The sequence below is a fragment of the Neovison vison genome, chromosome 3, assembly GCF_020171115.1.
Source record: "Neovison vison isolate M4711 chromosome 3, ASM_NN_V1, whole genome shotgun sequence".
Taxonomy (NCBI): Eukaryota; Metazoa; Chordata; class Mammalia; order Carnivora; family Mustelidae; genus Neogale; species Neogale vison.
Window position 1 is genome coordinate 146,997,660 of NC_058093.1, and position 72,089 is coordinate 147,069,748.

The 72,089-nt window shown below is 37.3% G+C and overlaps 1 protein-coding gene across 3 annotated transcripts; it reads right to left on the minus strand.

Annotated features, from left to right (window-relative positions):
* Positions 1-7,704: 7,704 nt before the first annotated feature.
* SMAD4 (SMAD family member 4) lies at positions 7,705-59,222 on the minus strand. Of its 3 annotated transcripts, none has more exons than XM_044242952.1 (12): positions 59,118-59,218; positions 41,420-41,798; positions 40,413-40,587; positions 39,943-39,972; positions 34,978-35,190; positions 31,563-31,682; positions 31,352-31,468; positions 29,861-29,911; positions 21,706-21,889; positions 20,438-20,606; positions 10,737-10,875; positions 7,705-9,235 (listed from the first exon to the last, which is right to left on the minus strand). In XM_044242952.1, exons 2-12 carry the CDS (start codon positions 41,666-41,668, stop codon positions 9,024-9,026), a joined length of 1,659 nt encoding a protein of 552 aa, XP_044098887.1. In that variant the 5' UTR covers positions 41,669-41,798; positions 59,118-59,218; the 3' UTR covers positions 7,705-9,023. The 3 variants fall into 3 exon arrangements, with proteins under 3 accessions (XP_044098887.1, XP_044098890.1, XP_044098889.1); XM_044242954.1 differs by lacking the exon at positions 7,705-9,235 and adding an exon at positions 10,092-10,204 and having other exon boundaries at positions 59,118-59,217; XM_044242955.1 differs by lacking the exons at positions 31,352-31,468; positions 31,563-31,682 and having other exon boundaries at positions 59,118-59,222.
* Positions 59,223-72,089: the final 12,867 nt, after the last annotated feature.

Below are 72,089 nucleotides of genomic sequence, written 5' to 3' on the forward strand. Positions count from 1 at the left end.
TACTTGCTTATTTGGGTTTTTTTCTAGGTGTCTGAAGTTGAAGCTTGGATTTGAGATTTTTCCTCTTCTCTAGTATTTGCAGTTAGTGTCATAAATTTCCCTTTCACTCTTTAATTGGCTGTATCTCACAATTATCTATGTTTTATTTTCACTTTTCTTTCAGTTCCGTGTTTCGTGGGTTTTGTTTTTTTTTTAAGATTTTATTTATTTATTTGAGAGAGAGAGTGAGGAGAAGGTCAGAGGGAGAAGCAGACTCCCCATGGAGCTGGGAGCCTGATGTGGGACTCGATCCCGCGACTCCGGGATCATGACCTGAGCCGAAGGCAGTCGTCCAACCAACTGAGCCACCCAGGCGTCCTCTTTTTTTTTTTTTTTTTTTAAAGATTTTAATTTTGTGGGGTTTTTTGTTGTTGTTGTTTTTGTTCTTTTAATTTTCCTTGATGCTTTTTGACCCATGGATTTTTTTTTTTTATTTTTTTTATTTTTATTTTTTTAGATGTTGTTTCTTGTTTCTGTGTGTTTGGGGATTTTCTTGTTCTCTGTTATTCATTCCCAGTTTGATTCCATTGTGGTCAGAGAATATCTGTTAGCACTTCAATTTTTAAAATTTGTTGAGCTTTGGGTCTATCCAGGATATAATTTATCTTGGAATATGGTATGTTTACACTTGAAAAGCATCTTGGTGTTGTTGTTGGATGGTTTCTGTATCTTTGATGATTTTACATCTAATTGTTCTATTAATTGTTTAAGATGTTGAAGTTGCCAACTACAACTGAGGATGTTCATTTTTCTAGTTCTATCACTTTTTGCGTCACACATTTTACAGCTCTGTGATTTGGTGTACACACAGTAAGAATCACTCTATCTTCTTAATGGATTGTCCTTTTTATCATTAAATAATGTTCCTATTTTTTGTTATTGTTTTTGCTCTGAAATCTAATATTAACATAGCCACTGCTGCTTTTAATTTTTACCTGATATGTATCTTCCCTACTTTTTCTTCCAGCTTGCCTATATTACTAGATTATTGAGGTGTGTTCCCTGCGGACAGTTATAGTTGGATGTTTCTTAATTCAACTTGCCAGTAAGTGTCTTTTAATTGGTATATTTAGACCATTTGCATTTAATGTAATTGATATGTTAACGCTTACGCCTGCCATTTTACTTTCTGCTTGTTTTCTTTCCTGCCTCATTGTAAGTTACTTGAGCTTTTTTTTTTTTTTTAAGACTTTATTTATTTAACACAGAGAGAGAGATCACAAGTAGGCAGAGAGGGGGGCGGGGAGCAGGCTCCCTGCTGAACAGAGAGCCCAATGCAGGGCTCAATCCCAGGATCCTGAGATCATAACCTGAGCCAAAGGCAGAGGATTAACCCACTGAGCCACCCAGGCGCCCGTTGAGGTTTTTTTTTTTTTTAATAATTATTACATTTTTATCTATAGTATTTGAGTGTCTCTCTTTATATTGCTTTTCAGTAGTTTCAAATATTTCCTCTATATACATTTAGAATTACCCTTGGCAGTGTTATAATTTTGGCTTTAGCAATCAAACATGAATTTAGAAAACTCATGATGAAAAGGAAAGCCTACTATATTTGTATTTATGCTTACCATGTTTTTTCTCTCAATTTTCTCTTCTTTTGTCATTTCCTTTCTGTTTAGAAAACTTCCTTTAGCCATTCTTTTAGGGTACCTCTACTGGAGATAAATTCTCTGGTCTTCTAAACCCATTCTATCCATCTGTCTGAGACCAAAGTGGTGGCTCAACAGAACTACATCAAAATACAGAAGTGGGTGCCATCCCAAAGTATGGCCAGAACCGAAAATAATTACTCTTTTAGAATAGAAAAGGGTGAGGGGAAAGAGCATTGCAATTTATCACAGTGAGATGACGGGGGTAGGAAGGATTTGAAGGGGATTTAGAGCTTTGATGAGGCAGGATATGGAATAAAGCATAAAGAATTAGGGGTCAAAGCAAAGGGCAGAGATGAATACATACAACTGCCCTTTATTCTTAAGTGCTTCATAAAGAAATGTTTTTATTTCCCCAAAGAATGCCAAGCTACCACCCCTTTCAAGTTCTAACCTAAAATAAAATACTATAAAACTTCAGGTCAGGTGAGAACATAATAATAAACTAATAAACATCTCTAGAACTCATGTCAGCAAGATCAGAAAGAAAATATTGATTTCCTCATGCAATTTATAGGCCATTGCCATAGAGTCACCTTACTTGAACTCATCCCCACCTATCTTGACTCCCAATTCACAGAACAGGGAGCTAGTAAGCTAATAGCTTTCCTTAATTCTTAGATGGGCAAGGCAGGGTCTCTAATTTTCGATGTCTGTCTCTCCTTAAGCATCTTGGGCCTCATAATCCCTTAGCATCTACCTCTTCTCCAACTATTTCTCCACACTGTCCTTTTAGAAATGAGTAAAGAAAGGGTACTGTTCTTCCATGGTCATATCTGAAATGCTGTATTTTCCATTTCAGTGGTCACAAAGCAGTGAAGGAAACTGTTGTCCTCAAGTTTGAGAATTCTCTAAGTGATTAGAAACTCTTTCCAGATTTAAGACATCCACAAGCTTAAGAAAAAGAATGAGCCCATAATGATTTAATTGGCTTTCTTTTTTAATCAAAAACATACTTTGTTACAGAGTTCTCAAGAAAGGTTCAACTATTTTTTAGCCACAGACTTCAACCAGACAAAAGTATACAGAAAGCCACAAAGGAACTACCGGAGCTTTAGCTGACCAGTTTTCCCAAAAGCAGAAGCTAAGTGTGGCTCTTCTCTGGGTTTTGGCATAGCTGCATTACTCTGATTTCAGGAGAGGAGACAGAGTTAGGAAATACCACCACCAAATCAGTCCCCAACCCCCAGTCACTTCATCCAAATGGTTCTGCAGCCCACCAGGTTTGCATCATCTACAAGCATTCATGCTGTTCCCTTAAGTCACATGTCCAAGGCATTGGCCAGAAGAACCCCATACTTGGAGAAGTTTCTCAGTTACCTGTTTAGCCTTTTAACCAATCCAAGCCCATGAGTCCTTCTATGAATGACAAGCAGCCATGGCAACAGCAGTTGGTTTCATTCCTTCCTCTCCAGCTAGCACAGAGCTGGCCTCTACCAGGACTCCCCAACCCCCCACCCTTGACCCACTCCCAAGGAAGGCTCTCAAGGTCCTTGAAAAGCCAAGTTCATTAATTATACTTATCAAAGAATAAGGTGAAAAAGTACTCTGAAAGGAAAACTCCACCCAAAAGTCTTCTAAACAAAATGCACCTAAAAAGAGCCAAGAATAAAGTAAATGATCATCCACTGGTATTATTTTCTTCTATCATATGAACCATCTTAACTGATGCTATCCAGAGGAATTTCCCTGTTTTGAACTTAAAAGAGATAAGGAACCAAAGACCAGAGATAAGAAACCAATGACCTCTAATATCATCAGGCATTTATAATAAGTTTTCAATTCATTTTAGTCGGAAAAAGAAGAAGTTACCAGCACTTAGCACTTAAAAGGATGGTGTCACACACAGTCCAACCCAAAAGGTGGAATGCCATGACTCAAAAAAAAGCCTTAAGAAACCTTTAATAGAGATGATGGGAAAATAAAATGAAGGTTTTTCCCCTCCTCTCCGTTTTTTTTGTTGTTGTTGTTGTTGTTGTTAAGTTTTTATTGCAGCCCCCAAGGTGGTGCTAGGCCTTTGGTTAAATCTAAGTCTCAATAACATATTATGTAACTTCTTGTCCATTGGAGAATAATAATAAAATATTAAGCCTAATCTCATTTGAATAATGTGGAAATAAGGAAAAAGCCCCCTCAAACAGCAGAGCAAAAGGAAGGAAGAAATCAAAACCTGCTGCAAGGTAGGCAAGGTCACTTAAATTTCAGAGCTGGAAGAACACATCTAATCCAACTCCCTCATTTTACAGATGAGGCAACTGAGGCCCCGAGAAGGTAAATGACCTGCCCAAGGTCACACATCAGATTAGTGGCAGAGTGCAAGCCAGAGTGTACCTGGTGCCAGCCCAGAGCCACTAGTTTTAGCTTGAACAAGAACATGGGCTCTGAGATCTACTGTGAAAACTATCCACATCAATAGAGAGAAATGATTGTCTTCACCTCAGTTCTTCCTACAAGGGGTTGGGGGGAGGGAAGAAGGAGAGAGGAAGAAAGGAAGGAAAGAAACAAGAAAGGAAGGAGTATGGTTCATTCATTCATTCAAGTCTGATGTTAAAATCCCTGAAAACATCAGCGATTACTTTTAGCTATTCCTTGGGACAGGATATCAGACCCTCAATTTTCATAAAGGCACCTATAGGTCAAAAATATCTGGAGAGGAGGAAAGCCAGAAGATAGGGCTCAAAAGGGGACACCCAAACAAACAGAAACAACCCTCTCATTTCCCAAGTTTATTTTTTGTTGTCTGTTTTTTTGCTGGTATTCTCTAGGCAATGGTACTGCTCTGACTACTGATGCTAATGTAGTGAGTCTTGTGACTCCAGTTTTTGTATGAGCAGGATTGAAGTGGAAGCAACAAAACCTTTCAAAATCTTTCAAAGGGGGGAAATATGAGTATGACCCACTTCTCCCTACCGCAGCTACCTGGAACTCAGCAAAGAATAAGGAAACATTCTAAGCAGTCAAACCAATGAGACACCAAAGCACTGAAGAAGGCCTTTTCAGTACTTTACAGGAAAGTTTCTTAGAATCCATCCCAGTTTTCTTTGTGTTTTAAAGGTGGCTCTAGTAGGTCTAGTTATTTCATTTTCTTGCCCAAGCAGCTGGTAAAATGAATCCGAAAGGAAAGAAGAAACTCTTAAGGGGAGGTACACATGAAGTGGTCGGAAGAGAATGCTGGAGGGTATGTGTATAGAAAAAACAAGTAAACATTCAAAAGCCAGAGCACTCTATGACCATTTAGTTTATCAAGGCAAAACCTCAGCAGCCTTGGACATCTACAAAGACAGCTAGGCACAAAAGAAACATGCCTAGTATGTTCTCTGATATACATATTAAATAACTCCACCCCCCCCTCAAAATGGCTAAAATAAAAAAGGTTTACTGCTTAAATAAGGCAAGTTTGGATAATGCAGAAAATGCCATTCCACAGTAACAGCAGATAAACAAGATAAACAACCCAGTAGCATTGGGACAGACGCTAGGGACAAGACCAAGCTGAGGATGCTTCTATGAATGTGCCCACTAACCTTATACATCCTTCCTGAAAGATCTTAGGAGAAATTACCTATTTGTCAGAAAAAAAAAAAAGAAAAGGAAAGGTTTACACAAAAGATTCTCAGAGCCTATCTTCTATAAACTTTCCAAAGAAGAATTTAGGCTACTATTTACAGATAGCTATCTGCGACAAGATGAGGTCTGCCTTTAGAAAGAAAAAAAAAAAAGGCATTTCCTTCCCTCTAACTCCTTCTCAGAGTTACTGTAAAGATCAGTGAACTAGTATTAGAAAAAACTTTGAAAACTGAAAAAAAAAAATAAATAAAAAAGAAAGCATTTCCTCATGTTGTTATTATCTGCTAGTCTTAGCTCCATCTACTAAAAAGTTGGTAGGTGATTTTACAGGTAATTGCTTTCATGTACTCAGTTACCTCAGTAACTAAAATTCATCAGCCCAATCTGTTATCGTTAAATAAAATGCCAGTAAAATGAGTTAATAATGAAAGGAGCCAACCATAGAAAACGATCAACAAGAAGGATTCTACCCTACTCAGAATAAAACTGCTTCTTCCAAACAACTCTAAAAAAGATCTGAATTAATCTAATTTTGCATAACAGCTAGTAACTATTAACCAGTTACCATCAAACCAGGAATAGAAATATTTCACCTCCACAGATGCATAAGGAGCACCAAGGGAAAATGTAAAATTTCCCTCTCCAGATGGGCAGAGTCAAAAAGATAACTGCAGTAAACTTTTAAAGTAAAATGTCTATCATCTGGAAGAGCATTTTATTTTGCCTTCAAAATTTCCATTACAAATATCCCCCTTAACACCATGCCCTTCCCCACAAAAATGCATTTTTAACTTTGAAATACAACACAGCTAATATGTCTTCAGTTTACCTGGATAATTAGAGTATGGTAATCCTTAAGCTAACCACCCAGCCTGTAAATCTACGATGATTACAGGAGGAATCGTGATAGGAGACCTATTTAGTGAGTAGGTTGACACAAATGAGCCGTGCTTCTAGAAAAACAAGGTTATATGGCAGTGATTTACTATCATTATCTTTGTATACCAGGGGTAGCATACTATAAAAAATGAGACAGCTTATATCCCATAAAACAATCTACTCCCTGGAAAATAAAGGCAACACCATTAAGGATTCCCTTTGATAACGTATTGAAAGGCACTGGACCAAAATGGAATGGCCTCATACTGGATTATAAAGGTACTTGATTCAACTCTCACTCAGCTTTCAATGAAATTCAACATATTGAGATACGAAACAGCTAGAGAAAACCTACCCAGAACCATATCCTTATAATAATCAGATTCTGAGAACTGAGGAAACTATCCTACCCTAAAGTAGCTGTAAAATTTTAAACCTAGTGAATCTTGAGTCTTACTCATCAAAGATGACTACCTCTAAGAAATGGAAATACTGTTTGACAACTAAGCTCTCAGAAATAACTGATCATTAACATACTAGTTGTATTCTCAAAGCAGGTGACTGAATCTAGGTACAAATATAAAGCAATTAATAACTAGAAGTACTCCTACGTACTGGTAGTAACATTATGGCTCTTAGCAGAAAGAAACCAAGACAGGTGGCTTGGCTTCAAAGATAGACTTCTTAGCGAGTATTTTCCACATACTTTCCCCAGATGACTAAACATCTAACTAAACATCTTTTTTCCCTAAAGGAGAAAAGGAGGTAATGGATGATATCATAGCATGCTAATGATCCTAATCAAATAATCTGAATTTTAAAAATCTCTCCCTTCACTCCTATTCTTCATTCACAGTAAAATAGACCTAAAGTCAGCAATTTCTAGAGAATGAAGATATTTTTTTAAAAATCTGCCAATAAAACTTGAATCACCAAACATTTATAGATTAAAATTAGGTCTTTAACAAAAGTTATCTGTAAGTACTGAAGAGCTCAAATGAGCCAGCAGAGAAATTATTTTAAAACAAAAGACACGTAGCTCGGATCGAGATCTATGTTTATATCACAGCAATAAGCAAACTCAGTGGTTTCCAGAATGGTCTTACAAAGACGACCTTCTGAGCAAGGACACAGACGACTTACCCACTCAAGTCGACAGATGGATGACTATTATGCATAGTGCTTACCAAATCTCAAACTTGTCACACACCTTAAGAATCATTACATTTAAGAAGACCCACCAAGCAATAAGTAAAAGGATCTGAAAGATAACCCTTGGTTTTATTTCACACTGTTTATCCTGTAGACAACCTATTTATCTTGTAGACAATCAGGCCTATTTTGCTACAGTAAAATAAAAGCTTTAAAAAAAAAACAAACACCCAACCAACCCTACACTTGATACATAATGTCCATGGGGAAGTCCTGGCAGAGTGTGAGGGAAACCAAAGCTGCCGGATGGTACTGGCTGCTGCCTGTTATTTAGAAGGTGTTCTGCTTCTGAGGTTGAACTCAAAAGTGCAAAAGAAAACAAAACTTTAAAAATCAAACCTAGAATTCAACTTTGTATGTTGAGATTCGGTTTTATTTATGCTACTAGCTAAGTAAAAAGCATACATATTGTGTCTGTGGTACAGTCAATACATTTGCAACTTTTCTACGTAAATTCTCTATACAAAGTCACTGCCAATTGATATGATCATTGATGGCAAAGGGCTTAGAATAACCAAAAGGTATAAAAAGTTTGCAGTCTTGCCCCAAGATACAAAAACTGAATTTTAAACAATGTCATAACATACATGATTTAAACAGTATACGAAAAAAAAGTCACACATCAAATCAAGTACAAAAATATCCAAACTACCTATTATGAACTGTAATGTTTCCATTATTCTGCACAGTATTTAACATAGAATTTAGCAGTTTCCAAAATACTCACTTTTAGTTTAAGCATTGCCACCTTTGCAGAACAGTGAGATATTAGGTGGAGTGACACTGCTTTTAGTGTTTTTAAAAATACAAAACCTTTCCTTATGAATTCATGAAGGAAAGAAATTCCTCTTCTAGGCTACTTAGTGACCAACCTTATGCCTAGAAATAGAGAAGAATACATCTACTGTATAACAGGGCAAGAGTATTTCTTGATAAATAGTTATCCAACAGGGATAACAAATGTTAATTTTAAATGATATTTCTTTGTGGGGTAATTGTAAGGAATTCTCAATATAATACACACAGATTAGTGTTTTGCCTTGGCAAAAATAAAACTGAAGTTGCAAGACCATCTGAATTGAAATCATCTTCACTAGTTTAACTTGCAAAAAAATATTCTGGATAAAAGGTTATAATACATTACTATCTTATTTTTTTTAAACACAGAGTGAAGTTGCTCTTGGTAAAATTAACTCACCCACATGGCACAATATTTGGAGTAAAGTATGTTCAACAATAACAACTCGCACACAAAATAACATAGGTGAATTAACTTTGAGAACTTCTCTCCTTTAAAATCAGCAATATTGAATTTATTCTGTAGAATAACACATGTATCAATGTTCTGCATATAAAAGACTGTAAGACATTTTAAAGGGCTAAATTTTCCAGCACTGGAATGATTCCTTCATACATAACTGGTGAGGATTTAGTAAGAATGTGTTTTTCCTGATCTTCAAGCTCTGAGCCATGCCTGAAAAGTTCTAAATAGGAAAAAAAAAATTGTTTTAATCCAGTTTCTGTCTGCTAGGAGCAAGGCAGCAAACACACTTTTCAACCCTTTATGAAAAGATAAAGCAGAACAAAAGTGAAATATATCTTCGGATTATAAACAGGATTGTATCTTATAGTCCATCATCCTGACAATGTTAAGGGCCCCGACAGTGAAAGACCTCAGTCTAAAGGCTGGGGGTCAGCAATAGGCATGGTGTGAAGCACTTCATCTAAGAGCTGGAGGGCCCGGTGTAAGTGAATCTCAATCCAGCAAGGTGTTTCTTTGATGCTTTGTCTTGGGTAATCCGGTCCCCAGCCTTTCACAAAACTCATCCTGAGTATGCACAAGCGACGAAGGTCATCAACGCCAATGCCGGCAGCCGCTGACAAACCTAACAGAGAAGATTTGGAAGACGTCAGAGGGACAGGCTGGTATCTTCCATCCTCCCTACACCTTATTAATAAAGTGACCAACCAGCTTTACTTCATGCTCCCCAGCATACAACTTCTCTGTCAAAGTGCCAAGAAGTATGTGTAGATCTACACTTTATCAACAGGGACTGAAAGCTTTCGGTTAAGACAATGCACATTCCACACGAGTCTTCTAGCTACCAGCAATTATAAAATAAGTTACCACAATCCACCAACACCCCACCTATTTTTCTCTTTAGAAGGAGAGGTGAAGGGTTAAAAAAAAAAAAAACCAACTTGTTTTTAAGAGGCAGCACATGTCCACAGATTGGTTCTAAGAACCTTACTGTCTGTTTGAACAGCCTCATTCAAAGTAAGACCTGACTAACCGTGAGACAGTTAACAGTCCTGGTTCCACTAAGAATTTCTTGGGTGACCCAGAGGATGTCTGTCTCTTAAGTTCACAGTGTCCCAGAGATCCCATGCCATTACTCAATGGGGACAGTAGTTAAGAATGAGAAATTTAATAATAGCTCTGGACTCTTTAGTAAAAAGCATGTTTATAACATCAAAACTAGCAAATTAATGGTTTAGATGCTCCAATTATTTAAAAAGCCAATTCTCTAACTGGATATTTCTTATCTGCCTCTACACTGTCAACTCCTGAACATAAGTCACAAAGGAGATTCTGCAGCTAATTTTCCAGTCAGAACATACAGTCATATAGTCAATCTCCACTCATCAGTATCACAGTGAATCTAATGGGAGGCGTCTGCATGTGCTGTAGAGAAACCTGCAGGGCCACTGCAGTTTTCTTAGCCAGTGTGATTTGCTTACCACACTGAAGAGGTTAAGAACAGGGGTTGAATGAATCACTAGTTATGCCTTCAGACGTGGAAGATGGGTGCCACGTGTTTCCATCATAAAAGTCTATAGTCAGGAGTTTAACTCTGCAGTAAAAAATTCCCCATCAGTGTGAAACCTGGCACACAGTTCAATTTTACCCTAAAATTAAAAAAAAGTCTACAAGTTACCAAAATACCACCCTCACTTAGTTTTCTCTCCATGCTTAGCATACTTAAAAAAAAACTTGGAGAGGTACCTAATTCTGAAATTGAAATATGCTTTCCTTCTAGAATAAAGCCAAGCACGTCAGTGATTACAACCCACCCTTGCTGGTGAGGTAAGAATTAAAAGCATCAACAACAACAAAAAAATAACAGGAGATTGAGCAATATAATCTAACAATAACCCCCTTCGTCCATTATCCCATATTCCCTTTTTGATACAGAAAGAATGAAAGTAGGGTCCTAGACAAAGGGCAACTATTACAGAACAGTTTTTTAGTTCAAAAATGTTATTATCCCAGTAAAAAAAGTAGTTTAGTTTTCTATTATTGCCTAAAGTAACTAAGCAACTGAATGAATCAAGATAAAATACCAGCTATTACACTTTAAGACAAAAAACTGAAAGCATACTTACTGATAGCTGGAGCTATTCCACCTACTGATCCGGGGCCAGGGATGTTTCCCGCCACAGCTGCTGCCTGGGCGGCGGCTGCAGCCTGCGCGGTGGCCGCCTGCTGCTGCATCTGACGGTGACACTGACGCAAGTCAAAGACCTTGAAACAAAGAGCATTAAGTTCAATGCTAGGAGTCCATCAGAAATGCTGCCACCGCACATCAAAAACCAATGCACGATTTATTTAAAATTCATAGCTCCACGCAGTTCTAAGGAAAAAATTAATTTAAAAATCTAAGTTTTCATGTAGAGTCTAACTAGTGGCTAGAGAAGGGGACTGGAGCTCAGCACGAGGCACAGTTCACTATCAGGAGAGTTCTGGCTGCCGCAGGCCTCTCTGGCCTTTATCTAATTCAATGTGGGTCAGTCATTGTCCCTATGAAAAAATCCCACCCTTTATCCTTTATTCATAACCAAATTGTTGAGAGTGCTCTTTAGGCTGAATTGATGGTCTTGGTCACGTGCCAACTTCTTTATCATTCTAGCTATTTGGAAAAGTGTAATAAATGGCACGGTCACTATTTAAGAAAGCAACTATACTTTTTAGAGATGTACACTTTAGTACGTAGGAGCAAAGTAACAAGATATCTAGGACTTGTTTTGAAATACTTAAGAAATAAGGGCACCTAGGTGGCTCAGTCGGTTAAACATCCAACTCTTGGTTTCTGCTCAGGTTGTATCTCAGGGTTCTAAGATCAAGCCCCGCATTGGGCTCTGTGCTCAGCGTGGAGTCTGCCCCGCCCTCTTCCTTGGCTCCTCCCCACACCCCTACCCCCAGTCTTTCTTCTCTCCCACTCATTAATAAAAAAATTTTTTTTAATACTTAAGAAATAAAGAAAAAAAGGATGGATTAAACAAATGTAAAATTGTAATAACTACTGAATCTCAGTGATGGATATACAGGATGTCACTAAACTAGTTTCTCTACTTTTCTGTATGTTGAAAAGTGCTCATAATTAAAAAAGTTTAGCTTTGAATCATATCACTAATATCTGCTAATTACATGGGCTAAGATTCTTAATCTCTCTGGAGCCTCAATTTTCTTATCTATAAAATGGGAGTGCTAAGTGTGCATGCTTTTTCACAGAGTTGTGGTAAACTTAGCATAATATACAGTAAGCTGTCAATAAATGCTACCTGGTATTTTGGTTTCAGCCTCCCCTAAGTTATTTACCTTTCAGGACAACATAAGGAGTTCATAAGTAAGTTCAGGGTTATTTACCAACCACACCAAGAGCACCAAGGGCTGGTATACTGAGGAAGGGACTGAAACTTTTATCCTTATCCTCATGAAAGTACTGACATGCTCTTTAAGTAAGCAATAAGTTATGAATGACAAATCCTATCATCTTTTTTCTAGGAAAAAAACAACTTCCCAAAATAATGTATTTGCTTATATTTGCTTTTTCAAAAAGCACTGAAAGGGATTTCTGGGTGGCACAGTCGGTTAAGTGTCCAACTCTTGCTTTGGGCTCAGGTTGTTATCTTGGGGTCATGAGCCCTGGGTCAGGCTCTGAGCTCAGTGGGGAGTCTCCTTGAGATTCTCTCTCTCCCTCTCCCTCTGCCTTTCCCACTCATGATCTAGCTCTTAAAAAAAAAAAATCTTCTTTTAAAAAAAGCACTGAAATATTAACAAGCAGAGTGGTCATCTACAGAAGCCACAGGAAACAAGACAGAGTGGAAACAGGCTGCTCAACGCAAACTTTTTATATTATTTTAATTTCTGAACCATGTGACTATATTCCTTATTCAGAGAGTACATTAAATTATTTTAAAAATCCTCTTAGTAAATGAAATCTTGCCATTTGCAACGACATGGATGGAACTAGAGGGTATTATGCTGAGCGAAATAAGTCAATCGGAGAAAGACAACTATCATATGATCTCCCTGATATGAGGAAGTGGAGATGCAATGTGGGGGGCTTGGGGGTGTAAGAAAAGAATAAATGAAATAAGATGAGATCAGGAGGGAGACAAACCCTAAGAGACTCTTAATCTCACAAAACAAACTGAGGGTTGCCGGGGTGGGGGGTAGGGAGAGGGTGATTGGGTTATAGACATTGGGGAGGGTATGTGCTATGGTGAGTGCTGTGAAGTGTGTAAACCTGGTGATTCACAGACCTGTACCCCTAGGGCTAATAATACATTATATGTTTATAAAAAAAATTAAATAAAATTTTTTAAAAAGTGAAGGAAAAAAAAAATAAACAAAAATCCTCTTAGTATGCACAAAACCCAGTATGAGCAAGCACAATTATCTTTAACCAAAAAAAAAAAAAAAAAGAATCATCATCATCTTCACCACCATCAAAGAATGCATAACATGCAGCTTTAACAGATCAACAAGTTTGGAACCCAAACCACTAATTTTCAGATGCCTTAAAAATAAATTCTGATTGTCTTTAATCATGGTATTTGGTATAAGAAGAACACAGAACTATCCTCTCTAAATTGCAATTCATATTCTTATTTTTTTATTTCTCTATTTAACGTTGATCTTCTAGCATCAATGAAGGACAAAACTTATACTATCTCATTCTCTGAAGAGGTATGAATTTGTCAAATATATAGATATTACCCTGCCAAACTGTAGTTCAAAAAGACTGCAGGACAGAAAGCATGAGAGTCGGGTCCGAAAATCAGAAATCTCACAATGCCCGGAACAGGAAGCATTATTTTTTCAAGATTTCCCAAGAGTCCATTAGACTCTGAACTTTTACACTGGGCTATGACCTCTCAGAAGGCATTACACCCAGACAGTACAAAGCAGGAACTCAAATATTTGAAAAGCCAAACAGTTCTACAACTACTTTTTTTATTAAAGAAGAAAATTAATAAACTTTCTATTTTAGAGCAGTTTTAGGTTCATGCTAAAACTGAGCAGAAAGTAAAGAAAGTTCTGTCCCCACTCAAGAACAATGTCCCCTGGCACAGTGATACATTTGTTCATTTGTCCTAATTGATGAACCCACACAAACACATCATCACCCAAGGTCACAGTTTACATTAAGTTTCACTCTTGATTTTACATATATATATGTGTGTGTGTGTGTGTGTGTGTGTATACATATATATATATATATCTCCAATATTGTAGTACCATAAAGAGTAGTGTCAATGCCCTAAAAAATCCTCTGTGCTCTGCCTATTTATCCTTCCCTCCTTTCTTATCCCTAGGAAACTACTGATCTTACTGTCTTCATCATTTTGCCTTTCCAAGATGTCATATAGTTGTGTTTTACATTTAGGTCTTTACAACCACTTTTAAAAAATTGTTTTAACCGGGGCGCCTGCATGGCTCAGTCATCAAGTGTGTCTGCCTTTGGCTCGGGTCATGATCCCAGGGTCCTGGGGTCAGGCCCCACATTTGGCTTCCTGCTCGGCAGGAGGCCTGCTTCTCCCTCTCCCACTCCCCTTGCTTGTGTTACCTCTTTTGCTGGGTCTCTGTCAAATAAATAAATAAAATCTTAAAAAGAAACTGTTTTAATCATCACTAACCAAGTATGGTACCTATATAATCTTACTCTCTGGGAACAGGGAATATAACTCACTTACAAATTCCTAGGGTTCAAATATGCTCTCAACATACCCCCCTCCCCACCATGAATAACCAATAGATCTTCCCACATCGATTCCTTACAATATGTTGTAAACAATCACAATTATGAATGTCTTAGCCTAAATCTAGGCTAACGCCAGCTACAATTATAGTAGCCACAAAAATGAAATTTTAAAATATTATCACTTTTATCTGCAGACGTAGAAATTATTTGTTAAGCACCTCAGCAAATCCTTCCACAGTGGATTAATTACGTAATTAAAGCACTCGAACCAGAAAATTTATAATTACTGGCTATACTGCTAAGAGAAACCTGGGTCGCCTCTCTATATATATCTGATCCATTAAACCATAACAGGTTTTATCTGTTATACCGGTGGCAAAATGAAGGCTATCGCTGAAATGCAATCATCTTCCTTTCAGAATCTGACTTAGTTGTTGGTAAAGACAATTCAAAGCAACCAAAGGTTTAAATATTCTTTTGCACTCAGATTCAAAAGATATTTCTTCCTTTCTTGTTTGGTTTTTGTTGTTGTTGTTGAAGATTTTATTTATTTGAGAGAGAGAGAGAGAGAGAGAGAACATGAGTGGGAGGGAGGAGCAGAGGGAGAGTGACAAGCAGATCCTTCACTGAGCACAAAGTCAAACGTGGAACACATGACCTGAGCTGAAGGCAGACAACTTAACTAAGCCACGCAGGCACTTCCATAAGATATTTCTGATCGCCATTCCTGACCTAATCACTTTAATTTATTTAAGCGTGTTTCCTATGGTTACTCTCATGTAAGTTTATTACAAACCTATTACTTAACCCACGTTTGTGTCTTATAAAGCTCAATATGAACACCTTCAGGACACGGTCTTTCAACCAGTCAAAATTTTGGCATTTTGCATATATAAGGTTTAATTATAATACTCTCAGTTTAAATCAACACCAAAAACTAGAAACCCGGAAAGAGAAATGGGTAACTGGTGTTGTTATATTGGGCACTGGAACATAAGACTTCATTAAGAATTTATGAAGTTACTGGACCTGGAGGTAAGAATCACAATATATGGCAATTGAGAATCAATTTAATCAATCCGAAGGTTATTAGGATTATAATAACCTTCAACCTAGCCTACCCATGGTTTAGAAGCATCCCCTAACATGTATGTGTTCAAAAATAAACCTGACTCAGCATCAGAGAAATGTAAATCAAAATCCAGCACAATGACTCACACCCACTAGGATGACTAACATCAAAAAGACAGATAATAACAAGTGTTGTGAGATTGCAAACTGAAACCTTCCCACACTGATCAGAATGTAAAATGGTTAAACCACTTTGGAAAACAGTTTGGCAGTCCCTCAAAATGCTCAAGTTACCTCATAATCTAGCAATTCCACTCCTAGATATACATCCAAGAGAAATGAAAACATACATTCACATAAAAACTTGTACACACTAAAGTTCATAGTAGTATTATACATAATATAGCCAAAAAGTGGAAACTCTTTATCTATCAACTGATGAATGGGTAACAAGATGTGGTATATGGACTATTATTCAGCCATTTAAAAAATGAAGTACAGATACATGCTATGTGGATGAAGCTTGAAAACATTATGCCTAGTGAAAGAACCACACCGTATGAATTCATTTATAAAAAAGGTTCTGAATAGGCAAATCTGTAGAGAGAAATGTAGATGAGTGGTTGCCTAGTGCTGAGGGAAATGGGGGGGTGGTTGAGGAATGACAGCTAAAGGGTACGCAGTTCCTTTCCAGAGTGATAAAATGTTTGAAAACTGATTGTGATGACGGTTGCATAACTCTGAATATATTTTTAAAAATCACTGAATTGTAAAATTTAAATGGATGAATTACATGGTATGTGAATTGTATCTCAATATCTCAATAAAGCTGTTAAAAAACCTGACTACCCAGTAGTAAACACCATAAAACAAAACAGATCTTACTTTTGAAAGCAAAACAGCAAGGCCACTCAGAATTCAAACATTTGCTTCAGGTAAAGCTTGTAAAATGCCATTTCATTACATCAGATTTTCATGAATGTAAGGGGACTATGACATCATGAAAGATGAAGGGAAAAAAATTAACATCTTAGTAGAATGCACCACCCCCAATTTAGTTCTAGCTTCTTGGTTCATAAAATAAAAGAATGGTTCTTCAAAGCTTTATTTTCTTCATTTTAACTAAAAAGAGAAAAATATGTTTGTATGTGCATGTTTAGGGGGTTAGGGGGAGGTATATTCCCAACGTGTGGGTACTACTCCTTCCAGAAGTTCATGTTATCTGAATATTATTCATCTCAGTATTATTATCTCTGGTGGTAATATGACAATGTAAACAGCACTATACAGATCCTTTAGTTACTACTGCCTAAAAAATTCACAAATGAAGAAAATGCCAATGGTTAAGACTTAGCATATATCTGCATCTCTTTCTTTCTGGCTAGTAAGATTCTTCTGAACAATAATAACATGCTTGGTAAACATATAAGTCTTTTTAAACCTTGAACAGTTATTATAACAAAAATGGTATGCTGTTTTTTACTCCACTAAAGTGTCCCACAAGATATTTATTATTCATGGCAAAAGCCTGAGACTACTATAAAAATCTACCCATGACACGTTTTATCACGTGATTTTATGTCTCATACCTCAGGAGCTTTTCAAGAGCCATCTGTACCAAAATAGAGAGGTTACATTTATTTGAAAATCTTTGAAATCACTTTACTTATACAAAATTCCACATTTTTAAACCAAATGTTTTAAATATGACCCTACATCAAATAAATTTGTAACTACCACCTGACACATAGTATATAATCAACACTCTAGTTCTTTATCCATTCACTGTAAATTACACAATCCAGAGATTTCCAAGTCAAGATGGATGAGTAAGTATGCACGAACAGCTTCTTTCTCTGCTAAGAGCACAAAGGATAGAAAAACTATCGCAAGTATATATTCTTCAAGCCAATAGTAAAATTCACATGGAATTTTCACATGGAAAGAGCAGTCAATAGCCAAAAGAATCCTGAGAAAGGACAAAGTTGGAAAACTCACACTTCCCAATTTCTAAGCTTACCACAAAGCTACAGCAGAGCAGTACTGTTATAAGAAGATACACATACAGATAGATAGATAGATAGATATAGATATAAATATATATATATATATATATATATGATCAATGAAACAGAATTGATAGCACAGAAGTAACCTTTACATTCAAGGTCAACTGAATTTCAACAAAGGTGTCAAGATAACTCACAAGGGAAAGAATAGTTTTCAACAAATGGTTGCCAGAACAACTGGCTATTCTCATTCAAATGAATAAAGCTGGATCCCTTCCTTACATCATACACACAAATTAACTCAAAATGGAGCACAGATCTAAATTAAAGAGCTAAAGCTATAAAATGCTTAGAAGAAAACATAAGAGTAAATCTTCATGACCTTAGATTAGGCAATGGTTTCTTAGAAAAGACACCAAAAGCAAAAGTGACCAAAAAATAGCTAAGTTGGACTATACCAAAATTAAAAATTTTCATGCTGCAAACCATACCATCAAGAAAGTGAAATGAAGGATAAGCCAAAGAATGGCAGAAAATATGCACAAATCATGTATCTGATAAGGGACTAATATCCAAAATATATAAAGAACTCACACAACTCAATAATAAAACGACAACCCAATTTTAAAAAGGGCAAAAGATCTGAACAAATATTTCTCCAGAAAAGATATATAAATGGTCAATAAACACATGAAAAGATGTTCCATATTATTAGCCATTAGGGCACATTAAAACCACAATGAGATGCTGCTTCACATCCACTAAGACAGCTAAAATAAAAAAGATAACAATAAGTGTTGATGAGAGTACAGACAAACTGAAACTATCTTATATACATTGCTGGGGGAAATGTAAGATGGCATATAGCCACTTGGGGAAACAGTCTAGCAGCCCATCAAAATGTTCAACACAGAATCAACCCTATGATCCAGCAAATCCACTCTTATATATATATCCAAGAAAGGAAAACAAACATCTACCTAAAATCCTATATATGAATGTTCAGAGCAGCATTATTCCTAAGAACCAAAAAGTAGAAATAATCCATGTGTCCACCTACTGATGATGGATAAACAAAATCTACAGTGGAGAGCAGGAACTACAGATAGGAGGTACTTGGGGTAACAAGACCAAAAAATGATATAGAGGTTAGTAATTCAACTTCTTATAGTAATCTGGAAAAAGACAAGAACCAGGCTCTTTGAGGGCTACAACTGGGTACCTGCCCATGAATTAAGTGCTAGTAAAACACTTTGACAGCTAATTTGGAAAATGTACCTAGGAATAAAATTCTTGCCCATGGCAGAGCTAAGCATCAGAAACCTATGTAATAGGAATTAGGCCCTGTGTATACCTGGAGACTGGAACTCAATTTCCTCATGGGACAAAATTCCTCTACCTCCTAAATATAAGAACTGGTTCTGAGATGTGGATCCCAGGGTGCCAGACTAAGACAAAACTGCCCTATAGGGAGAAGCAATAACAGGGAGGAAAAAAATTAAAAATAAAATGAATTCTCTCAAGGCAATTTTGCCAACCAACATAAAATAGACTGCAAAGCGTACAAGAAATCTAACACCACTTAAAAATAACAATAAAGCACAAATAACTAAAATTCCTTGTGGAAAAACTGGAAAATGCAAATGAAGATAATTCCACCTCCCAGAGACAATTCCTGGTAAGACATCATGTACATGATTCAAGACTTGCAGGTATATATATAAATGAATACAAATATCCTTGATATTATTTCTTTCATAAAAATAAAATCACATTCTATATATTAATAATCAACATTTCCACATCATAAATATCCTATCAATAAATGTATTTTAATATTTTATTGTTCTAGTCTATTCCACTGTTCTAACAGATCAACACTATAAAGATTCTGTATTGTCAAGACTTTCAATTAATTTTGGAAGTCTTAATTCAAAGTCTTAATTAATTTTGTTAATTTTGTTAAGTGTGATAAACAGCATTGTGATTATGTCTTTTAGAAATATTTACCAATTAGTCACTCACACGAGAATATTTTATGAATCAACTAATAAAATATTTGGAATTGGCTTTAAATTACTGGAAGAAAAAGGTACAGTGATAAACACAAAACAGACTGATACAATGCTGATGACTGCTGAAGCTGGACGGTGAGTACATGAGGGTTTTTTTTTTTTCCATATTTGATATATTTCAAAGTTGTTTTAAAAAGAAGATCCCTGTATTCTTTAATTGAATGGCAGTAACTGAAAATGAGAGTTTGTTGTTGTGAGGCCATCAAGCAATTCCATTTCTATATATGCTATTTGACTATATTATTTGTACACTAAGTAATTTCCTGGGAATAAGTGATGAGTTACAGTTAATTTCACTATTTTACAACAGCCAAAATGAAGATGCTTAGAATAACTGTAAAAAATCTGAAATTAAAAATACATTTAGGCTTTCTAAATCCAACTACCTTTCTTTCAAAAGCAGTGTATGTTATAAATTAAAATTGAAATGAACTGAATGAATGATAAACACATGAGATTTAATATACAAAATGATAACAAATAAAACTCACTTAGTGTACAAAATAACATTTAAAAATTGGTATTGAAGAATTTTTCATTTCTCGCGTTCTTAACTTTGAAAAGTTATTAATTTTAGAATTCTCCTCCATACAATCCTGAAGACTGGCTAAGATAAATTTCTAGAGTCTGATTTTTACCTATTATGTATCAAAGGAATACAAACTTGAAGATTTCACTCAAAATTTTCAAGAGCCTGTGTATTACTCTAAAACATTTAACAAATTTATTAATAAAACATTAGGGCATGAATACAACCATAAAACTAGACATAGCCAATCATGTCAATATATGCCCCAGGAAATGTGTTTTATACACAAACATAATTTCTGATTATTTAACACATTAAAAAGATATTTTTCTTCTCCTCCCACCTCCATCTCAATTTTTTAAACAACAAATAGAGCTTTCTAAGTCTAAAATGTTTGAGTAAAACTGCAACTAACCTTTATGTATGCACTTGGGTAGATCTTATGAACAGCATCTCCAGGTGCACGCCCAGCTTCTCTGTCTAAGTAGTAACTCTGCACAAAGACTGCATGGTCGCTAAGGCACCTGACCCAAACATCACCTTCACCTTTACATTCCAACTGCACACCTTTGCCTATGTGCAACCTTAGGAAGAAAAAGGAAATTACATTTTGTTTTGGAAGTATTTAAAGATAAGCTTTAGTTCAGATTATATAGCATACCAAATATATTTTTTTAAATAAAAGATGTTATATAACACCATTACTGAAAGATACCCATTGTTAACATTTTTGTGTACTTCCTTTTTTAATATCTCACTCATAAAAAATGATGAGCATATATATAATGCTTACTATGTACCAAATATTTAATATAAATTCTCACTTAACCTTCACAATTTAGTAAGGTAAATACTATTATTCCCATTTTATAAATGATGCTAAGACATATAAAAGCTTATAGCTACACTGCCCAAATCAACAGTTACTAGCTACAAGTGCTCATTTAAATTACAGAATTCAGTTAATCACATGGGTCATACTTTAAGTGCTCAACAGCCATATTTTATGTGGGGAGTGGCTACTGCAGTGAACAGCACAGATATAAACTGTTTCCTTCATCACAGAAAATTCTATCAGACAGTACTGGCTTAGAGAGTAAGTAATTTGCCAAAGTCACATAGCTAATGATAGAGCTATGATTATGTACTTACGCACACACAAACGTCCTTAAAGATCTGAGATCTTATAATACTGAAAACTATGCATATTTTCCTGTAATATTTCATCTTAAACCTTTACATTTGCTATATAAACTTTCAATTAACACTTTAATACATAAAAAAATGAAAGTTCATCAAAATTTACTTAACCATTTCCCTATTTTTATTTTTCCAACATTATAGATAATACTTGCAGAAACACGTCCTCATTTTACATTTCCTCTCAAAAGACTTATAGAAATAATATGATAAGAGAAAATAAACAAATTGGTTTTCAAACTGGATACCAAAAGGTCTATTACTATTCAAAATACAAAAACATCACTAACTTAAAAGGCCATTTTAATCATATTTTAAATAACATCTGTAATTACAATGCAATGCTTATGAATTCTGAATTTTCAAGATGACTTTATCTACATTCAAAAATCTTATAAATGTACACAGAAAAATGTAACTCTGAATAAATGACAAGGTACCATGTTCAAGTTTTAAAATAACTAACTAAACACTCAACAATACCTTGCTCTCTCAATGGCTTCTGTCCTGTGAACATTGGAGAGTTGACCTAAGCAAAAGCGATCTCCTCCAGAAGGGTCCACATATCCATCAACAGTAACAATAGGGCAGCTTGAAGGAACCTTAAATGTCTCTCCTACTTGAACATCCATTTCAAAGTAAGCGATGGAACACCAATACTCAGGAGCTACAAGAGGTAAACAGGAGAGAACACCTACCCATGTAAGATAGATATAAGGCATTCATGTTCATTCCCTAAGACAAAGCTTTTCCTAAAAGAAAGCATGAATGAAGGGGAGAGGCACCTGAAAAGCACCCAAAAGAATTTGATCAAAATGATAATCCATTAAAAAGTAGACACTTCCTTTTTCTCACAGAGCACGGTGGTGTTGATTCCATAAAGTTTTTGTTTTTGTCGAGACAGGAAGGGACAAAAATGAATTTGGAACAAAAAGGGGTAGAGATTCTTTTCCCACTGTATTCTGCTCAAGGTATTTCCCCCCAAAATAAGCTGAGAACCATGGTATAAAGGGAGAGAAAAAGGAGACTTCAAAAAAAAAAAAAAGTAGACACTTCCATGTCTTCCATTTTTCAGCTCAGTACCTGAGCATTCTTGAAACTCTAGTCATTTTTTAATGGTTCTTACCTCAAAGGACTCAGCCAACTAGGAACTTAAAGAACAGAAGTAATCAGATTCTAAAATATTTTATCACCATGTTTCATCTGACTGTACATGTTTTCTCTATATAGTCTGAACTTTTTTTTTTTTAAACACACTGACTCTAAGACATATTCCAGGTAAGTGTTTTTGAGTAACATCAATTGATGACATACTTTTATAGATCCCTAATTGAGAGAAAAGGCATAAGCAAGTCAACCATCCCAGACTAGAGTCAAGGTTAATTACACTCCATTATACAGCTGCTGTGAGCAGGATTCTCAACGGTCTCTTGGGTGAAAGGTCATTTTTCCTATCTGTATTGTTAGTGAAGTCAATTCATGTTAACTACTACAATTTTAACTTTGCTGATGTATTTAGTGTATTCATTTGAACAACAATAAATGACAAATAACTTGGAATGACTGGACGGGGAAAGGCACTACTATCTGGTATGGTTTGCAAATAGAGTCAACCAAGTATTTCTAATTCTCATTTGAATACAAATATTATTACATAGAGATAACATACATGGAAATTATTTGGTTTTCCTTTTTTAACTAATTTAACAGATACACAGAAAGTATATAGGAATTATTCTAGGCACAACATACACAGCAGTAAATAAGACAGCTACTGTCCCTATTCTCATGGTGACACAAAGGCAGACAAATAAGGAAATAAATAAGATGACTCCAATAATGATATAAACACTGTGAAGAAAATAAAATGGGGTGTGGGATAGAAAATGATTGGAAAGAATCCTTTAGACTAGATGGCAGAGGTACATCCTATCTGAAAAGGTGAAATTTGAAAGACCTTATATTTATATAAAGACTGTGAACAGAACACTTCAAAAAGAAAGTATATGCAAAGGCCCTGGAGTAAAAATGAATTTGACATATTTAAGGGGAGAAAAAGCCAGTGCCACTTGTTAGAGAATAAAGTTTTCTGCTGACAAACCAATTATTTATCTGCATCTCAATGTGCCCTTTATGAACTTTGACTAAACTAGAATTTGCAGCAATAAAACTTTCAACAATCTGTAGATACTTAAAATGACAAAAAAGTAGATCTTTCAAACTTCTAAAATATCTTAAAATTAAGTATGACTGATACTTAAAATATATTTTAAAAATCCTATAGGGGTGCCTGTGTGGCTCTGTCAGTTGAGCATCTGCCTTCAGCTCAGGTCATGATCCGAGGGTCCTGTAATCAAGTCCCATAGCAGGCTCCTTGCTCAGCAGGTACCTGCTTCTCCCTATGCCTACCATTCCCCCTGTTTGTGTTCTCTCTATGACAAAAATAAATAAATAAAAACTTAAAAAAAATAAAATCTTGTAAAATCTGGGGTGCCTACATGGTTCAGTCAGTTAAGTGTCTGACTCTCCAGTCATGATCTTAGGGTCCCGGCATGGAGTCCTGCTTTCTGGCTCCTTGCTCAGTAAGGAGTCCGTTGTCCCTCTCCTTCTGCCCCTCTTCCCACTTGTGTTCTCTCTCTGATAAATAAATAAAATCTTTTAAAAAAAAATCTTGTAAAAGCTATGTATTTAATTGCTTTTCAAAATGTTGTCAAGTAAGAAAGGGTTTTCAATGAAGAATTAATAAAACCAACCACATGAAAATGGTGATTCAAAAACAGCAATTCAAATGTTCTGCTACAGAGATGAAATCAACTAATCACAAATACTTAACATTTATTTTAAATATGTTTGGTTATCATTAAAACATGAAAAAGTAGTGATATACTGAAGTCCCTTCTTAAAAAAAACTAGCTCTGAAATTTTTATGAAGTTATTGTGAATTAAAGACATCTATTATGCTATGAACAAAAAGCTTCAACAAACGTGACTGGCAGATATATTTATATTAGTTTAAGCCAAAACTAAAGAGATTGTCTAAGACAAGATAACAATTACCCAATATTCTAGAAGCAAAAAACAGTAAGAGCATTTAAAGGGGTCTTTAGACAATCCAAACAGTAAATTCTGTTAAAAGCAATTCCCTGAAGTCATGAATGTTCATAATTCTGGATAAAAAATAAGGTCCAAGGTACATGCATTTCCTAGTTCATACTGAAGAACATTATCCAGACGTAAAGTACCATGGTGAACAATCTTTTTCCATGAGAGTCTCAAGAGAGAAAAAGAGAGTTGTATTATCTCTCTGTTTAAATATGAAAAAATATACTTTTAATCATCATGAATTGTAACATCTGCAACTCCACTTAAACCTTATTTTATTATTTTCCAGTTTCTGTGTGCTTGCCTAACGGTTACATAAAGCTGCATCTCTGAATGAGCTGACCTGTTAGTACTGAGATGAAGAGTTTTAAGAAACTTGAAGTTAACAGAAAGTGGCATCAGAACTGCACACCCTAGACCAGGGATGAAAAAACAACCACCTTTTAAGAGATTAAGCCCTAAAAAGGCAAGAGGAAGGGAGTTACTGTCTGAGAAGACAGAGAACTAGAAGTACTCTCTAAGTGGGTTCCAGAAAACTTGACAGTGCTGCGATACAATATACCATGTGAAAAACCTCTACTCCACTCTCAATTTGCTAAACAGCTAGGAAGAAACTTTTTTTAAAACAGGAGAAGGTAACAGGAAACACTCATTAAGACTTTCTAGATCTCTCTTTGCTCTTTTGCTCCAAGGACCAAATGCCATATTAAGTGACAAGCCTGCAGCTTCTCAAAACCAGTATAAATAAGCAGGATGAAATTACTCAGTTCAGAGAGGGCTTTCTTAATGTCCGAAGTCATATGAAAGGGAATGGGACTGTTAATGTGCTTGCTGATATTTTTAGCTTCTTGTTGCTGAATTAGTGAAGTTGAGCTGGTCTCATGAAGCCTATGGACTGCTCATCACTGGCCAGAGAAAAGGTTTTTAAAAACCCGAGTTAACAACATGATTTTCTTTTTATTTTTTTGGCAATATAAGAACTTAGCTTAAAAAATTTTTATTATGGGAAAATGTATTATAAAGCACAATTACACTGAAAAATACAGTCTCCAAGGCATTGTCTTCAATTTCTGAAATAAAATCATTCAAGAAGTTAAAAACTTGATTTACAGTACCCAAGAGATTCATTATGAATTATTTTTTATTATTTAGATCTGAGTAAGATACCCTATGAAAATCTTTTATCAACATGTCTCTTGAATAGTAGTAGATAGGTCCTAAGTACTAGAATATAACCTGAATGTAGAAATCTGCGGATCTGAACTCATTTGTGAATTACCAAAACAACCTGAAAGACACTGAGGAAACTCTTCACTTTAATTTGTAATCAATATTTAATTCAATGAATACATCTCAGCTTTAAGAAAAAGCAAAAACAGAGTTAGTTCATAAAAAGGAAATAAAATGATTAACCTTTTCCAAAAATTTTTTTCAACTTAGTTATCAAAATATAAATATCACCAAGTATATGGCCTAACTGAAATCCTTAACACCAAGGTAATGACCAATAATAATTATGTTCCTTTTTTACAATTTATATTACCTCATTTCTGAAATCATCTAAGTAACTATCTTCAAAAATCATTTATCAAAATAGATTCACTATATATTGATGGCATTTCAATATCTCAACTGTATGTAATATAGTTACATACAGGGTATATGGTTATTTCCCATCTAAATGGCCTTAAGTCTGTGGTAGAATATTTTAGCATTTCTTAATCAGACCTTAAGGGGCTATATTAACCAGACACCTAAACAAATATTAACTTTGTTTTCTATTCCTTTATGAAACAGGATTGCAGAGTTTTAAACTAACAATAATTTAATAGAATTAAAAATACTAGAGGGGGGCGCCTGGGTGGCTCAGTGGGTTAAGCCACTGCCTTCGGCTCAGGTCATGATCTCAGGGTCCTGGGATGGAGTCCCACATTGGGCTCTCTGCTCAGCAGGGAGCCTGCTTCCCTCTCTCTCTCTCTGCCTGCCTCTCTGTCTACTTGTGATCTCTGTCAAATAAACAAATAAAATTAAAAAAAAAAAATACTAGAGGGGTGCCTGGTTCAGTTGGTTTCGCTCAGGTCATAATCCCAGGGTCCTGGGATAGAGCCCTGTATCGGGTTCCCTGCTCAGCAGGGAGCATGCTTCTCCCTCTCCCTCTGCTGCTCCCCCTGCTTGTGTTCTCTCACTTTCTCTGTAAAATAAATAAATAAAATCTTAAAAAAAAAAACAAAAAAAGAATTAAAAGTACTAGATAGAAGGGGACACAGGGATTAAGAAAGGTTTCCCAACAGTGGTATATGCCAGCTAGATCTTAAATAGTTTGCCACATGTAGGACTTTAGGAGTACATGGGTGGGCATCAAGATGGCCCCTAATGATTCTCATTTCCTGATATTCACATCCTTGAGCCATCCCCTGCCCACAAAATAAGATCTTACAGAAATTACGATGTGACTTTTGAGGCTAAGTCTTAAAAGACCCGAAGGCTCTGTCTTGCCTTCTCTTCATCAGTGACTCTGGGGGAAGTTAGCTATCATGTGAAGACACTCTACAGAGAGGTCCACACAGAGAGAAATGGAGTTTCCTGCAGACAATAACACTGAATTACCAGCTATGTGGGTAAACCACCACAAAAGTAAATCCTCTAGTCCCAGAAAATCTATCAGGTGACAACAGCCCAAGCCAACATCTTGACTGCAACCTCATGCAACTCTAAGTCCACAGCAAACCAACCAAGCCATTCCCAAATCCCTGACCCACAGGAACTAAGATAAAAGACTGTTATTACTGGTTTAATCAGCTAAGTTTGGGGAGTACTCTATTTCAGAACAAGTAACTAATATAGAGTACAAGACAGATTTTTTTTGCATAGAGGAATGATATAGCTGAGCAAGCTTGAGTAAGTGCTTCAGGATGGTTAAAGCATAAAGAGACAAGGCTAGGAAAGCACGCAGATACCAGGATTAGGATTACAAATCAGAGACTGTAAGTATATATGCCCAGTTAAGGAATTTAGACCTTTTGGCCAAGAAATAAGTAGGGGAAATGATGCAAATTCTTTAGCAGAGAAGTAATTAGATTCAAATTTGGAAAGAAATACTGAGTAAGAGTAGAGATTAAACTATGACTAGAAGCTCTCCCAATAGGGAGACCAATTAAATATCCTCTTAACAGTACAAGAGAAGAAATGAAAACAGTTGTGAGGTAAAACTCCTCTGGGACTTGTAAGTATTCATAGCCAAAGAGTTCATAGTTCAAAGAGCTGATTGGAACTCAGCTGATTGCACTAAAGATGTATGCACGGAGCTAATCCCTTCGCAAAACCACTCAGAGACCTTTCAGGATCATTCCCACCATTAAGTCACTTCCTATTCTACTCACAGACAAAAGCTTTAATGCCAATATGGGGTGTTCCAAATGTGTATCCTCATAACTAGTTAATACTATTCCCTAACCACCAGGAGCTGTCAGATCTCAACATCAGTTCTACCATGAGAAGAATAAAAAAATCTATCAGGAAGCCAAAAGCAACTGCTGAATCCAAATTGAGTCCAAATAACCAGCTAAATGCCACCATTTCCAACCTCACCTCACCATCTCATTCAGGGTGGGTCTTTCTCCTGAGCTCTGGTTATCCTCCCCACTGCAGACCACGTTCCACTAATCTATATGGACACTGAGGCCCCCCAAAGTCCCAGGAACCACGACACCCAATGATGCTGTCCTGAAGCCAGAAAAAATTCTTATTCTTATGACTCTAGATTTTCCCCTTACCACAATGTCTATTCACAAAAAATTAAAATTTTGATACAACGATTTTATTTATATGATTTCAAAAACAAGTAAAACTGATCTACTAAATTAGACGGGTGATGCATTCACCACTTTCAAAGAGCAAAAAAACAAAAAAAAATAGTATCCACAAAAAGCAGAACAGTGCTTATCTCTGGTAGGGAGAAGGAAAGTTTTTGACTGAAAATGGGATAGGAACTTTTCTAGGGGTGTGGCAAATTTTAATTCTCAATCTGGGTGGTGGTTACCTAGGTGTTGGCTCAATGTTATTCATGAGACTATTCATAACAGTTGTTTTATATACTTTTCTGTATATGGTATTTCTCAGTAAAAATGTTTATAAAAAGGCAAGGCTCCTTAATCCCCAAAATGTTTAAGTTACAATAAATATGCAAATAACATGAAGAAAATCTACTAAAGAGGATTATTTAACTACTAATCATGTATGGTTAAAAAGTATTTCTGCCCCACCCATAGATAGCATTTTTCTTCTAATCAAAACAAATATTATTTGCCTCCTAAATCAACAAAAAGTATACCAAACTATCACACCTATACTGGTGAGCATGGTAAAACTGGTTCTCACATTCTGATATGGTCACTGTAAAGCAATTTAGCCTTTTGATTCAGAAACTCTTTAAATCTCTTAAACTGAAATATGAGAAGAGTCACAAGCTTGAAAATCTTACCCTCAATGGTTTGGGGTTTTTCTAACATCTGGAAGAAAAATTAGAACATAAAAAAAAAACAAACAGAACACTGTTTAAGAAAATTATGTAGACCTATTTGAAGAACTATAAGTTATCCTTTAAATTGATCATTATGCCTACTGGAGCTATGCTTTTAAAAAATTTTTATTAGAAATACATGTTCATATATTTATACACAAAACAATTTTCTAGGATTTCCTTCAAAATAATAGGTGAGGGTATGAATGAAACACAGCTGATAACAGCTGAAACTGAGGAATGAGTATATTAGGGGGAGGGGGCATCTGATATTTGATGTATGTTTGAAATTCTTCAAAATAAAACAAATTATTTTTAATTGGGGGGAAAATTAAGTGATGAGTGGAAATTACATATTTCCAACTTTTTAAGCTAAGGGGAAAATGTATGAAAGGATAGAGGAAAACAAATCAAAATCCTATATTTATGCTAAGAAGCCCCCAGTATTTTATTTAAATTTTCTGTTATACTTCAATAGTTTAAAAAGATATATTCAAACTCTGAACTGAGGAAATCGATTTAGTTATTTACTCTTTTGAAGATTATTTAATCAAAAAGTTTCTAAAAACTCTATTAAACAAAAATTCCTGAATCTATCTTCTGAAACAGACACAGTGAATTATTTTTATTTTCAGCATCTACTTCAGATTCTTCCCTGGCTTTTTAAGCTACAGTTTTACAGCTGTTCTATTTTGAAACCTAGTTTTCTTATGCTGCATATTTATGTATTCAATGCTAAAACCAGCATTTTGTTACTTCATATTTTAGCTGAAAAAAAACCAGTTCTTGTCTTTTCTTTCAGACAGTTAAAAAGAATCAAATATGGACACCCTATGTGTGACTGTATCAGCTACTCATGAACTGCTGATTATTAATGTGATATAAGGATTATTATACTTATCTAAAAAGTTAGATTACTCTGTAATTATACTAAAATGTGTGTATGTTTGTGTGTGTGTGTTTTAATTACTATAAAGAAAATCTAAATATAGGGAATCAATGTTGAAATGCACTTACCAGGATGATTGGAAATGGGAGGCTGGAATGCAAGCTCATTGTGAACTGGCCCTAAAGAAAAGACAAAAACCCCATTTTTATTTATTAAAAGTTTTCCAATGCTAAAACTTTTAATAAACCTTGCTTAAATATAACTACTGTACCTCAGGAGTTGTTTAAATCAAGCTTATGCAATATCTAAAAATTTAAAAGCTTTGTTTAGATTACTTTATAATAAGCAAATACTCGAGTTACTTTTGTGGATAGTTAAGAGCTAACACTTTAATGCTATGTGCCAAGTGCTATTAGCAATTTACAATAATTGTACATGGAAAACTTAATGTAAATTATAAATGAATTATTCATGTAACATGATAGACTATAATTTACAACATAATATATAATAATAATTCAAATTGTAGGTCCATTCTGAAAACAAGTGTTTAAGGTTTATTAAATTAAGGATATTTACATAATGGAACAGTAGCTAAGATATTTAAGAGATCATTAAGTGTTAAAACATCCTGCTAAACACTTCACAAGTATTACATTTACTTCTTACAACATTCCTTAAGATGGATACTATTGTTACCCTTAAGGCTTAGTTAGTGAGGATTATATAACCTGCCAATGGTCGCACAGTCAGTTAAGGGGTCCAAGCTCAGCACCTTAACCACTATGCTGAGCCAGGCAGCCATAAAAAAAGTATACTCTCTAAGACATGGAAAAACAGTAACATAATTGAAAATAAGAAGGATACAACAATATATACACAGTATGATATTTTCCCTCCCAAGTGTATAGAGACCCATTTATATGACTGGAAGAAAAAATACGACAAAATTTTAGAAGTAGGTATCTCTAGGTAGGAGCACTCTGGGTAATTTTTATTTTCTTATTTACACTATTCTGTAACTTCCAAGTTTTCTTTGGTAATATTACTCTTATAACGGAGGAAAAGGAATTTAATACATAAGAAAAATGTATGCTCTTGACTTCACTAAGCCATATGAACAATGTTCCTCTTCTGCCTGAAACTACAAGCTATGATTATCAGTAGAGTCTCCTTCCCAAACAAGACTGCACAGAGTAATGACAGATTCAACATCTAAGTGTCTAGAGTATGCTGAACAGTATGATGATGAGTAGTACCTTGAGATCTTGACACTCAAGGAGTTTCAATCCACTTAGGGTGGATATACAGGTATACATGAGATCTAAGAACATATAAAAAGCAAACAAACAAATGAATGGAAATCAATGTGGTGTTAATGAAACATCAGCAACAGAGAAATAAATGTATTTAGTAAACATCACTCCTCTAAAACAAAGGTATGATAACAAAACTATAAAAAGTAAATACTGTTTACCAAAAATGCTGAAAAAGCAGTAGTCATTTAATGAAACTAAATTGTAAGATGAATAAAAGATGCAAAACCATTTAAAAAAAAAATAGAAAGGAAACCAGTTCTCAAAAAAGAAAAGGCCCTTACAACAAAAACAAGAGCTTACAGTAATGTCCGGGATGGGGCGGCATAGGCGGGTGGTGCTGAAGATGGCCGTTTTGGTGGTGAGGCAAATTAGGTGTGTATGGTGCGCTCCTACTTCCAGTCCAGGTGGTAGTGCTGTCTAAAAATTAAGGCCCACATGGATTAATTTGCTTTTAGAAAGTCTGCCTATTTTTTCTCAACTACTTAAAAGATTTTAAAAAGCATGTACATACTATGATGGTAAGTAGCTGGCTGACCAGTAAATCCATTCTGCTGCTGTCCTGGCTGAGGCCCTGAAGCTATCTGCAACAATCCTTCACTATGGCTGCCCGCCAGTATACTGGCAGGCTGACCTAGAGGAACAAGAAGACATTAATACGGTACATTGATCGATGCAATCCTATGTTTTTATACAGTAAATGAAGGACAAATTATATCTGAGAATCACAACTATAAAGATGGGCAAAAAATGGAACTCGTCCATGGTCTATCAAATAACAAACCCTAAAGTTATCTATGAAGGCAAACCTTAACTTGAAAATGTCCAAAACTGTTCTATCTTAAGTAATGTCTAGCTAATTTCAGAGGACTTTTCCTTTATAAATATTCTTCAAATGCCAGCAAAATCCCTCTATATGTCTAGCCTATCATAATAACTTCAGAAGTACATCAGCTCATCCCTGGCCATGCCATGTAGCTCTGGACCTTTCTGATTAGGACTCCAAAAGTCCAAACTCAAGAAAGTTTGTTGAAAACTGGAAATTCATTATTATCAGCACTGGTACTGGTAATGGCAAAATGCAGAGTTTGATAAAAGAAAAGCAGAGCAGGCAAATATTTTAAATGGAATGTGATGGGTAAGGTGAAGTTTAGAAAAGGTCAAGCTCCACTGTTCAATCAACAGAGCACTGCTAGTAAAAAAAAGAAAAAAGAAAAGAAAAACAAAAACAAAAAAAAAAAAGCCACAACAACAAACTATAAGTCTACTTTGAAATTTTTTCATGTATTTTAAAAAATCAAAAATCACCTCCTTCCAAGAACACTTATCATCTTCCTGGATTGACAGGAAATTAGCTACCCATTCTATATGTAATATACCAAGAGGAGCAAGATTTGTCTGGTTTCTGTTCTATTCAAAACCATTCTACAGTATTGCTTACTGACCTACTATTTTTTTTTAAGATTTTATTTTTTATTTTTTAAAGTAATTTCTGCCCCCAAAGTGGGGCTCAAACCCACCACCCTGAGATGAAGACTTCCATGCTCCACCGACCAAACCAGCCAGGTATACCCAACAACCTACATTTTTAAGGCTTGCTTTTTTTTTTTTTTTAAGTGGAAAAAGTTTGGTTTCTTAAAGCAAGCATTAATTAAGTCAATTGTTTATTGCATTTGGAAAGCACTGAAATTTCCTAATTGTTATCTATCACTGGAATCACTTTCTCATCCAAATGGGAATACAGATAGAAGAAAGGAAATGACACCATTACTCAAAGTACCAAGGAAAAGGAACACTTTTCTCCTCTCTGCAAATCACATTTCCTTATGGTGAGGATTATAAAATTAAAAGTTAAAGAGATTACTGCAATAATCCCCAAATTATTTACTTTTAAAGATGTTTTTAGGAACCCCCTCCCTACACATCCGCCCAATTTTTTCCAAGTTATCTTTAAACGTTAATTTCTTGCTTTTAACAACTATGCACGCCACAGACTCTTAGCTAACTTACAAAAAGTGTCACTATGCAGGTGAAATGAGATTATTTTAAGTTACAGATATTTAGAAAGAAAACCTGAAAATATTCAAGTGCCAAATGAACACAGACTATAGCCCACTGTGGTTATCTCTACTGAATACTTCTATTACACAATTCCAAGTATATAAGATGAAATTAAATAGTAGAACTAAATTATACTAGCTCATTTGAGATAGTCTTCCAATTCCTGTTTTAGTCCAGTTTTTTCCTTTTAATTCTATCAATACAAGTTTTGAGATCTAGAAGAACATTTTGTGACAGATTCTAAAAATAATCATCTATTCAACTAGAAAAATATATCCAAAAAATAACCAAGAAAAATTATCAGAATTTCACAAATACCACTTTTTCTAGTATTTAATAGGACTTGACTCCAGGGCATAGAACAATTAAAACCATTTTAGCAAGCATCAAAAAAGGCATGCAAATTCAATCTCCAGATAATCTCAACAGAAGTAAGTAAGTGGCTGCACTCTCACTAATCCATGCTTGGGTGGCTAGAATGTGCTTGCCTTCTCTTACTCTCCATCACTGACTGCTCTGTCAACTATATTTCCAAATTGGTTAATAAAGAGTAGACAGATAACAGAAGCGCAAAGTAATTAAGAGGGTCCAGGTTCTAAAGTAGGTGCTTAACCTCTAAACTCCACTTAGAATATGTTGTCTATGGTGAGACTATCATCTTACAAAGCAAATCCAAAATATATTGCTTTGAAGAGGTAAAATGAATTAGAGGGGGGATATTTGGTACACCATACTTATAAACTTAATTAGAGAAATCAGTCCTCTATTTATTCCAAAGATCAAATTTCTATTTTGAATCTGATCAGATATTAAAGTAAATAGAATACTGCTCCCTTTGGTAGCTGCTAATAAAGTACTAGTCCAGAGCTAGCAACAATCCACTGCTGATGTGGGCTTAGATACAATCTCCTTAGTAACCAGGTACAAATAACACCATATATAGGCCAAGGCCCTGCTCTGTGATTAGTTTAAAAAAAAAAAAAAAAAAAAAAAAAAACTCCATTGCCAAAGAGCAAACTGTGCAAACTTCGGTACTGTGAAAATTATAGCAATATTAATAAAACAGAGTCATTATTGCCTGATCAGGCCCCAAGAAAAGATAAACCTAATAGCCCTCTGCCTCTACAATGTGGCAAAGACAATGGCATCTCTGTCATGGGAAGAATCTTCTTGAAAAAGATTTCTTGGTTAAAAATAATAATAATACATAGATACCTAGAATTTAGCTTTATTTCTAAACAGACTAAAATACTTAATGTCTATCTTGAAGGATATAATATTATATATTATACATATTATTATAATATACATATTATTGTATATAATATATATATTACAAACATGATCAAGATCCCTTTTTCTAAGTTTGTACAAAGGAAAACTGAAAATGACTATTACAAAGTAATATTCTGCCAGATACAGCAAAACAGAAACCCCAATTAAAGCAAAGTGTACAGTTCAACTGACAAGAGATTATTTTTATAAACATCTTGGTCCAAAACTACTTGTTAACTACTTAAATGCTTCTCTAAAATACATCTGAAAGTGCAAGACAATTCTTACTTCTGCATGTAATAGTAAAGAAATTACAAATTAGACCACTAACTTAAATCAGTATTATAATCAAAGTCATTACTTATATTCCAAGTGACTGTACATCAACATAAAAAAATTTAAGTAAATTATAAATACCATTTTTTCCAGGACCAACTGAAAAACCAATTTAATACTTTTTTCCTATAAAAGATACCACAGTGCTTTTAATTTTTACTTACTTGGAGTTTTCCTCCAAGTAGATATAATGATGACATATAAATATTAAATAGGGTAAGATCAACTTGTGGACTACATTTGATTCTACTACTCACTTGTGGAAGCCACAGGAATGTTGGGAAAGTTGGTGGTGCTGGTAGCATTAGACTCAGATGGAGCTAACAGAGCTGGGGTGCTGTATGTCTCCGTTGAGGCACGATTACTTGGTGGATGCTGGATGGTTTGAATTGAATGCCCTTCAGTTGATAATGATGGCTGTCCCTCAAAGTCATGAACATATTCGTCCTTCACCAACATACTTGGTGGAGCTATATAAAAAATTAAACACATTTTAAAACCTTATAAGCTTCAGTTACCAGAAAAAAAAAAATCTTGTAATATGACAACAGCTAAAATCAACTATAGTGTAAATAACTCTAACTCAAATTTCTTTCATATTTGAAAAGAATACTTTATATGCAAAAATATTTATTTAGAAGTAGGTATCTCAGATATATTCTATCAATCAACCCGACTGACCCCCTGAAATTTGAAATTACAGACTATAGACTATATTTCAACAACTTCCAGCAATGGTCCTCAAGAGGTATTCCTTAGTTTCTGGACTAACCCAGAAGTAATAACCATCTTAAATGCATGAGTTAAGTGAAAAGTAAACAGCTGGGGGAAAATGTTTACCCGCGAGAAGACAAAACTGAGATCAGGTACTTGGCTATATTTTTTGCATATAATTTCATATAATTTTTGCATATAATTTCACAGTGTAGAAATATGAATGGGATCTGATAGCTATCCAGTTTCAGGATTTAGACGTACTGTTAAGCGACATGCTTTGAAAGTGAAAGGTACTGAATGTCCCCTATAGGGTTAGAACCAGAAAGAAAAATTCTAAATGGTAAGTCAAACTGAAATTTCCTTCTGAAAACCCAAATCAAATAATGATCTTTGACAAATACATGTTGTGAAAAAGTTCAATCAAAATCTTTCACCTATGTGGTTATACCTTAATAAGCAAACCTAAACTCTGATAAAACATAACTCTTTTCCTTTAACAAACCAGGGAATGGTTGCCTTTGTTTTAAGAAAAGAAAAACTGCATTGATGTCAACTATTCTCTGCCCAGAACCTCCCTATTTGCTTTAGGCTACAGCTTTGGGGTATGCTTTTTATCTTTAGCAAACACCTCTTCATTGCTTCTAAACTAACACTCTCCCAGAATTTTATAAACCACTGAATTCCAATACTACATTCTCTTCTTATAATAGTCAATAAATAGTCCACAATAAGACATTCTCTTTTCTATTAAGAATCAACATATGGAGCCCTTTGTCTTTCCCTATGTCAATTTTTGAAAAAACTTATTATACATAAATGTCAATTTGTTACATGGCCCCCTTTTTTAAAAGTAGGCGCCATGCCCAACATGGGGCTTGAACTTGCAACCCTGAGATTAAAAGTCACATGATCTACCGACTAAGCCAACCAGGTACCCCAACATGGCCTTTTTTTTTTTTTTTTAAATGAGACTATTTCAAAGCACTAAGAATAATCCACTGTTCAAATTTCTATGTACAATCTCTTAGGGGCTTCTTCATACATCAAAAGTCATGAAGGGGCACCTGGATGGTACAGTTGGTTGAGCATCCGACTCTTGGTTTTAGCTCAGGTTGAGATCTTAGGGTTGTGAGATAAGAGCCCTATGTGCAGCTCCACACTCAGCACGGAATCTGCTTAAGATTCTCTCTCCTTCTCCCCATCCTCCACCCACGTATAAATGCACGTGCACTCTCCCTCCCTCAAATAAATAAATTTTTTTAAAAAAAGTCATGAAGATTTTACAAAAAGTTTTTCTTTAAAAAATCCTAGGGAAACAAAAAGATAACTAAAAGGATGCTTAACATATCACTATACATCAGTAAGAAAATTGGACCCAAACACTCAGCACTAATCTTAGCCAAATTCTAAAAATAAAAGAAAAAATTGTTTGGGACACAAAGTGGATATTACTGTATTTATCCAATCTTTTTTTTAAAAATTATACTCTTCAACAAAGTTCTATAATTTTCTTCATATAGATCCTGACATCCCTATGTAATTCCTGGACATTTTAGGGTTTTTTATTACTGTGACAAGTATCTTTTTACCAAGATATTGGTATTGCTAGTACATAAGGAGAAAGCTATTGATATGAGGAAATAGTGGGTCAACTTGATACTCATCACTTTTGCTTTTCAGTTGACTCTTCTCAGCTTAATGTGCAATTGTAATGACTAAACTCTACTTTTAAAGAGCTATGCCTCATAATATTTTCTTGCCTAATATATTGACTAAACCTTCCCCAAAGGTAAGTGTGAGACTTCTACCTGACTGTAAGTCTCTTCAGTCAAATAACTTAAAACATGTCCCTTAGGTAAAACTGTAGGATCAAGGATAGATGTCTGCAGTATACTTTTGCCAAGGGAAAAAAAGTAGGTTACAAAACACTATTGTACACTATGATCACATGCATGTTTTTTTAAAAAAATCACAAACTCTAATTTAAAAAGCACGGTCCAGAACAAGGGCACAATATGCTTTTTATGTAAGAAAGGAGGGAAATAACACATGTATTTTTGCATAAAGAAACCCTGGAAGGAAACACCAGAAACTAATAAAAGTGATTACCTGAGGTAGGGGGGAATGGGGGCAGGGGTGGGAGCACTTCTTTTCACTGTATACCTTTTTATAGTATTTTGATTTATGGACCATGTATTGCCTATTCAAAAAAATAAAATTAAAAAACATATAGTATATATTTTTTAAGTCCAGAATAACAGATACCAAACTATTAAGTATTTTTCTTTATGGACTAGCATTCAACAAATTCATTCACTGAATAAATATTTATTGAGCACCTATGTTCCAGGTACTGTTCTAGCACCCGGAATACATTAATAAACAAAAGAAAAATCTCTGCCTTCATGGAACTTAGACTTTTCTACAATATTTTTCTATTGTTTAAATATCAAATATTGAGCACATATTAATCCAGCTCCTCCTAGCTGTCTATCTTGATCTTCATCTAATCAAGTGTGTAAAATTCCACCTTTCATGTGGGGGTATAATGAGAATGATGAAACATACTTGTAACTCATACAGCTCAGTGTGAGACACAAAGTGTATACTTAGCAAGTGTTAGCTATTATGCTTTAACCATACTTTTAGAGCAATCATACATGTAATTGTAAAATGTTCTATGAAGGGTAAAGGCATGTATATGGGACACAAAAGCTGAAGCCACTGGACCCACCCTAAGTCAGTGCTCTTCATCACCTCCAGCAGACAGAGCACTGCACTATCTGATGCTACTACTGCTGTCTTATTTACCTTATCTTTCCTCCACTAAACTATGAACTACCTTGCGTGGAGAAAACACACCTTACTTTTACCCTATTGTCCCTAGATCCTAACACACTACCAAGCAATACATGCTCATTAAATATTTCTTAAAATGAATATGCAGACTGATGGGGTCATGGAAAGTTTCACAAAAGATATGTGATAGGCTGGAAATGATTACCGTAAGATTCCAACTCAAAAGCGAAGGAATTATCCCATTTTCTTAACTTTTTTTTTTTTAACCTGGCTTTGTATTATTTCTCTGTCCAAATCTAGAAGGGGCTGTGAAAAACACCTCTTGTTTTCTGAAGAAATAAGCCACTGAAGCCGGTCTTTAAAAAAACCACCACTAGGGGGATCTGCAAGGCTAAAGCAACCTTAGAGTCAATAAAAAGAGCCTATCAAAATCCAACCAAAGACACCTACTCATAACAGCAGCGTGTTAGGATGGGGGGTGGGGGGTAATGAGTCTTCAAAATTGGCTCCTCACAACCACTCCCACTAAGGAGATTCTGATACAGATATCACTACCGGCCCCCAATCCTTACTTCCTACTGAGGAATAATTTTCCAAAATCATGGATGGAGAATGGTGAAGATCTAAAAGGTATTTACTTTCAAAGAAAATAAATGACATAATATCAATATCTGTGTAGCAAAGAGGCAGGAATTTAACCAATCTTAGAGCTACCCTTCCCAGACCACTACCACATTACCAACCCACTATTCTCAGAAATTAGCAAGTACCAAAAGGCACTATAGTCTTTCTCTTATACAGTGACACGGAAGAAAAGTGTACAATAAAAACAAGTAGACTTTCATGCTCCTCCTAAATTTTGTTTAAGGCCAGATGGTATTTCTGACTCACCTCTAAGATTCTGCAACAAGAGGTGCCAACACACTAATTTCCCTCCAGAACAAGTGCACACCTTTCTAAGGTAATGGTGGTTCTTTATCAGAGTTGTTCTGCAAATTAATTACTTCTTATAAACCTTTTAGTTCATTAACATGTTCTAAGTAACAAAACTAAAGTTTTAAGAGATCTCTGTTCTCAAATATTACACTAAAAAACAAACCCCTCCCGCTACTGAGTTCATTTCCCTAACTCAAAACACACTCCTTTTTAAAACAGAATTGGATCATCGATTAAAGTGAAAGTAGCCTTGTTTTATTTACTCAAAATGTAACAAGACTGAAAAAAATTAATGTATGTAGTTTTAAATCATACTTAAAATTATCATTTACAAAAATAAATTTGGGAGAAACAAAGAAAAATTAGGATATTAATATTTCTAAAGGACATGCTATACATGACCCCAAATTACCGAACATTACAGGTATTTATACCCATTTAAACTGGCTCTCTGAGATTTTCTTCCAAAACAGCCAGTTTTTACCAATTCAAAAAAAACTCTTCCTTTCTATGTTTTATATTTCCGTATCATATTTTTTAGAACACCTGAGTGCATAAACGGTAGTTCAAATCCAAAGAACCACCAGCCTATTGAAATCCAGTTTTAAGTACTGACTCATGCTCCCCCAAAATTTACATTTCCAAACAAATAAGTATTTTTCTTATAAATTTTAGGTTACCAGCACCCACACAAACTAATTTTAGGTCAATAAAAAACAGAGGGGATAGAATAAAAGAAAACAGAAAGTTACAAGAAACAGATTACCTACCATTACTCTGCAGTGTTAATCCTGAGAGATCTTAATTTTTTTAAAGGGGAAAAGAAAATGAAATATTAATCATTACCATGAAAATATTTCCATTGTATTTAAAATTACAAAATGTAAATTTAATTCAGAGATTCAAAGCTTCATGAACCATTTCAAATCAAGAAGATTAGTATAAATGCTATCTGATAATATATAAACAATTCAATAAAGTCTTCCATCTTATTTTTCAAAAACATGGTTCTAAATGGGAAGAATATGAACTATAATGTATATGTAGTAATAAAGAAAAATACAAGACTATTTTAAAGTTCAAATTTAAATATTTATATGTCAATTAAAAATATCTGATTCTTTAACCTTAGTTGAAGTCCTGAGCTATACCCAAATTTATAATTTAATGCAGAAAAATTAAAACACTACTGAGATCTTTTCCTTTTGTGCATCTGAGGATAAAAGCAAAGCCTACTCACCAATTCCAGGTGATACAACTCGTTCGTAGTGATATGGATTCACACAGACACTATCACATTTTAAGTCAAATGCATATTGACAATATTTAACATGTTTGAGTTCATTTTTGTGAAGATCAGGCCACCTCCAGAGACGGGCATAGATCACATGAGGAAATCCCTTCCGACCTGCCACCTAGGAAAGATAGACGACAACTTATTGATCATCAGTTACACATTACACATTAAATAAGGCATTTTATATATGTTCTCAATTTAATTCTTACAACCCTACAAACTCAGTATTATAATCTCCATTTCATAAATGAGAAACATTAATGAACTAAGGTATTTTTTTAAGACCCATGCTCAGGCTTTTAAAATGCAAAAAAAGTATGAGTTTGTTGAATAATCATTCCTAAAATGTAGAAATAAAATGTTTAAATCTAATGACATAATATTTCTATATGTTTCTTTAAAAATATTCAGCACAGGACACACATGATGTAATTCTATAAGAAAAAACGTAATCCATAAAAATGAAAGATTAAAAATTTTATAAAATACAAGCTTTTAACTCCTTGAGTTTTCAAGATGTGCTTGAATTGTTTGAGTCTTTTTCATACACAAGTACCAAGCATACAATATCAGACTTCCAAATTATAAAAGGGCCAATTATAACTCAGTTTTTTAAATGTACATAAAATTTCAAAAAAAGAAGGAAAAATGCTACAAAGATGAATACCAAAGTGCTAAAGGTATGGGGTTTCTTCTGCTTTTTATTTTTATTTTCCAAATTTTCTACATTGAATTTTTTTCTTAGAACATTAAAAAAACTTTTATGATATATCTTTGTTATATTAAGAATATATTCTTCATAGATTCCCATAACACATACTGCTGCAGGATGTATAGTATCTGAAGAGATGGTGCAAACATTAAATTATCTAATAGCAACTTAAGAGGAAGCAAGAATTTTTTAATCTGCCACTACAAAAGACACAGAAAAACTCTCATACGAGACTAACCTGAAGCCTCCCATCCAATGTTCTCTGTATGGTAACACATTTGCTAGGATGAGCTCCATTTGTTGTTATAGCTGTTATTAAAGAATCCAATTCATCTTTTTTCTCTTTCAGCTTCTTTACCAAACTTTCAATTGCTCTTTTTGCAAATGTTTCACTCTCTCCGCCTTGTCTATGGCACATCAAACTATGGACAATGCTCAGACAGGCATCGTTACTTGTCGGTGTATTTGTAATAGACATATTGTCCATTTGTTAAAGTTATTTCTTTTAAATCAAATAGGTCTCCAATTTCCAGAGAAATTTTGATCTTTTGGAGGCAGTGAAAAACAATGGCTAATGTCGCAAGGAAAATTATTAGGCATGTGGTATTCGGGAAAACCTAAAAAAAATGAGACATAGACATTAAAACACATTTCACAAAGTAGATTCAATTACTTGGGAAAAGATGGAAATGCTCCAGTTAAGTCAAAGATTCAATGCACATAATTTAAATTTGGTGCTTAGAGTTTTAAATAAATTAAAATGGTGCTGTTTTTGACATTCCAAAAAATATTAAATCTAAATCTTCTTGTTATTATATAAGCATGTTCAATCAGGTCTTGTGGACTGAACCAGTCATCCTAAAGTTAAATCTTAACAAGACTTTTTAAAATGACTGCTAATGAAGACCAGCACTTAACAACTAATTAAACCTAAAAGTCTACCCCTAATTCACATGAAAAATTTACCATCACCTGTTACAAAATGCTGTTTATAAGTTAAAAAACACCCATCTTTTTAAAGACCACTGACAACAATAAAAAGATAAATACAAATTTTTAAATGGACAAAGGACTTAATACCCATTTCTCCAAAGAATAGCCAATACGCTATGAAAGACACTTAAACATCATTACTCATTAGGGAAATCAAAACCACAAGGAGATACTACTTTACATTCACTACATTAAATAAATCAAAAGAGTAGACAATAATAAGCATTGGTGAGGAAGTGGAGAAATGGAACCAACATCCACTGCTCATGGGACTCCAAAATAATATTGTCACTTTGAAAAGTAGTCTGAAAATTCCTCAAAATGTTAAACAGAGTTACTATATAACCCAGGAATTCCACTCTTGGCAATTCTACCCAGGATTACCGAAATCCTATGTCCACACAAAAGTCTATGTAAATGTACATGGCAGTATCATTCATAATAGCCCAAAAGTAAAATACAAATGTCCATTTACTGATGACTACATAAAAGAGTATATCCATACAATGTAGTATTATTCAGACATTAAAAGATGAAATACTGATACATGGTATAACATGAATGAACCTGGAAAACATGCTAAGTGAATAAAGCCAGTACATCACAATGGGGTGCCTGGGTGGCTCAGTCAGTTCAGCATCTGCCTATGGCTCAGGTCATGATTTCAGGGTCCTGGGATTGAGTCCTGTGTCAGACTCCCTGCTCAGGGGGAAGTCTGCTTCTCCCTCTCCCTCTGCCTCCTCCCCCATGACCATGCCCCACCTTTGTCTCTCTCTAATAAACAAATAAAATCTTATTGGGGGGGGGGGAGCCAGTCACAAAAGGCCACATGTTGTATAATCCTATTTATATGAATTATCATTATAGGCAAATGCATACAGAAAAAAATAGATCAGTGGTTGCCAGAGGCTAGGGGAAAGGGAAATAAGAAATGACTGCTAATGGGTATGGAGGTTCTTTTGGGGATAATGAAATGTTCTAAAATAGATAGTGGTGATGGCTGCACAACTCTGCCACTATAGTGAAAATCACTGAATTATACATTTTAAAAGAGTGAATTTTAGAGTACATGAATTATATCTTAATAAAGTTATCATTAAAATAAGAGGCCACTGAATTCCTCAAAAGATTTTACTTGTAAAAGCAGTGAGGTAAATTATTTTCAAAAGAAATCAAAATACAGAAAATTGTATTAATGAAGAATCCATTCAATATGCACAAAACTAAAGTAACTTATCTAACCTTAGGATCTCACATGGAGTAAGAAAAGGCCATCAGCCTAAGAATAAATGCGATAAACCTGGAGTGGAGACTACACCTTATGCTGAACTGTTTTTTATTTGTTTGGTGATGATACTGTATTCCATGCTTATTCTTTTATTTTCTTTTGCTATTTACTTGAATCATTAAAAATATATCCTCCACCAAGGTGCCTGGCTGGCTCATTTGCTAGAGCAAGCCACTCTTGATTTCAGTCTCCTCCTTCCTATTCTCCCTGATGCTGTTGTACTTTTGAGCCACCTTGGCATTTCTATCAATCACTTGATATGTAATTCATGCTCCCCTCTACTGTTACCTATTTTACATAAATGCCTCTCTTCAACTAATTATAAGCCCAATGCAAAGAAGAGGTTTTCTTATACCTTTGAATGGTAAGCATTTGCCCACATTCAGTAAATACATGTTGAAGGAATAACCCAAGATCACCTGCCTGGGGTGGAGGGGGGAGTTGGGAGTCAGAGATCTGGATTAGAATCCTAGCTCTCACACTAAGTAGTTGGACAAATTAAGTTAAACTCTCCGAATCTGGATTAAAAAGTATATACAGAGCTCAAAGAAGACAATCTACATGAAGTGCCTAGCACATAAGGTTCAGTAAAAAGCAACTAAAAGGGCACCTGGCTGGCTCAGTTGACAGAACATATAACTCTTTGATCTCAGGGTCATGAGTTCAAGCCCCAGGCTGGGCATGGAGCCTACTTTAAAAAATAAAAAGGAGGGGCACCTGGGTGGCTCAGTCCATTAAGCATCTGCCTTTGGCTCAGGTCATGATCCCATAGTCCTGGGATCAAGCCCCAAATTGGGCTCCCTGCTCGGTGGAGAGCCTGCTTCTCCCTCTCCCTCTGCCTGCCACTCTGCCTACCTGTGCTCGCTCTGTCAAATAAATAAATAAATTCTTTTAAAAAAAAAGAAAAGAAAAGAAAACAAAAGGAAGCTATAGTCTGAGTACTAAAATGTTTAGTGTTTATAGTGTGAATACCAAAATGATTACCTTAAAAGGAGCTTTTTTTACACATTCTTTCTTCAGTGTTTATTCCAGATTCTTTTATATAGTTCTTACAGATAAAACAAAGCCCAGAAGTTTGTTTTCTTAGTGTAATGTCACACGTATTATTACCAAACTCAAAGCACATGATTAAGGAAACAGGAATTAGATAGATAAAAAATAGAGTCTAAATCTGTTGACTGATATTTGAATTCCATATTCTTTATGTTGATTCCTCTTTCAGTTGAACAGTTGTTTTTCTAAAACACAATGTGCATTTTTCTGTATTTCTCCTACTAAAATATGTCAAAGAAAATTTAGAAGGGCAAGGACAGAAGTAAATGACTCATCCAAGGCTCACAACTCAAAGGCATAAAGGAGCCTGGCAAATTATATAAATGAATAAAATGTGTCAGGTTTAAAGAAAAGTACTGAGGACCACAAGTGCACACCCATGTAAAGTAGGTAGCCACTATTTACTTCCAGTGGAAGTGGCATATGAAAATACTAGCCCACTGCTGCCAGATTGTCAATGCTCATTCGTGCATGAAATCTCATTTTTAAGTATCAGCAACTTATTTCTGGAGAAAGGGGAGGAAGGAAAAAAGAGAGAGAAAAGCCACTGGGCATGCCAAACAAAACGCACCTTCAACTTAAATCTGGCCCAAGAGAACCACCAGTTTGAAATCTCTGAGTGCCAACCTCATAACAATTTTAATATCTAGACTGAAAGATCTATGGTACAGAGATTATACTTGTCTTATTCATCATATATGCCCAACTCCTAGGACATGTAAGTGCTTCTTATTGTCAAATGAATATGTTTCTGTATGTGCTTTCAGATGCATGTCCATGCTATTCCTTTTGCCTAAAACATCCAGTCTCATTTTATCTGAGTAAGTCCTAGTTACCCTTCAAAATGCAGTTTAAATGTCTCTCCCCTAATCCTGGAGAATGACTGTCCTGGTGGGTTTACTTTGTATTCCCTTGTATGTTAATTATGCCCTCCCTCAAATTTAAAACACACCCAATTACAACTCAACACATTATAGTTATTTGATTAGGTATTTGTCTCATACTCTGTTGCCACAAATCTAGAAGTTCAAGAAAATAGCAAAACTTTTTCACCTTAGAAATTCCCAGCACCATGCACAGTTCCTGATATATACGAGGCAAACACAGACTGACTAGCTTTTTTATTCTGTGGCATTTCCTTGCAACAAATTTTAAAGACTATAAATACTTTTGTTGTTGAATTCATTTCTTATACTACTTTCCAAAAGATTTATGCTAATTTAAAATGTAATTACAGTGTTTGAGTGTAACTATTTCACCACACTCAGATGTTACCATCCCTAAAACTTAAGCTGTATGGGGGCCTAAAGCTTTAATTGCACATTTCTTTGAAAACTGATAAAACTGTCTTCACTTGGCACCTGAGTGGCTCAGTTGGTTGAGCGACTGCCTACAGCTCAGGTCATGATCCCAGGGTCCTGGAATCAGGTCCCATATGCCCCACTCTGCAGGGAACCTGCTTCTCTGTCTCTCTCTGTCTGCCACTGCCACTGCCCCTGCTTGTGCTCACTCTTTCTGTGTCAAATAAATAAATAAAATCTTTTTAAAAAAAATCCTCACTTCCTCAAACACCACATTTTTTCTTGATTTTATGCCTGTTCTACTCCCATGACAAGTGCCTAAAACATAAAGTTCCCTGCATAAAAAATAATGCCAACAGGAGCATATAGATGTTTTCCTACACTAAACAGCTCTAGATAATAATTTTTTAAGAGTGGTATGCAATGACAGAGTTGCCTCGGTGGCTCAGTAGGTCAAGTGTCAGACTTCAGCTCAGGTCATGATCTCGGGGTCCTGGGATCCAGCTCAGAATCAGGCTCATAAGGCTCCCCACTCAGTGGAGAGTCTGCTTCTCCCTCTCCTTCTGCCCTTCCCATTCCCCAATTTGTGCTCTCTCTCTCTCTCTCAAATAAAATCTTTAAAAAAAAAAAAAAGAGTGGTATGGAATGATACACAAAAGTACTAGAATGGTATAAATAAATTTGTGAGGTCTGATTAAAACTCTAGCAGTATGATAGGGCAAGTTAGTATGTCTTTCAATTCTCTCTGTAAAATGGAAACAAACTCTTGCCTTGCCAACTTTACAGATTCTCTATGGTAAACAAATTGCAACACTGTACGAAAAGTAATCTGGGAACCATAATTGACCAATTCAACAAATACTGAATCTACTAGTATGTGCAAAGCACTCCAGAGGCAAAAAACAAGTAGCACATAATCAGAAAGTGGTTCTCAACTCTATCAGATAAACATCCCATTTTTGTAAAAAATAATTTATACTACCCCCTCTTAGCCATCCAGAAACAAAGTTCTAACATACGTACATACATTTTTTAAATTTAACAATGCCTTAATTGTAACATAAAGGAGAAAAAGATTAATATATAATAAAGTGTACATTTCAATGAAAATGCCCAGGCATGGGGCACCTGGGTGGCTCAGTCAGTTAAGTGTCCAACTCTTGATCTCAGCTCATGTCTTAATCTCAGGGTCATGAGTTCAAGCTCTACATTGGAGCATACTTAAAAAAAATTGTTCAGGCATGATATTTGCACTTAGTGTAAAATCATCGTAATTATGACAGCTTAATTATGACAAATTCAGACCTTCCAAGACAGGTGTGTTGTTCTGGCAACTCAAATAGCACAATGGCACTGCAGATGGTGACATGTGGATTTCCCCAAACACTGAATTCTTAACAAAATTCCAAATAACTTCAATTTAAGAAAAAGAATTAAGAGAAACTTAATTCCTGAAAAAATGAGTATATATTAAGATGGGAGTTAGGGGCACCTGTGTGGCTCAGTTGGTTGGGTGTTTGCCTTCAGCTCGGGTCATAATCCTTGGGTCCTGAGACAGAGCCCCACATGAGGCTCCCTGCTTAGCGGGGAGTCTGCTTCTCCCTCTCCCTCTGCCCTTGTCCCTGCTTGTGGTCTCTCTTTCTCAAATAAATGGATAAAATCTTTATTAAAAAAAAAAAAAAGATGGTGTTGGATAATTAATTACATATTAACCTTCTACATGAATTTCTGGGGCATGTGAAAGTGTTATGGGATGCATGGTAATTCTTCACAGTCCCTCACATCATAGGATGGCATCCCTTGTCCCCCATCTACCAATGCTTCTCTAATTTCCACAACATCCCTTATAGTAAAGTACTACTCCATTGAGAACCACCAATCCAGAAGATCCAAACCTACTACTATACTAAGAAAGAGATGATACTTATCACCATTAAATTGATTTGGGACTATAAATGAGAAAGGATGGGAAGTCCAGAGATAAGATAGGACTTACCATGGTTTAGCAAGAAGGCTATGCTATGCTACATTGCAGCAACAACCAAACACAAAAATATCAGTAACTTAAAACAAAGATTTCCTGCATAAGCTAAACTATCAGTCCATCACAGATAAATGGACCACTGCTCACTATCATCTTTCAAGAATTAGGCTAAGGCTCCTTCACTACATATGTCCTCAAATGGCCGGGGAAAAGACAGGATAATTCGTGCACTGTCTCTTAAAGTCTCACTTCTGCTCACATTTGATTGGCCAACATCATATGGCCATGCCAGTGGTTCTCAACCAGGAATACTCTGTCCCTCAGGGGACTTTAGCGATATCTGAAGATACTTTTGCTTGTCACAACTGGAATAGGGAGGTGGGAAGCAGAGAACTACTGGTATCAAGTAGTAAAGGCCAGAGCTGCTTCTAAACATCCTGCAACGCACAGGACCACACCCTGTGACAAAAATTTAGCCCAATATGTCAGTAGTGCTAAAACTGGGATATCCTGAGCTATGTTTAAATTAACGTGGGGAAGGCAGACAGAGAAGTGCAGAGAGCCATAAGAATACTGGTGGAGGGGCGCCCGGGTGGCTCAGTGGGTTAAAGCCTCTGCCTTCAGCTCAGGCCATGATCCCAGGGTCCTGAGATAGAGCCCCACACCAGGCATGCTCTCTCCTCAGCAGGGAGCCTGCTTCCCCTCCTCTCTCTCTGCCTGCCTCTCTGCCTACTTGTGATCTCTATCAAATAAGTAAATGAAATTAAAAAAAAAAAAAAGAATACTGGTGGAATAATACTAGTAACTACCACATGTGAATAAGTATTTGCCAGGCTGAAGGAAAATCAGGAAAAGCAGAGGGATAAGAGTGCAGACTTTCTCTAGAGTAGGTTCATCACAGGAAAAAGGAAGGAAAAGTGGCATTAGATTTGCATTAGAAAGAAAACTGTAATTGAAAGCATGGAGAATAACTTTGGAAAGGGAAACAAAACTAGTTAGGCAACAGTGATCAGAAAAGTGATAGGGTCTAGATGAGGGATATGGGCAATAGAAACAAAGGGGGAATCAGTATCTCAAAGTAGAACAGACTAGTTTTTTTTTTAAATCAGCTAAGTATAAGAGGTGAAAAGAAGGGACAATCAAAGAGGACCTGCTCCACAGTTAACTGAATGATGAAGAAAGAATAAAAGAGTTTATTTTTTTTAATCCTTAAAGATTTTTATTTATTTATTTGACAGAGAGAGAGATCACAAGTAGGCAGAGAGGCAGGCAGAGAGAGAGAGGGAAGCAGGCTCCCCGCAGAGCAGAGAGCCCGATGCAGGGCGCGATCCCAGGACCCTGAGATCATGACCTGAGCTGAAAGCAGAGGCCTAACCCACTGAGCCACCCAGGCACCCCAAGAATAGAAGATTTTAAAGGGCTAAGTAACATATTCAGTTTTAAATACACTGAGTTTGATGAGCTCAGTAGAAAAGTTAAGCTTGGGGGTTGCTAGGGGGAGGTGGGGAGGGAGAAGGTGGTTGGGTTATGGACATTGGGGAGGGTATGTGCTATGGTGAGTGCTGTGAGTGTATAAACCTGGTGATTCACAGATCTGTACCACTGGGGCTAATAATACATTATATGTTAATAAAAAATAAAAAATTTTTTAAAAAAAGAAAAGTTAAGCCTATTCAAAAGTCTCTAAAATACAGATATTATGTAAAGATAGAACAAACCATTCTATGGTGACAGGGGTAATAGAAGGTAAAAAGTTAGCAAAAGGACAGAGATTCATACTTTTATCTGTCTACCTATTGAGTGTTTTGTCTCTAGCCTTGCTATTAATCATAAGCTATTGCCTATTACTAACCACAGCTCTAAAAGGCATTCAATGGACTACAAAGCCAGATAACCAGGCTAATTAAGATACTCACTAAATTGGGGGCGCCTGGGTGGCATAGTTGGTTGAGCTTCCAACTCTTGGCTTCGACTCAGGTTGTGACCTCAGGACTGAGATCAAGCCCCACCTAGGGCTCTGCACTCAGCAAGGAGTCTGCCTGGGAGTCTCCCTCTCCCTCAGCTCCTCCCCTCTGTATGCGCAGGTGCATGAGTGACTGCTATCACTCATAAATAAATAAATAAACTCTCTAAAATCATGGGCGCCTGGGTGGCTCAGTGGGTTAAGCCGCTGCCTTCGGCTCAGGTCATGATCTCAGGGTCCTGGGATCGAGTCCCGCATCGGGCTCCCTGCTCAGCGGGGAGCCTGCTTCCTCCTCTCTCTCTGCCTGCCTCTCTGCCTACTTGTGATCTCTCTCTGTCAAATAAATAAATAAAATCTTTAAAAAAAAATAAACTCTCTAAAATCAAAAAAGTTGAGTGCTTGGCCTAAGAAGTTCTCATGGGAATTCATAAACTTTAGTTAAAGAACGGTGACTTTTGGGATGCCTGGGTGGCTCAGTGGGTTAAAGCCTCTGCTTTTGGCTCAGGTCATGATCCCAGGATCCTGGGATCGAGCTCCGCATCAGGCTCTCTGCTCAACAGGGAACCTGCCCCCCTTCCTCTCTCTCTGCCTGCCTCTCTGCCTACTTGTGATTTTTGTCTGTCAAATAAATAAATAAAATCTTAAAAAAAAGAAAAAAAGAATGTTGACGTTTTTTATTTCTCAGATGTCTGTTTACTTTTGAATTACTGGCAGTATTATATATGCAAAACAAAATATACAAGTATATTTTCTAGAAGTTATAGGTATTTTGGTCAATGCAACAGACTACTTAATATGGGACTATGAGATAAATGCTTACGTTTAACATGGAAAAAAAAAAAAAAACCTGGCCCAATGAAATATCATTAGAAAGAAATTCTCAGTATAGGCAGTCTAGGCTTATAAGCAGAAAACAAATGGTGTGCAGGCTCAGTTCAACTGCCTACAGCAGAAGTTACAGCCTAGATTCTAAACAGAGGAAGGTCTGAAAATTGGGTTTCCTTAAACTGACAGTAACTGGAGAAGAACTCCCAAGAGTACAAAGGATTATGTACACAGGTATTAATGATTATAAAATCTGAGATGCGAATGATACAATCAAACAGAAAGAATGGTTTTTGTTACAACTTTTTTTTTAAAAGAATTTATTTATTTATTTGACAGAGAGAGATCACAAGAAGGCAGAGAGGCAGGCAGAGAGAGAGGAGGAAGCAGGCTCCCCACTGAGCAGAGAGCCCGATGCCGGACTCGATCCCAGGACCCTGGGATTCAATCCCAGGATCCTGGGACCATGACCTGAGCTGAAAGCAGTGGCTTAACCCACTGAGCCACCCAGGCGCCCCCTTGTTACAACTTTTAAGATGAACTGCAAGAGACAAATTTAGAGATGTGCTTCTTGTTCACCCATAGGTCTTGGGTAAATGTGATATTGGTGTACCAGGCTTCGGCTTTAAAAATCTTATTTAAGGGGCGCCTGGGTGGCTCAGTTGGTCTTCGGCTCAGGTCATGATCCCAGGGTCCTGGGATCGAGCCCCGCATCAGGCTCCCTGCTCAGTAGGGAGCCTGCTTCTCCCTCTCCTGCTCTGCCTGCTTGTGTCTCTCGCTCTCTCCATCAAATAAATAAATAAAATTTTAAAAAAAAAACCTCATTTAAACATTAACTTTGTAACTAGACTTTCTCTGGGGATAATTTTGTAATGTATAAAAATATCAAGTCACCATGATGTACGCCTGAAACTCACAGGGTATTGTATGTCAGTTATACTTCAATCCAAAAAAAAAAAGGAAAGGAAAGGAAGGAAAAGAGTCTGATGGGGTGCCTGTGTGGCTCAGTTGGTTAAGCATATGCCTTTGGCTAAGGTCATGATCCCAGGACCTGGGATCAAGTTCACACATGGGGCTCCCTGCTAAGCAGCGAGTCTGCTTCTCCCTCTCTCTCTGCCTGCAGCTCTCCCTGCTTGTGCATGCACCCCCACTCTCTCTCTGTCAAATAGATAAATAAAATCTTACCCCCCCCCAAAAAAAAGCAAAGCCAAAACAAAGAGTCCTGATGATACCGGCTGGTTGTGACCAGGATCCAGCTACTCTGAGGCCAGCTCTATTTTCAGACCAAGACAAAAATTCCCCTTTTGACAAGTTTGACTGCTACATGTTTCCCAGTACATAATTACTAAACAAAAAGTAAATTAAAATTCTCAGAAATAACAATGATAATAATACAAACCACATAAAAATTGGAACCAATCAGTAATCTAGTCAGTAATACAGGTAATTAGTTACTTTAAAATAGCAGTTGTCACTCTCTGGTCTCAGGTTCCCTTATTTACATTCCTAATTACTGAGATTCCAAATAGCTTTTATTTATGGTCTAAAACTAAAAGGTATTTAAATATTGATTTTATCAAATTAATTTAAAATAATAAGAAATCCAGTATCTGTTAATATAATTAATGCTTCATGAAAAAATAACTACTTTCAAAACAGACAAAAATATTAGTATTCAGAGTTACACTGTTTTCCATTTTTGCTAATTTCTTTAATGTCTGACTTAAAAGATGACATCTGGATTCTCATATTTGTTTCTGGATTCAATCTGTTCTGATATATTGTTTCAGTTAAAGTACATGAAGAAAATGTGCCTCACATACATACATTCTTGGAAAAGAGAGTATTTTAGTGGCCTTTTTAGATAATCATGGTTATTCATCTTTTATTCATCACAAAAATGCAACAAATGGCAATCCTTAAAGGTTAGCTACAATGTAGAATCTGAAACTGTATCAATGAACTTCTTGGCTCTGTTACATTAAGATCCATTGGTGTACATTGTACTTTGAATGGATCTCCTGCCCACGCATGATCTTATAATATCATGCATTCCTCTCTGGAAAAAACTGGTTCTTTGGGGGTGCCTCGGTGGCTCAGTGGATTGAGCCTCTGCCTTCGGCTCAGGTCATGATTTCAGGGTCCTGAGATCGATGGAGCAGAGAGCCCCATGTCGGGCTCTCTGCTCCGCGGGGACCTTGCTTCTCCCTCTACCTGTTTTTCCCCCTGCTTGTGATCTTTCTCTCTGTCAAATACATAAATAAAATCTTAAAAAAAAACTGATTCAATGAATTATAAAGATCTTCCAAATGCTGACGTGTCCTTACACAATATATAATTTTTTAAAATTACATTCATTAATATCACCACCAATGTCATCAGAAAAGTCTTTAAGTATTACGCAGCTGGCCAGCCCATGTGGCAGACACAAATTTTCAAATCTAAAATTTTCACCTGAAAGATATCTTATCATTAGCAACAACCTTATTCTCCCTGAGTGTCAGGCCCACTTCACTAATTTTCAAGAAAATACCTGACAAATATCCAAGTCTAAGTAATTACAATTCTTTTAAGTAAAAATAAGAGAGAGATTCCACTTAAAAAAGCAGCTAATTGGGGTGCCTGGGTGGTTCAGTGGGTTAAAGCCTCTGCCTTCGGCTCGGGTCGTGATCCCAGGGTCCTGGGATCGAGCCCCACATCAGGCTCTCTGCTCGGCAGGGAGCCTGCTTCCTCCTCTCTCTGCCTGCCCCTCTGCCTACTTGTGATCTCTGTCTGTCAAATAAATAAATAAAATCTTAAAAAAAAAAAAGGCAGCTAATTTACCTTACAGTTCAACTACACAAGTACTATTCCTAGAGATGAACCTTCTACTTGGATGCGCACAAGAACTTTATGCACACTTCCATTTAATCGCACTGTGTATTAAAAAGATATGCACTCCAGGGCAGAGATTTTAAAAATAAAACTTTTTACTGCTTCACCAGAGATACTCTAAAGTGAAACATTTTTTCAAATGCTTAACGTGTTCTGGCTGTGAAGAACACAGTAAAGATTCATACAGTTTGATGCCATTGCCTTGATTCAAGCGAAGATGCCAGCGGTTTATCACCCACCACTGCTTCTTCACCATCAGTGCACATGTCAACACAGAAAACAGCACATAACATGTTTTATTATGAAAACAATTTTGACTTCATGAATCTCCTAAAAGAATAGGGTCATGGGAACCCCAGGAGTCTGTGGACTACACTTTGGGAAACACTGTTTTAAAAAACTGAAAATTAAGGTGAATTATAATAAACTGGAAAATACATGTCATAAAACCTCTGAAACAAAGGAAACTATCAATTCATCTACCTTATTCTTTCAAAAGTGGTGTTTCAGAATCCCTACAGGTTAGCCCAGCCCTACTAACTATAAATCAATAGTGGGGCCCCAACCAAAAAGGACTCTAGGAGTTTGAGGGGCTGTCAGTTTTACAAAGCACTGATCTAGTTTATACTAGTCTACACATTTCACTTTATAAACTACCAAAAAGATAATGAAACAAATTGCAGTATCATGAATATATGCAACTGATTAAAAAACTAACTGCACAGTTGTCATGTCATTTTTCTTCACTATGAACTAACTGCCTAATTTCAACATCTATACACACAAAATTCTTCCTTTAATTTTAGTGGGGCATATCTACGACACAGATGTACCTAGTGTGTTTACATACAATGATACCTGGTTCATCTTACTCCATGAAGTATTATTTCTGGTCATCCTTTCATCAGATGACTGAATTATTACAATGATAAGCATCTGTTGATATATGCTCTAGAATTCACTAGCAAATACTACCGATAAATATCCTTAATTAAGTTTTACATTTAGAAACACATTTTGACTTGAAAAAGATCTGAATTCATCCACATTAAAATAAAGAAATCATACCTTACTACAAAAGACAAATATTCAGTAGCAGTCCTTAAGTAAATTTTCCAGTGCATCAATGACTGCAAAATAAAGCCTGTCACATATCAAAGCAAAGCAATAAGGATAAAATATCTAAAGCCTTTAAGATCAAGAAGTACTTATTATTTTTTTAATCATACAGATTCCCATGCCTCCTCCACTCAATTCCCATTCTGAATTTGTATGTGTGTTGGAATTGAGCGTGGGAAGAGAAAAATAAATTTTAAAAAATATAGCTCTTCCAGAGATGAAGATGCATCTACTCCTCAACCAGCACTTAGGAACTACTAAGGTGATGTAAATGGAGAACTAAATATGCCCACCTTAGATGATTTCTATAGAAATGCTAACTAGTTGGGCTTGCTGAGCAACTGTCTCACAGCACACAACTTAACTCTTGACAGCAAAAGTTAAATGCAAACTTGTCTCTCAGGAACCAGTGAAGTGACCAGTTAACCGATGTCTAGAAAATGTACGGTTTCTGACCAGATTAACCCCCCTTGAATACCAAATTCCACTGGGAGTTTAGATGCTAATTTTGGCACCTAAATAAAGTCCCAAGTCTCTAAAAGGAGACCAAATAAACATTTTAGAGTACTAAGAAAAAAGATCAACTTCCTATTTGGAACAGTAACGCTATACCAACTTCTTACCATGGGAAATACAAGTCCCTAAAACTTGCTACCAGACATTTCAAATGATTTGAAAAAAATAAACAAAGAAAAGAAGGGAAAGAGGGACAAATGAAGGGACAAATACTGACGCAAAATAAAAGGGGCAATACCTTCAAGAGACCCATTAAGTTAGATGTGAGATACATACAGTACATATGTTCATCATGGTATTAAAGGACAGAAAACTGACACAAGTGAAACAGTTCAAAATATAAAGTTAGAGCACCCTAATAACTAAGCCACCTCCAACTCTAATCTTGCTGTACCCCAGCCCAACTGAATCAAATTTGGGAGGTGGGATCCAGCCACCAGTATTTTGCAAAGCTCTCCAGAAAATTTCAAAATGTATCTAAGGTTGAGAACCACTGTCCTAAACCTTGGGAGTAAAGAAGCAATAAAAAGATGAACCCCACACAGTTCCAAGTTCTCCAAAGCTCAACAATTCTCATTTCAAATAATATAGTTTTTTAGCTCAAATGTATTTGCAATTATCACAACTTCAAATTAAGATGTTATAACAGATAGAGGCGCCTGGATGGCTCAGTGGATTAAGTCTGCACATTTCTGCCTTCCGCTCTGGTTATGATCTCCGGCTCCTGGGATGGAGCCCCCTCCCCCACACAGGGCTCTCCTGCTCAGCAGGGAGCATGCTTCCTGCCCACCCATCCACCCCCACACCCCTGCCTGCCTCTATGCCTACTTGTGATCTCTCTGTCAAATAAATAAAATCTTAAAAAAAAAAAAAAAAGATGTTAGACAATCTTTACAACCAGTCTTTAAAGGTATCTATCTGACCAATGATATAATTTGCAGTAGCAGATAATCCAGACTTAAAATATTAAGATTCTGACGACTTATCATCTTAGTTTTACAAAAGTAAGCACTACCCTAGTTTCTATCCACTCGCATGGTTAAAACAAATTTTCCTGGATGCCAACCACACCACAAAATAATGTCAAGGTGACACAACCTAAAATACCTTGTTCCTGAGAAACTGGAATTCAGCCACACTTCCCATCACCAAAATTACACATTTCAAAATGAGAAAAAAATCCAGAAATTCTAAATCAGACTCACTACCAAGCAGATGTTTTGTCATATTATGATGCAAACAGTATCATACTGAAAGTTGCTCAAATGAATATCTACACATATCTGTTAACTGTCGAATTTTTAAAACAATAAAATCTTCATCAACTGTTGAGTAAAAAGCCCAAAATTTGATAATTTAACAAAATTATATCCTGTGTTATGGTTATCCAAGTCCTTTAACTTTGATTTAGTGTAGAAAATAATGAAATCAATGAAACTGTTCCTCATGTTAGTTTTACACATGATTAAGCATCACTCAGTCAACCTCTAATCACTTAAGCAAAGCAAAGATTTCTGCCTAACTACACAATCTTCTAGAAAAAAAGGAAATCAAAACATGTACAATGAGCATTGAAATGGTCAACTAAGATTTTAAAGACCCATTCACTCTAAAAATCAGTGAATGAAAAAAAAAAGTTGGGCATGAGCTAGAGGTGGATAATGTAAACTAAGTTTAAACATAAGAAAAATAATGTACTCACCAAAATAGGCAGAATTTTAGATGAGACAAATTACACATTTTAAATGTAATGAACAAGGCAGATCCTGCAGGGTTAACTGCCCCAGTAGAGGCCTCAGCAATTTACAGCTCAATGAGAATAGTGTCTAATGATGTTACTTTAACACCAGTTCAATCAGGAAAAAAAAAAAAAAAAAAAAACACCCAGCTTCCAACCCAGAGAGGTACAGTGCGACTGGGCAGCATAAATGAGTTTAATGCTTGCTCTTTAATTTGGGGCCGGGGGGTGGGGGGGGAGACACGGACCTAGAGGGGAATGCAGAAAAAATAATCCACACACAAAGAAACAGCTCAACTAAAATGCAGCTTAAGAAAGTGAAGCATACGTAGATTTTTAGAAATAAGATTTGCTGTTTCATAGTATAAGCAGAATTACTTCAAGCAGCAAAGTCATCAGAAAGGCCAATGATCCATATAAAACATATTCTAAAATTTCAAATTCACTTTCTCAGCCCAAATTTTCATTAAATCTGCAACTGATTTGCAGTTCTTTCCTAAGCTCAAGATTTACAATGATGGCACTTAGCTAAACAGAGAAGCTTCTACTTAGGCACTCCCACTTCAGAAACAATAAAAAATTAAGATGTAATACCTCTTTAAAGCAACCTCACCCAAAACCCTGGAAAGCAAAGAAAAAGCCACTTCTATTAACAGAGTCACAAAATGTTTTATCAATTTTCTCTAGAAAGGCTTTTAGTTTTAATTCTAACAACTTAAACCTACATAATTCATTATCACCTTTAGATCTAAAAATACTGCAAATCCTAAATGCTTAGCCTGCCTGTATTACTCTGCTCTGTAACAAGTCCTTTTAAGAAAACAAAATCGTAACTTATGAAACATTAGCAGAATATTTTAAAATGTTAATTATATCATTTACAACTTGAAATGTCATATACTAAGCACTTCAGAACTTTTCAAAAAGGAAGATAAGAAATCCTTAGCAGAAAAAGAAAAGTTACACATTAGAACTTACTATGCTATATTTCAACTGAAATATATTTAGTCTCTGTATAACAAGGCAAAGGCAATTTATGAAATCCACACTAAAATTTATCCCAATGAAATGTTCTAAATCTGATTACTTTGTGAAAATATTCATTTCTTTATTCTCTCTTAAGACGACATGGTCTCTTCCAACAAAAATACTGAACCTACTTTTTAAAAGCCACATAATCGAACGGCCATCAAGACTAAAAAGATGCTAATTCTGGCAAAAGTCAAAGGTTGTTAACAAAAATTAGCCAATATTACATGACTTTAAAAAATTAATTCGGACTAATTAAAATGATTCCACATTGTTTTGTATTTATAATTCCGGAATAACCGGCAATTTAACCCTCAAGTGTGATGCAAAAATTAAAGGCATTAAGAAACTAAATTCAAAATAAATAATTAGAAATAAATATGTTCATTAAAAAAAATTTTGCTGCGGTTTTCAAGGGGGAAAATAGCTATCAATCACCAACAGAGTTTTTAAAAACCTACGTATACCCGCAAAGAAATCTTTCAAGTTAACCACACACACACCCATTTTTTGGAAAATCTTGTCTGAGAAATCACAACCCCAGTTTGGGGCATGTGATGGAGCCACCGCCCTACATCCTACACCAATTTCACGCTCAGTACTTGTAGTCCCAGCAATAAGATAAACTGTGTCTTTATTTTTTATTAGGGGTGGGGTGGGGTTGGGGGTGGCGGTCAGTTAGGTGCTGAGGCTGCTGCCCGCATACCGCCATCACCCACAATACTCCAAAAGTAAACAAATCAAAGCCAGAAACAAAACCTGGAATGACACAACCATGAAGGGAAAGTAAAGGACAAAGAGAAAACAAAAATTTCCTTGAGAAAAGAAATGAGGGCAGGCCATTTACAACTTTCATTTATACCCCAGGCGACACACTCCAGCCTCCCCAGCGCGCTGGGCTGGGGCGGACAGCGAAACTACTCAAGAACAACAAAGAGAAGCGGCGGCCGCGGCAGGAGTCCCGGTCCGAGTTCAACTTGATTCTGCCACACGCCGCAAGGGGAGTTCGGGGCCGGAGGACCGAGCCCGGAGCCCGAGGGACGCGGGGACGCGAGGCGCCGCGGCCCCGCCGGCCCGGCCCGTGAGGGGGGCCGCTCTCGCTCTCCCGGCGCACCCGCCGGCCTCCCGCTCGCTCCCCGCCGCCGCCGCCGCCGCCGCCGCCGCCGCCGCAGGGAGCCCGCCCCGGGGCGGGGAAGCTGCGGGCGGGGTGCGCGGGCCCGGCCGGGGGAAGAGGAGGGGACATGGCGCGTTACCTGGGCTCGGGCGATGGCGAGGAGTGTCCGCTCTCCCGCCGCCGCTCGTCCGCGGAGGCGCCGGGCCCGTCGCTCCCCCGGCGGCCGGGAGCGCTCCTCGGCCCCCGCCCCGCCGCGTCCGGGCCAGGCCGCCCCTCCTCGGCGCCGCGCCGCTGCCTGCGCGGGCCGCCTCGAGCTCCTGGGCCGCCCCGCGGCGGGGTGCCTCTCTCGCGGGGCGCCCGGCTCCCCTCACCCGCTCCCGCCCCCTGAGCGGCTGTGGAGTTGAGGGGAGGGCGGGAAGGGCCTTCAGAGGAGAGCGGGCGGGCGCGAACGCGGGCTCCGCCACCCGAGCCGCTCCGTTACCGCAGCGGCGACGACGACCAGGGCCGTGTTGTTGCTGCCAACTTGTCGAGAGGACACTGAGCATGCGCGCACGGAGACCACATCCGGGTAATTTCAGGGTTTGGCCCTTTTTCCCCCCGCAGCTTTCCTTTCTCCCTGCTGCCCCCGCCTCCCGCCCGGAGTGACGGGAGGGTCGCTCTGCGCCTGCGCTCGTGAGGCAGCACCAGTCGGCTGGCTGCCTAGAGTCGCGTTCTGGGCTCTGGCCCTGGCTTAGGGCGCTGCCCCACAAAGGGCTGCTTGGAGGGAGTTCATCAGAAAAATTGGCATCCCTTTGCAGAAAAGTACTCAAGCAGCGCGGGAGAGCTCGGAGTAGAGTGGGCGTCCAGTAAGTGTTTATAAATAGCGATCAGCCGGCCCTTGTGTTTTGAGGACCTGCGGGCACAAAAATTAGACTTGGACAGCCAGCTCCGGGGTGAAGGTGGTTGTAGCGGTTCACTTTGGAAAGAAACGCGACGACCGCACCTTCCGTTTCCACCAGCCCTGGATCACTAGATCCAAAAGTGTTTAAACTTGCCAAATCCCTTTTGGGCTTAAGGGATGCACAGGAGAGTCGAGGAATCTGGGAATTTGGAAATCTGGCCAGGTATTAGGAAAAGTGAGTAGAAGAGATTTCGGTGGAACCTCAGAGTTGGACGGGACCTTCAAGGACCTACAACACACCTGTTAACTAGGTTACCTGTTGGGTAGGGAAAAACATAAACTCTGCTTTTGAATTAATACTCTATTTGAAAGTTTTCCAAAATGCATGAATTTCTTTTATATTTAAAAAGTTTCAGAAAGCACATACTAATTATATAATTTTTTAATTTTTATTTTATATTTTGCTACCACCTAGAAAATACTTCCATTCGGGGGTCACATGAAAACTAAATACTGGGGCGTTCTAAAATCATTTCTTAAGTCTTGTCACCCTCCTACCTTTCACACACAGTGTCCTACCCCCCACCCTATTTCCATGCTGTCTTCCCTACCATCACATCCTGTGCTCTTACCTCTTATGCTAAAAAGACTCTATAACTGTCATCTTCAATGGCCCTTACTCCTGGGGTTCAGGAAGACTTTCCAAGACTAGTTTTAAGGTAATTCATGTACAGATCCGCCCCTGCTATATATACTATTTAATAAAATTGTTCAGCTTGAGAAATCACCTGAGGACAAAGCATCCCCTTTCAAAACTGTCCCACCTGACGGAACAAAGTAAAACTCTCACCCATTACTTAAGGTGCATCATCAACTCAAAATGTTTTTGGTTGTTTTGTTTTGTTTTGTTTTGTTTAGAGAGAGTGTGCTGGTAGGGAAGGAACAGAGGGAGAGAAAGAAGGAGAATCCCAAGCAGACTCTGTGCTGAGAGCTGAGTCTGATGAGGAACTCAAACCCACAACCCTGAGATCATGACCTGAGCCCAAATCAAGAGCCCAATATTCAAATGACGGAATCACCCAGGCACCCCAACCCAAGATGTAAAACCTCCAGGGCAATTCAGAGGGACAATTCAGAACTTGGTGTTGTGATGAGAAAGTGAATGACCTGAATGAATGGGTTATAAATTCTTTTCCAAGTCAGGCTGTTTCCATTTCTTTGCTATCAACATAATTGAAGGAAGGTCTAAGCAGGTGATTTGGTAATAGATTAACATGTGGTTCCTGGGCAGTACACCTCAGAAGGAGTTAAAAGTAACATCGCTCTAGGGGCGCCTGGGTGACTTGGTTGAGCAGCTGACTCTTGATCTCAGCTCAGGTCTTGATCTCAGGATGGTGAATTCAAGCCCTGTTTTGGGCTCTGCACTGGATATGTGTGGAGCTAATAGTAACATCGCTGTAACTAACCCTCTTCCATTCTCATCTGTGTTAGTTACTACTTTATAACAATTTAACCACAAACTTAGCAGCTTAGGGGTGCCTGGGTGGCTCAGTGGGTTAAAGCCTCTGCCTTCAGCTCAGGTCATGATCCCAGGATCCTGGGATGGAGCCTCGCATTGGGCTCCCTGCTCAGCAAGGATCCTGCTTCCCCTCTCTCTTTCTGCCTGCCTCTCCGCCTGCTTGTGATCTCTGTCAATAAAAAAATAAAAAATATTAAAAAAAAAGAAAGAAAGAAAGAAAGAAAGAAAGAAAAAACCTAGCAGCTTAAAACAACACACATTTGTTAGTTCACGGTTTCTATGGGTCAGGAGTTTAAGCAGGGCTTAGCTGGGTCCTTTGCAAGATCACATAATGAAGCTTGACTGGGAGAGAATGCACTTCCAAACTGTTGGCAGTATTCTGTTACCTGCTGGCTGTAGGACTGAAGGCCTTGGCCCCTTGCTCACTGTCAGCTGGAGGTCCCTTCAGTTCTTTGTCATGTGGCGCTCTCTGTAGGGAAGCTTACAACATGGCAGCTTCCTTCTTCAAAGCCAGCAAGGGGGAGCGTCTCAGTGTAAGACGCTGGTAACAACCTTCTGTAATATAATCATGTATGCCTTGCCACATACATCCTGTCAGCTTTGCCATACTCTGCTCTGGCCAGAAGCAAATCACAAGTCCCACTCTCACCTCACTTAAGGGAAGGAGACCACACAAGGGCATGACTGCCAGGAGGCAGGGATCATGTGGGGCCACATCACAGTCCACTACCCCATCGATTTATTAATGCGAATAATAATCCCTGCAACCCAACCTCCTCAGAATTTCTCTTCAGGTTGTCTTCACTTTCTTGCTTAAGGGAAACCTGACTTTCCCCCTGGAACAGTGAATCCCTTGCCACCCTCCCAAGTGGTGGCAACTTGGCCATCTCAGGCAAGTCAACCATAAGCCTCTCAGACTGTACCTGGAAGTGGGGTAGGTGTCCTCCTTGCTCCTCAATAGATCATCCCTCTCTCACTACTAACGTGCAGGTTTAAATCATTTTATCTAGGACCCCTCATCTTTGCTTCCATTTCCCTTCATTTTTTCACTATTTGCTCCCATCAGTCATTCCAATACCACTTTGGTCTTAATTCTAGGAGCTTCTAATGTACATGTGGATGATCTTCCCAATACCCAGACCTCTCAGTTCTTTGACTTCTCCTCCAGAGATCTTGGCCTACCCTAACTCAACCACTCACTCCCATGGGCAGAATCGCAGAAGCCTTATCAAGCTGCAATTTCATCATAATCACAATTTCAAACATCTTATACTCTGAACATCATCTCATTTCCAAATTTCCTTGTAGCAGTTGTTCAAAGTACATATCCACTCTCTCCTGTACTTACCAGCTTAAACACCTGGCCAATCATTGTATCACTCCATTGCACACAACTTCAACCCCAGTACTTTCTTCTCCCTTTGCTCTGCATGCTTGGCAAACCACAATCCTGGTCAAGCCAGCTGGCCACCTACTCCACACCAGTACCCCTGCATCTGAAAGTGGCTAGAGAAAAACACAATAACACTAGTGAGTTTCACTTTAATTTCATCACTTTTAACCACCAGTGGGCCCTTAGTGCTTCTCCAGAATTCCACTTCCTTCCTCCATTCTTCTGGATTTCACACCTCTCTGTCCTCTAACCTACACTTCCTTCCCTTTCATCCTCATTTCCCAGTTAACAACCTTGCTTTCTTTTTCATTGAGAAGATTGAAGCAATGAAATGAAAATCTCACAGAATCTCACAATCTCATCTACCCATACCCACATACCAACATCTTTAACCTCTTCTCCACCTTACCCTCCATTATGTAGTTGAGTTTTCCAGGCTCTTAGCCAAAGGCAGTCCCTCTGCTAAGGCACCGAATCCCAATCTTGGCTTGCCTAATCAAGATCATCACCATCGCTCCAACTATTACACCCCTCCTACTTATCAGTGTTTCCCTCTATGCTGGGTCATTCAAATCACTTATAAGCAGTTACTTCTCTAATCATAAGAAATCTCTTTGACTCACTTCCACCATCAACTTCTACCCCATTTCTCTACTTCAATTCCAACAGAACTTCTAAAAGAGTTTTCTATGCTTTCTGTCTCTAGTTCTCCCCCTCTCTGTAGCAGAATACATGCCATATGATACAATTTATAAAAAGTTCAAAAACATGCCAAATACAATGCCTATGATAGGACTATATACATATATAATAGAATCATAACAATGCACACAAGGTTACATATGTGGCATATTTTAGGGGTCCAGCTGAGCCGGTCTCGCACCTTCTCTTAGAGCAACTCCATTCATGCTTTTATTCTTACCACATTATCAAAACTATCAAGGTCAGCAATGAACTTCATATTGCCTAAGTCCAATGCTTTATTTGGAATTCTCATCTTGACTGACCTGTCTGTAACAGCTAACACAGCTAATTACTTGATTCACATTTTTTTTTAAACCATATCATCTCAGTTTTCCTCCTTCATCACTGGTCCGTCTTTCCCTGTCTTATTTCTTCTTTGTTGATTCTCTTTTCCCAGACCTAGGGCCTGGCAATGACCTAGGGCTCATTCCGTGGATTCTTCTCTTCTTTTATCTATACTCATTTCGCTGGTGAGTCTCATTAAGCCTTCTAACTTTTAATACCAGTATCAGAGATACATGATATCATCATATATGATGACATTTCCAAATTTATGTATTCAGCCCAGACCTCTCATCTGAACTCCAGATTCTGATACCCAGCAGTCTACTGTACATCTCAAACTTTCGCCACAAACTGAAAAACATCCTCCCTCAAATTGTTCAACCCACCAATTTTCCTGTCTCAGTTGATGACAAGTCCATCCTTCCAGCTGCTCAGATGAAAAACCCTGGAGTCATGCTGGACCTCCCTCTTTCTTTTACATCTCATATCTAGTCTAGATTCAGAGCCTCCCTTAGCATCTCCACTGCTACTACCCCCTGGTCTAAGTCAGCATTATCTCATGTTTGGATTAGTCTTCCAAAAGCTCTTCCTGCTTTCAGTCTTACCCCTTAGAGTCTATTCTCAACATACTAACTAAAGGGATCCTCCCAAAACACAAGTCAAATCATGTCACTCCTCTGCTTAAGTCCCCAAAATGACTCCTCATTTCACTCAGAGTAAAAGTCTTTGTCCTTACAGTAGTCTACATGGTTCTACAAGATCTGCACCACCACCACACTCCATCATTACCTTTCTAATCTCATGTCCTATTATTCTCCTGGATGAATCTGCTACAGCCTTATTAGTATTAGATACCAGCCACATTCCTGAGTTAGGGCCTTTGCGTTGGCACTTCCCCTTGCCTGGCACACATTTCCCCCAGGTGTTTGCAGTGCTAACTCCCTAACTCCCTAACTCCCTAACCATCTTTAGTCAAATGCCATCTTCTCAATGAGGCCCATCCTAACCTTTTTTAAATCACAACTCATTTTGAACCCTACACTACACCGCAGATCCTTCTTACCCTGCTCTATCTTTCTTCATAGCTCTTCTAATATGCTGTATTATTTACTTATGCTTATTGCTTATTATCTATTGCCCCTCCCCACTAGAATGTAAGCTCCACGAGGTCAGGGATTTTTCTGTAACGTTTACTAACGTATCCCAAGTGACTAGAGTTGCTGTTGACAAATAGGAGGTGCTTAATAAATTGTTGAATAAATGAACAGGTGTTTCATGCTTCTTCCCCAAAACAGTGAAAACTAGCGATAGAGTTGATCTAAACTATATCTTATTCCTGTAAAAACTATTCTAAATTTTAATTTTAATAGTTCATCGGGGTGCCTGGGTGGCTCAGTCATTAAGTGTCTACCTTCGGCTGAGGTCATGATCCCAGAGTCCTAGAATCAAACCCCACTCACATCAGGCTCTCTGCTGAGCAGGAGGCCTGCTTCTCCCTCTCCTATTCCCCCTGCCTGTATTCCCTCTCTCACTCTCTCTCTCTCTGTCAAATAAATAAATAAATTTTTAAAAAATTAATAGTTCATCAAAATTTATAATATTTCATGTTGTTTATACCAATTAGGTATTCAAAATTATATATTTTTAAAGATTTTATTTATTCGAGAGAGAGAATGAGCACAATGTGGAGGGGGGCAGAACCAGAGAAAAAGGAAGAAGCAGACTCCCCTCTGAGCACGGTGTCCTACTCTGGGCTCAATCCCAGGACCCTGAGATCATGACCTGAACCGAAAGTAGACACTTAACTGACTGAGCCACCCAGGCGCCCCTCAAGATTGTATTAATAATACAGTCAAGATGAATGTTTTAAACTTGGAGACTCAATCAAAAAAATTTTTTTTAATTTTTAGGGAAATATGATAGGCTGATCAATAAAAGACTTTCCAGCCTAAAATCTCATATTATCATGTTCAGGAGCAAGTGGAATGGAAATACAAGATAACGAGAAAAAGAGTGATGTAGGATTTCTTTTTAAGAAAAGCTTGTTCATGTATTTTTTAAATGCATGATAGGTACATTATGATATTTAGATCCCCTTGGATACACTTACAGAATGATGTAACAATCTCATTTTAAAATGCCAATACTTATTATGCCAGAAATAACAAACTTTGCCATTATTTAAACTTAAGATGAAACATTTTAGATATGACCTTTAAAAGTACAAGAAGAAGCGTGGTTTCTCAAATTTCTTTTAAGAGACATGCAAGCAAGAAATTCTGAAGACCACAATCCCAAAGAACTCCAAGGGACCTAAGCTACCACTTTTCCTGAGACTTCTTCAGGTGAAACATCTCAATCCCATATCCATCTCTGAACTGGGAAGGCTTGAAAGCCTTCTTTCCCTGTTGTTTTCTTTGATGGCTCACATCCCGGACTTGGAGCTTCTCCAGGGTAAGGAGAATATAGAGCTTTTGGCTTTTCGTTCCAGAGGTGGAGGGAGGGAGAGCTCCCACTTCCAGCACTGCCCAGCAAGGCAGAAATAGAATAATTTTTAATACAGAAGTGACCTAGCAATTGACAGGTCCAGCCATGAGTTTCATGACATTTCAGAGTTAACCCAATGTTTTTAAAAAAGAATCTAAGTTGCCCTTGAAAATCATTTAAGATTGATTAACCTAAACACTATAAGCATTTCCCACTTTCCTAAAGCACAATAGTAAACTCTGTCATCTCCTTTGACTTGAAGTGCAGGAAATTATGTTTGAGAGCAACTGATGTGCATTTGACCCTCAAGTGATCTGTTCTTTCAGCTTCATAAGAGGCCAAAGACTTGATGAAGAAAGAGAAGATGGGTGGAGCCAATGCTCCATTTTATTTACTTATTTATTTGTTTATTTATCTATCTTAATTTACTGAAAAGCTATAATAACTGCTATCCATGCCAGATCCAGCAAGGGCCACAAAGGCAGCTGTGGACAGAATCCCAAGGGTAGGGAAGGGGTGGAGGCAGGAAGGAAGGAATTAGGTGGGAGGGGAAGGGAAATCACAGCCCACCTTTGTCTGGCCACGGTCCTCTAAGTAGTAACACAAACCAAGAGGCAGCTGAAAGCAAGGGACAGGAGCAGTACAGACCCCTCTGTCATTCCTAATCATTCATACAATGCACATTTTCCTCAATACTTACCAGGTACCAATTACAAAGGGATTCAAAGATAAATTTACTATAGTCCATGCCCTTGAGTCACTCCTACTCTACGGGGGCAAGAATCAAGTGTTAATAGATCATTCTGATGATGTTCCTTCTCTTGTTTGCCCTTGAAAATCATTTCCTTCTCTAGGAACAACGCTTGGCTGTGGGAGTTCAGAAGCCTTCACAAGAAAGTGGCATTTGAGTTGGATTTTGAGGTAAAGTAGGAGTTTGCCAATAGAAAAGGACTGGGTAAAGACTTTCGAGGCAGAGAAACAGGCTACAGACATGAAAGTGGTTGGCATGTTTGTGGAATGGATGAAAGAAGAATTCGATATATAGCCATAGATATACATATATACAAACAAAACAAAAAACAAAACCCAATACGCCACTTATAAAGAGGGCACCCATTACAGCATTGTTTGCCATAACAGGTTGTTGGAAACACTCAAATGTTTACCTAAAGGGAGACTGGATAAAATAAATTATGGTACATCCATACAATGAAATGTTACATAACTATAATTAAAGTGTAATTTTCACTGTAACCTTATGGACAGATCTCAAAGGTTTACTGCCAAATGACAATGCAAAGTCCAAAATGATATGTATATTATGTTATCTTTTCTGTTACAAGAAAGAAAAATAGTATGTGTTTATAACAACAATGGTTGTATAGGTTGTATAGGGTAGACTGGGAACTGGATGGGAGAAAGCTTTTTACTGTATTAATATCGTTTATTCTTGAACCCTGTAAAATGCACTACTTCTTCAAAAAATTAAACTGAAACTTGATTCAACTTGGAATTCAAAGTGACTGGAATGTATATGCTCATTCGTCTCCTTTAAGACTCAATTGATAACCAGGGCTCCTGTCTGGCTCCGTTAGAAGAGCATGGGACTCTTGATCTTGGGGTCATGAGTCTGAGCCCTATGATGGGTGTAGAGATTATTTTACAAAAATAAATAAGATAAGTAAAAAAAAAGAAGAAGAAGAAGAAGATTTGGTGATCCTCTAGGATCCCTGATGTTTGAGGACTTTGCACGCAGCAAGTGTCAGAGAATGTTTGTCGACTGAATGCGTAGAGGAGAGAGGTGAGAGGTGAGGTGAGGTGAGGCTGGAGAGAGATATGGAGTCAGACTATGAAGGAAGATATGCTGGGAAGTTTGGAGAACATGTATTTTGTGTTTTCACGGTTTTACTGAGGTACAATTTACATTGACAAACTTTTTTTTTTTTTTACATTGATAAACTTTTTAACATAGAGAGTTGGATGGATTTGGGTAAAGGTATACATCACACGATCCAGTTTGGAACACTGCCTTCAGCCCCTTTGCGGTCAAGTCAACCCCCACCCCCACATTCCTGGCCCCAGGCAACCACTGCCACACTTCCTGTTTTTAAGGTTTTGGCTTTTCTAAAATTCCCTATAAATGGAATCTTACAACACGTAATTTTTTGCATCTGGATTTTTTCACTCAGCGTGATGTTTTTGAGATCCAAAATGTTCCTGTGTATATCAGTAGTTAGCTCCTTGTTATTGTTCAGTAGTATTCCATTGTGTGTATATGCAAATCCATAGAAACAGAAAGATTGGCAGATTTAGTGGTTATCAGGGGATAGAAGGAGGGGAACTGAAAGACACGGGTTTCTTTTTGAGGTAATGGAAATGTTCTGGAATTAGTGCTGATGGTTGTACAGCTTGTGACTATATGAAAAGACTCTGAGTTGTACACTTTCAAATAGTTAATAAACTTGTGCACTTGAAACTAATGTAACTTTGTGTGTCAACCATTCTTCACTAAAAATAACAAACAAACAAATTAATAAAATAGTTAAAATTCATAGAAACAAAGAGTCAAATGGTGGTTACCAGGGGCTGGGGGAGACATGAGGAAATGTTGGTCCAAGGGTACGAATATTCAGTTATAAGATGAATAAGATCTAGGGACCTAACATATAGCCTGGTGACTTTAGTTAACAAGACTGTATTATATACTTGAAAGCTGCTGAGAGATCTTAAATATTTCCACCGCCTAAAAAAAAATGTCATTAGGTGAAATGAATAATATGTTACTAACCTTTTAATGATAATATTTTACAATATGTACCTGTACCAAATCATCACATTGCATACCTTAAATTTACACAATGTATGTCAACTATATCTCAATAAAGGTAAGAGAAAATAAAATGATTAAAATGGTAAATTTTATATTATGTACATTTTATCTTAAATCTTACATTTAAGGGGTGCCTGGGTGGCTCAGTCAGTTACTTGTCCAACTCTTGATTTTAGCTCAGGTCATGATCTCAGGGTCATGAGATTGACCCCCAAGTCAGGCTCCACACTCCACACTCAGCAGGGAATCTGCTTGAGATTTGTTCCCTCTCCCTTGCCCCTCATCTTCTTTCTCTCTCTCTCTCTCTCAAATAAATAAATAAATCTTTAAAAACAAACAAACAAACAAAAAAACCTTAACATTTTAGGTAAGCATCCCTAACAAGGCTACTAAGCAAATAGTCCTCAGAGGCAGGCTGACTTGGTTCAGGTCCCCATTTCACTCCTTACTAGCTATAAGACAGTGGACAAATCATTCTAAGTCTCCATTTCTTCACCTGTGAAACAGAGACAAAAGCAGAGCCTGTGTCACTGAGCTATAGGGAGGACTCAGTGAGATCATGCTGGTGAAGCACTTAACGTGGTACTGACAAGAAGTTAATTAGTATTAGCTAACTTTTTAAATCCATGTACACCAGCCATGTGTCATGACTATAAGACGGCTGAATTTATTCAATTCAACATGAAGCAGGAACGATTCTCAATCTATAGGTGGTGAAACTGAACCATCAAGAGATTAAAAACAACTCGTCACCATATGGAGGACCATTCTATAAAATAATTGGTCTATAGCTTTCAAAAATGTCAACGTCATGGAAAACAGACTGAAGAACTGTTTCAGACTGAAGGGCACCCAATAGACATGACGATGAAATGCTGTGCATGGTCTTGAGTTGGGTATGTAAAAATGGGGCATTCTTGGGACAACTGATGCAACTGGAATACGGACAGTAGATTAGATAATAGTATTGAATCCATGTTAGGTTTCCCGATTTGGGCAAGTATAGTGTGCAGGGCCAGGATTAGGGTGCGGTAAGCAAGGCTCCTAGGAAGCCCTTTCAGAGCCACTAACTCAGACGCTCCTTGCCTCCCCCTGAATCTGGCTCTGGTGTTTCGGTGATGTAAGAGAATGTCCTTAATCTTAGTAAGTCCACACTGAAGTATTAAGGGGAAAGGCAGACCTATGTGTATAACTAGCCCTCCATTAATTCCAAAATAATATATAAGTAGAGAGAGAAAATGTTAACAATTGGTGAGTCTGGGTAAAGGATATGCAGAAGTTTTTTGTACTATTTTTGTAAGTTTTCTCTAAGACTGATCTCTTTTTTTTTTTTTTAACTTTTTACGTCACCTGCCCATGTGATGAAGTTCCTTTAATAGGAGAGCTGGATTTGGAACCCTCTGTGGTCTCCAGCGCTCTGTACAAAGTGCAGTGTGGAACTGTCCTGCAACCCAGGTCTGAAGTCAAGACCCAGAAGGGCCTCCTGACCAGGTGTCTCCAAAAGGAAGTGGCCCAGATACTTTCAAACAGTGTTTTTTCCACTTGAACATGATCTTGAACACGATCATGCAGATTCTGATTCAGTGACTCCAAGGTAGGAACGGAGCATCAACATTTCTAACAGACTCCTAGAGGAGGTGATACAGCTCGTTCCTGCACCAGAGTTCTAAATGCAAGACCCTAGACTCTGCATCCCAGACCTCTAGGGCCTTGAATGCAAAATCTCCTGAGGAGGGAAATAGGAAGGAACACCAACTGATTCAGGAGGCAGTCCACAGGTGTGATGCCATCTACTTCCAATGCTTTTCAATGATAAACTCAGCTTTCTTTTTTCCAAAATCCTTCATTCAGGAAACATGCTGAGTGATCCTACTAGGTGCCATGCTTTATTTTGGGTGAGGAACTGGATGGTGACGAACATTAACTGAACCACCTAAAATTTATCCAGCCTCTTTCTTCTCCTAGGAGACTCCAAATCAGCCTTAAAACTACATAGTTTTTGGTCCAAACAAGTGAACGTGGCATCTGTCTCACTTGATGTCACAGGCACAAAAGGGAACATCGCAGGGTGGAGGGTGCTGGAAATAACAATTTCATCAAACACAAAAACAAAACTTTTTTTTTTTAAAGGTAGAGTTGGCATCCTTTTAGTGATAAAAGATTCTTATAATGAATATTTATGCAAAGGGTTTGAACTTTCAACTCAGGGGAAAAGCAGATTACCCTACCATCACCAAAATATTTTCTTATTTTTTTTTAAAGATTTTATTTATTTATTTGACAGAGAGAGGGAATACAAGCAGGGAGAGTGAGAGAGGGAGAAGCAGGTTTCCTGCTGAGCCAGGAGCCTGATGGGGGGCTTGATCCCAGGACACTGGGACCATGACCTGAGCTGAAGACAGACATTTAAGGACTGAGCCACCCATGTGCCCCTCTTTTCTTATTTTTTTAAAAATTTTTTAAATTTTATTTATTTCTTTGACAGAGACAGATCACAAGTAGGCAGAGAGGCAGGCAGAGAGAGGAGGAAGCAGGCTCCCTGCTGAGCAGAGAGCCCGTGTTGCCGGGCTCGATCCCAGGACCCTGAGATTATGACCTGAGCGGAAGGCAGAGGCTTTAACCCACTGAGCCACCCAGGCGCCCTCTTTTCTTATTTTTAAAGCAATTTTCTGGGGAGACAGACAGACTGGAGGAAAGTTATTAACTTTACCTTGGACGAAAATTGCAGTTACTATTTTCTTTTAAAGTGTTCGAGTATAATCAAGTGCCACTTTTTAGAGGTGGAAATGAGGCATTTGAAGGAGAAGCAGGATGCTGTGTGCGTTTGGACAGCCCTTACCTGGCGTCTGCTCCTCCCTCAGAACGGGCTGTGGGAAGGATGCAAGACACTGGTTCTAAGACTCAGCCTTGCTGTCCCCTCCTCCAAGAAAAGGTGCCTGGCAGAAGCTCCCACAACACCTGGCACTCCGAGAT

What these genes read in the sequence shown, in the direction of transcription:
- SMAD4 (XM_044242952.1), bottom strand. Translation starts at nt 41,668, where the DNA reads ATGGACAATATGTCTATTACAAATACACCGACAAGTAACGATGCCTGT. An exon ending in ATTAACACTGCAGAGTAATG is followed by an intron (nt 35,191 to 39,942) that starts GTAGGTAATCTG and finishes TTTTTTATATAG; the next exon opens with CTCCACCAAGTATGTTGGTG. An exon ending in GCCCCATCCCGGACATTACT is followed by an intron (nt 29,912 to 31,351) that starts GTAAGCTCTTGT and finishes TCTTTTCTTTAG; the next exon opens with GGCCAGTTCACAATGAGCTT.